This window comes from Chelonoidis abingdonii, chromosome 14 (assembly GCF_003597395.2).
Source record: "Chelonoidis abingdonii isolate Lonesome George chromosome 14, CheloAbing_2.0, whole genome shotgun sequence".
In the NCBI taxonomy this organism is placed as follows: Eukaryota; Metazoa; Chordata; order Testudines; family Testudinidae; genus Chelonoidis; species Chelonoidis abingdonii.
Genome location: NC_133782.1, coordinates 14,142,486 through 14,205,011, shown reverse-complemented (window position 1 = coordinate 14,205,011; position 62,526 = coordinate 14,142,486). Strand labels below are relative to the sequence as shown.

The window sequence follows — 62,526 nt, the reverse complement described above, 5'->3', positions numbered from 1 at the left end:
CGGGGTTAGCTGGGGGGGGTGCAAGGTGGAAGTTTCACCTAGGGCGCGAAACTTCCTTGCACCGGCCCTGGGGATGGTGGACAGAGGATCCGCACCCCAGGCGTGTGCCTAGATACTCCTGACAGGGGCAGACCTTGGACTTTTCAGACTCACAATGCTTAAAGCACAGAATGGCGAGCGAGGTGGGCCTCAGACACAACAGCCTGCAGAGTGTGAAGCCAGAGGGAGCTCTACCAGAGCTCTGTGTGTCATACAGTGGAATCAGATTTTGTCACGTTTTACGGGGATAAATAGGGCCTCACCACTGATAATTAGTGATTTCCGGAGTCAGGGAAAGTAATTATTCAGTAAGCTAGAGAAACTGTTATATAAATTACAAGGAAAGAATCACCATATTTATTATATTAATAAAAGTGTATAATAATGGAAAACTGTTTTTATTTCTGGGGAAAAAAACATTATTTTATTACAAAATTGCATGGGAAGAGCAGGATGTTCACAAGTTTCTTTATACACTATAATACAGTTCTTTGAAATATGAACATAACCAGCTCCTAAAGAAAGGGAAACAAGCCTTTCTAGGAGGCAAACAGACTTTAAGGCTTTACATCTTTTCAAAGTAACAAATTAAAAAATAGGCTTCCTTCTTAAAAAAAAAAAAAGCAATTTACATAATATACAAACTCTATAATAGAAATAAGATACACCTTAATGACATAAGGGGAAATATGCTAGTTACCATGTGTTGCATCACATGCAAGGCAATCACCACTTCAGATCCATTGATACAAATATTGAAATCCATGTGTAGTTTTGCAAACTATGATCCCCACAATAAACAATCCCCTTTGAAATATTTAGGATCCTTATTGTTTGAGGTGCTTTAAGATCTGAAAAATACATGTCTTCTATATTGCTCATCCGACAAAATGCTGCCCCTGTTAAAGATTTTAACTTGTATTGCAATAACTCCTCAAGGCCTAGTTAAGTGGCCCCTTTGTGCTTTGTACTGTTTACACATATAACAGACAGACAGTCACAGGCTCAGAGAGCTTACAATCTAAAGATGTAATGAGCCAAATTGGGAGGGATGGTGGCGGGTGAGAGAACAGAAACATAAGAAACAGTGAGAGATTATGATTAGTGTAATAAGCAGCAGTCACAGCACATTAGCTGCCTAGCCATTTTCAAGTATTGTGTATGGCAGAGGTTCTCAAACTGTAGGTTGGGACTCCAAAGTGGCTTGGGACCCCGTTTTAATGGGGTCGCCAGGACTGATGTTAGACTTGCTGAGGCCCAGGGCTGAAGCAGAAGCCCAAGTCCAACCACCCGGGCCAAAGCCAAAGCCCAAGAGCTTCAGCCCTGGGTGGCGGGGCTCAGGCTTTGGCTTCAGTCCTGGGTGATGGAGATCAGCTTACAGGCCCCCCACCTGGGTGGTGAGGCTGGGGCTTCGGTCACCGCTCCTGGGGTCATGTAGTAATTTTTGTTGTCAGAAGGGAGTCGCAGTGCAATGAAGTTTGAGAACTCCTTGTGTCACAGAGAAGCAGGGTTCAAATACATGGACAAGTTCATCTAAATGGCTTTGATCTTATTCTATGCTTTATAAGAAAAAACTCTTTTAAGGGGGAAATGTACTTCTATTATTTTCCTAATTAGTTCTTTTGTTAAAAGGTCACAAATTGACAGCCCTGCAGATGGAAATCTTCAGCTGAATCCACAAAACTGGAACAGCCTGGGAAAGACTAAAGCAAGATTTCTTCACACTATCCCACCTCAACCCCAACCTAGTGGGACCATTATGCCTGATAACTCCCATGTACCCTTTGTGACACACATAGGATTGAGCCTAATTCCTTTCTCAAACACTGAACAACTTCCAGCTGGTAACACCCTTCACTCAGTACTGACTGGCGCCCAATATTGAGTTCCACAGCCCACTATAAAACTCTCAAACAATGAATTTACCTCAACTTTTCTGGTATATGGACCCACAGATGCAAAGATGCCCAATATTTTTGTTCTTTCATTTTAGGATTGTGCAATGCATTTAGAAAAACCTGCTAACTGACACAGTTTCATACAGTGTAAGGACTACATGAGCTTTTGTTGACTCTGTATTTCTGTCCTTCTCATCAGTGCATTGTTGAAGGCATGTCCATGGCAATTTCTCCAGTGCTTAGTGCCTTAATGGCTTTAGTATTCCAGATTCACATGTGCTGTCACCACAAAAGGCAGCAATAGCATGGTCCTTAGTCCACAGAAGACAATCTGGATAAACAGAGAATCCATTCATCTAATGATCAGTTCTGTACAATCTAAGTATATGTTAAGCAGAGCTTAGAGTATGGTTATCCCTACTTAATTCACATAGGGTGAATTTTTCTCTTGTCTAATAGACTAGTAAACAGCCTATATGCCATTTAAGTTCCACTTAAACCCTATTTTGAGGGCTTGGTTCTGGCTCAGATCTAAATCCACAAGAAACCTAATTTTCCAATTTACATTTGGCTTTAGTACAAGCTAAATCAGGCCTGTGTACAGCTGATTTTATAGTAATTTGGCTATTTGGAGCTGAAGTCTCACATAAATTCATGATACTTTGGCATCATCAGAATCAAAGCATAGCCTTATTTGACCTTGAATCTGAACTCCAAGCTCTAATTTGAATCCAGGCTCCTGGACTGACCCACCTTTGTTAATAATGCAAGTGCTATGCAAGTGAAGATCAAGCAATTCTATTGCTTGTCGTGGTGTGTTTTGCCTTTATCGTCAGGATCAATTGTTTGCCACTGGTAAAACTAGATAGACCAACACTCTGATTTAGTACATTGGAAAAATCTAATGCTATTTTCAGGATCATGCCTTCTTGAAATGCAGAAGAAAAACATCTACTGGATTCCAGCTAATGAATGATATAATTGGGGGGAAAAATGGGTGGGTTTTTGTTATCTGTCTGGAGGACAGAAGCGGACTGTTGTGGCCCATTGTACTTAATACAATCAAAGGCTGGAAAGCTATATCAACCTATTATGCAATTCCTAGCTTCTTTTGCAGTTTACAAGAGTTATTTAAAGGCAGTGAAGCATAATGACCTCTAAGAAATATGAATCTTCATGCAACAATGTTAGATTGTACAGGCCAAAATCTGCTCTGCCTGAACAGTCCCACTGAATTTCGAAGTGGCATACTACTACATAGAGCAGAATGGAGTCTACTGTGTTCCAAAGGCACTTATCCACTTTACCTCATCGTCTTCTAAAGGCAATTGGAAGTTCTCGGCTGGGGATTAGTATTCCTGAATGCAGAGTTTCTACTGGTTTACTATCAGTTGCTATAATCTGATATCTGCGAACAAGCTGTAAAGACAAAAACATGAGTTACAGGATGCCGAGCATGACTTTGGCTCACTAGCCTAATTTTTTAATCATATAATCAGACCAGTTCCTTGCTGTTTAAAGAATGTTGTAATGTAATAATTACCCAGCAAAGAGCTAAATGAAGTTGTAGTTCAGCTAAGCGACGCCCAATGCACATCCTCCTCCCAATGCCAAAAGGAATATGAGCAAAAGGATTTATTATATTCTTCTGAAGCCAACGCTCCGGTTTAAATGTAGTCCAGTCACTAAAGTACTCTTCATTGGATCCCAAGGCATGACTGTTTAACATCAACACTGTCTGGAAACAAAGCAGAGGGAGAAGTTCAGTTAAGAACTTTTGGAATAACTGAGTGAGTCAAAGTGAAGCAAAAGTTATTTTCTCAAAAAAGTAACGTAGTACTTTTCTGTGTGTATGAAACAATCTTCAAAGAGCAGACAGACGCTGCCACCCAACTGATATGAAATAACAGAAAATATGAAGAATGTCTTGGAATCAACCGTAAATTCTTTGGAAATATGAGCTAACTTTAGGTCCAGTGTAAGCAGGTGCAACTCCGTTGAAGCCAATGGAGTTGCAACAGGACAGATTTAAAAGCGGAGATTAGATAGAGAATTATTGTACTTCTTTCACCCTAGCTTTGTAGCCTATTGAGAAGTACCAAATCTAAGATGAAAAATAAGGAATAGCAGAAGGTGGGGGCAGGAGGGGCAGACTGAGAAGAGTGAAAAATGAATGTCTGAGATTATTCCCTTTATAATTTCAAGCATTAATTTCATTAATCTAATTTTATCCTACATTTCAGTGGTTTTCAATTTCTGGGAAATCTTAATATTTTATCATCAACATTCAATTCCTTCATCTTTTTAGGTATTAGCTCATGACTATGCTGTCTGAATGCTTCATAAAAGCTTATCACCACCTTAAGCGATGGGAACTAGTCTGTAACCAGCAAATGACTGAGTCATTTTCAGACTGGAGTGGTTACCCTGTATTGATAAGTCTATTGTAAAATACATATTTTAAGCTACCTACAGTAACAAATTCTACTCACCCCTTCAGGTAGTACATAGTCCTTAAGCACTGTTTCTTTGTCAAGAGTGCGAGTGGTAAATGGCACAGATGGTGTTATCCTACAGTAAAATACATAAATTGAATTAATCTACCATGATTTTGTCTCCTCATAGATATGGGCAACATTTTACTCTGAACACCTAGGTGGTCATTTTGAAGTAGTTATACGCACTAGAACACCTTTCCCCATTATGGCATATAAGATGACCATGTGATCAAACAGAGCCCATTTCGCTTTACGTAGAAGTTATCTAAAGAGTTCTACCTCATAGATTCTTTCAGACATGCTTTTAGGTAAGGCATTTTCTTCAGGTCCTTAGCATCTGGACTCTCATTAGCAGACACCGCACTCTGTATTTCCTGGAAAAGCTTCTGTTGAACGTGGAGATTGCGTGAAATGTTATACAGAGCCCACAGTAGACTATTGGCAGTCTGAAACATGACCAGAAAAGAAAACATTAATGACTAAGACACCGGAACATCAAGCAACATGACTATCCATATTATGCACATAGTATGGCCAGCCTTCTGCCTTACACTGGAAAACTCTTCAGTCTTGCCTAAGCCTAAGATAATATGATCTTTCTGACCATTGTTCTCTAAAGAACCAGGGACAGGAGAATGTAAAAATGTCACCATGTAGTTCTTTTAGGTAAAATTGCACATGCATCCTTGCAACTCAGTTTAAGTAACTATGCAGTTATTAGACTATATTAGATATTAGACTATGTTAGATATTTGATATCCTGCCCTTACTGGCAGGAAGGTTTGATAGAGCTGAAAAATTAGGTAACTGCCATGATACTAACTTCAGTGACTGTGAGGATGTGCGTGCTAAAAATGAGACTAACAACAAACATTCACAGCTCCATGTGTGTAATCTTGATGTACATTGAAGGTAGAGAACGGGCCTCAGTCTGGTATGTGATACCAGAATTACAGCAAAACAAACAACTTGCTGAAAACAAACCAGTTTTACCGTTTCAACTCCTGCAATCTGGAACTCTGTGATAGCAGCATACAGTTCCTTCTTGGAGAGTTGACTCCCAAAGTAAATGTCGCACAGGAAATCTTCACTGGGATTGGCAGAATATTTCTCCAGTCTGCTGTCAATCGAACACTTGGCTGGGGATAGACAGGGAGGAAGTTATCAGAAAGTTTCTAAAAATTCATCAAAACTCAAAGGAAAAACATATTTACACCAGTGATCATGAGAGAGGAGACTATGTTTATTGAGCCACCACCACCAAAGTAATGTTGTCCTTGTCATGTGAGTATCCCTTTCTGCACCGAAACAACCAAATCCTCCCCATTATAAAAATCAGGGATGGCCAGAAGAAACTACTGAATATTAGAAAGCATTCTGCCTTGTCGAACTATGAAAGAAATCAAAGACCTTTGATGTAAACTACACATTCAAGTATGGATACATGGGTTGTAGCTAACTTAAGGATAAAGTTCATTGGCTTGGATATTCAAAGGGGACAATGGGATCTGGAATTCAAGGAGAGTTGGGCATTTTAGCATAAAAATATCCTAGGTATTTTGGGTTTGTTTGTTTTTTTATTTAATTTTTTTTTTTGAATCTTTGCAATGTGTTTATCCTATGAAGATAAATACTAGGTCCCAAATTGATAAAGTCATTTTTCTTTGAACACAGTGTGCCATCCTTATTAACAGTGAGTAGTACTTTGCTCCATGAGTAGCCTCATTGGGACTAGTTATAAGAAAGACACTATTCAACACAAGTCAGGCTGTCAGAAGTTGCCCCTTATGAATGATGCAAGCTTTTATAATTTGTTTTTAAAAAACACACAGATTAAAAAGCAATGAAATGAGCATGCACCAAACTGGCCATGGTGAAGTGGTGTATATTTTCCTCTATCATACAACAGATATAAACCTTAAATATGAATCACTGTATAATTGTGGGAATAAATATTCTGGTCAGCGTTACAATAATCTGAGCACCACAACTTTGCTTAATTTTTAACTTGAATATTCACAGGCTGTCTGAAAGGGGGAAAATCCCATCTTAATATCTGAAGATACAGTATCTTTTGTTAAATTCAAAGGCCAGTAGAACCAAAATCAACAGGGACAGCTGTTCAAAAGAACCATACAGTGCTCTGTCACGTCGGATGTCTGCATTTATAAGGTTATTGAATTTCAGCTTCATCATAATTCTTTAACTCTTAACATACATCTCTCTGTAGCATGCAAACTCCTTGTCTCTCAAGAACAGCCTTAAGAACATGGTGCACTTGCTACCTACCTCTTTCAAATGTGCTGAGTTTTGTGCAATATCCAGCTTTCAGTCTATTTACCTTTCTTTAGAGACTAACGTGAAACCACCAATTAAACTGTTCCCAGACTGCTGGGCCTTTCCTAAACTGATGGGTTTTCCCTATGCATCATTTGTTTACAAACAAAGCAAAGTGTTAGTCATAACTAAGTCAGAGTCAAGTAAACTTGGTGGGAGCAGTGTAAACAGTGCTCTCACATTCTGAGTTAGTGGTTTGGAGTAAGAAGCAAAAGTGTCTTATGTTGCACTTTGTGAGAAGGTCTGCAATCAGCAGCTTTGCAATGCAGTAACAATTATAAGTGAGTGAATTCCTAGTAGGAATTCCCAGTAGTTCATAAACATGTGTGATTTGTATTTAAAAATTACCTGTTTTAAAGATATTGTCCCATGCGTTAGTATGAGCTTGCCAGACTTTTGTGTTCAGACTTTTATGAAGTTCAACTGGGGTCACCATCATCATCCCGAAAGTAGCCATCATCTGTAATGAAGAAGAAAAAACACACCTTTGTTCATTCTGAGTTATCACCAATCAATTATGCTTTGTGAAAAAAAGTGGATTAACAAAAAGAAATAAAATTCTCACTGTAACTCAGAATTGTGGTTCTGATGGGGTATCTATCTTGGACAGAAAGGATTCATGTTTGAACTAGGACCACAGCAAGTGTGCTGTAAAAAGCGAGTACGCATGTATCTGTTATGCACAAAATCCCCTATATCTGCACATGCAAATGAGCATTTTTAACAATCTCACATAGGCATGACATCCTAACTAAGGTAATGATGTTGCATCATGCATGCCTATTCTTTAAAGAAAAGATTTAATCAGCCCAAACATGTTTCTAGGTCTGGTTTATTATTTTATACCCTTTTTTGGTACAGTTTAGTCAGAAGGCAAATTTGCCTGTTAGATGTCCAGTTACCTGCTTTGGACATGTAAATATGTGTCATTGCAAGTGCAAAGTTGTAAATGTATAGGCAATGTTTGAAAAAATGTGCCTAGAATTTATGTCTGTTTTATTATATGCCCTGGAAATTGGGGAGTGAAGCAACAAAATAAAATTCACTAATTCAGTGCACTGATTTAAAAAAAAAACAGTATTCTGACTCAGGAACTGTGTTTGTACGTAGAGCAGATGATGAGCAACGTGCTTAAGGACTTAAGGTCCAGCTCCTGAAAGCTATTTAGACACCTAATTCCCATTGATTTCAATAGAAGTTAGGTGCCTCATTGCCCTTGAGGATCTGGGCCTAAGCCTTCTCCATACCGTTTTTACAGACTTGATGAAGTTCAGGCCTTCTTCTCCCACATCCTGCTGCAGGAGTCCAAACCTCTTCCCATACAACACCAAGCAGATACCTGTGATTTAATATATATGTGTAGTATCCACCACTTACTCAATTAACCTTCTGAAAAATATTCCTAGTTCTAGGATACATTCTTATGTACAAACAAAAGCCTAGATACTTCAGAGTAGTTCAAGATTCCCTCTGCACTGGCCGGCTCAGACTCAGTGGGGCTCCAATATCGCAGCAGGGAAATCTAGTCATGATACCCATGGGAAGTGGAGCTCTTTCCAGGGAAGGTTTGCCACTGACCCCTTCAAGTGGCATCTCTTACTGTGTATCCCCCACAATCACCTTATTTGCCAGATGAGCTAATTGGATTCCCTAATGCACATTTAAGGGGATTTTGAATGTCTTATTAAAGATGCATATGTCTTATTTATTTATTTATTTATTTATTTATTTATTTATTGCATCAGAACTGTCAAAATCTAATTTTTTTGCCATTGTTAGCAAACATCATAAAATCAGAGGTTAGAGATGGAGGAAACCTTTTAGCCATATCTAATCCAACCCTGTGGGACTAGCACAGGATTGTTGCCTATAGTACAGTCGCTAACATTTAGTCCAAATTAAAATGTCATAACAGGTGTTAATATGAATGTAATTTTCAATTATAAAGAAGAAAACTTACTTTCAAAGGACCATTTGTTGAATTCTGAATATATGTCTTCAATTTTACCATTGTGGTTACAAAGATCATCTATTCTATGCATGAAATCCACCAGGACCTAAATGATGGGAGAAAAAGTTTTGGAGCCAAGTTTGGTTTCTTGATCCTAAGCAGAGGGTTTGAACTGCTTATCTAGTACTCTTCAAGTTTAACAGAGAGAACCTCAAAGCACTGGATAAATATTTTTAAAAGATGATTCTAACTGGGGGAGTTACAACTGTAAATTCTGGTGGATTTGTATCAGAATAGATGACCAAAGCACAGAATAGTTACAGCAACATATTTAAGGGAAGACTACTGCAAAGCACCACAGTAATTTTCTATGCTTCTTATGGTATCTAGATGTTGACCAGGGCCTTAGCCATCACCTTATCAGTTTGTACTGCTTTGGGATCAGACTCTTGTGTAGTCTTTGTGTACAGTTTTATCCTGAGTGATATTAAAAAGTGTACTACCTAATATTGTTGTAAGTGTTAGTTGCATACAAAATGATTAAAGGAAGAGAAAAAGGCAGTTCACACATTCTTTCAGCATGAAGTACCTCATTGACTGTGGTATCCAGTTTTGCGATTTCTGTGGGCTTCATTAACTTCTTTTGAAAGGCACTTCTTACTCTCTGCCAGTCCTTTCCTTCTCTAGATTAAATAACGGCAAGAAAACAGCAAAGTTAAAAACGAAGCAAAGCAACTAAAATGTCCAAGCTTAATCAAACTATTGCAAATTGGGAGCATATTTGCTAACAGCATCAAGGTATCGATACATCTTCATCACATTAAAAAGTAGTGGAAAAAAGAATAAGGAACAGATAAAATGTGTAATAAGTACAGTTATATCTGGTTAATGAGCATGTCATCACTTCAGAGGAATTAGCTTCCGGTGGGTGAGGATGCAAAGATAAGCTAAAGCACAGCTGGTCTTCATGGAAATTAAATATGACACGTTTAATGATAGTGGGAAGTTTATAGCATCACTGCAGTGTAAATTGGAAATCGCCTTTTGCCGGGATAGGCACGTGCCTTGAACAAGGCAGAGCCGTTGCAAACAAGATCGATTTCCTAGCCTCTGAAATGGGGCTTTGCCATCGTTGCTGGCACCTCGCTCTATTTGCACAGCATGCCCGGCAGCGTTATCAGCTGCGCGGCTGCTGCGCCCGTTCTCCTCTTTGCATCTTTGATTTCATCGAGTCCCGCACTGTATCTGTCTTCATCTTTGCAGTGAGGCAGGGAGGTTAAGGGCTCAAGTTATTTCTCACATCCCGCTGACGGATTTCCCTGGACTGTGGCTCAGGTGCTCGTCCCTGCCCACCCCGAGATGCTCAGATCCCCAGCTCCACTTACAGGATCAGGAGCCCGTAGCCCTCGTCTCTGTAGTCCCGGTAAACTTTCCAGGGCTTGATCTCCAGCCTCTGGGGGTAAGCGCTCTCTTTCCGGTACAGAGCTTCTAACAAGCAGGGGGCTCCGATGTGAACTGAGTCAAAGGCGCCCAGCTTCATGCGGAAAATCTTCCCATATTTTCGGTGGTAATCAGCCTAGGGCAAGGAGAGTCCCAGGTGAGCGCACAGAACAGCCCAGCTGCGATGCCCTCCCCTCCCGTCCCCTCCATCCTTGATCCCAGCCCGAGTGCATCTGGAGCAAGGCAGACCCCAGGCGCGCGGGTTAGCCACCACTGCCACCCCAGGAACCCTCTCGGCGCCTCCCTCCGCAGCCTCCCCGCTCCAGCTCCAGCCCCAGCTGATGGGTATTTTTACCAGCGTCTCGTGCTGCTTCTTGAGCCCCCCTTTCCAGAGAACATCCGGCAGGCTGCCCAGCAGGGGCCAGTTGGTGGGGCCGGGCAGGGCGGAGAGAGGGTGCCCCCTGCAGAGGGGAGCCGGCTCGCTCGGCGCCACCTCCTCTGCCTTAGGATGGAAGGCGCAGGCGGAGGATGTGGGCAGCCGGGATTGCTGCTGCTGCTGAGAGCTGGCATCGCGCAGCGTCAGGAAGGACCTGAGCAACTGGGCTCTCTTCAAGGGGCAGCTCATCACTACGGGTGTGGGCGCAAAGGGGCTGGTCAGAGGGACCTGGCGGGAAGAGGCAGGTGGCCTTGCGGGGCTGTAGGTGGCAGAGGGGCTCTGGCTGCAGGTGGCAGAGGGGCCCTGGCTCTGGGTGTCAGAGGGACCCTGGCTCTGGTTGTCAGAGAGGCACTGGGTGCAGGTGGCAGAGGGGCGCTGGCTCTCAGGTGCAGAGGGGCTCTGGCTCTGGGAGTCAGAGGGGCGCTGGCTCTCAGGTGCAGAGGGGCCCTGGCTGCAGGTGGCCGAGGGGCCCTGGCTCTGGGTGTCAGAGGGACCCTGGCTCTGGTTGTCAGAGAGGCACTGGCTGCAGGTAGCAGAGGGGCGCTGGTTCTTAGGTGCAGAGGGGCTCTGGCTCTGGGTGTCAGAGGGGCGCTGGTTGCAGGTGGCAGAGGGGCCCCTGTCTGCAAGCTGCAAGCAGAGATGCTGCTGCCCTCTCTCCCGCTCTGTGGTTACCCATAGCCCCGCGGAGATGTGTGTATATATAGCACTTGGGGATGCCTGTTGGACTTTAACCTGGAACCAATAGGAGAGCTGGGTGAGGCGGGTCGGAACTCCGGTGGCGTGGCCCCGGGACCCCGCAGCGGGGCAGGCGGTTCATTAAGGGAGTCAGCTGACTGCGGGTGAGGGAGTGTGTTATCTGACAGTGCCTCTCCCGCCCTGCGCTGGTGCTGAGCGCGGAGGAGCATCTGCTGAAGGCGCTGCCTTGACTCCGCTTGGTGCTGGGGGGCAGAAGGGACAAATAGGAGAGGAGAGTGGGTAGAATTTGTGCAGGGTGGCCCCCAAACCTCCAGAGGATGGTAAAACAGGGGAAGGAGAAAATCCGATAGATAGATTGGGGCAGAAGCTGGGGATAAGAGCGGGAAGGAGGAGCAGGAAAAGCCTGGGATGGGGCAGATCAGTTACCGAATTGCTCTGGTTGAGTATGGGTGGCAGAGGGCTTTGTGTTCCTGGAGGGATGGTACATCTCAGCCCCTCTACCCCGCGGCTGTGCTGTTAAAGGCACAGTATATAGCCTACTGCCCAGGTAAGGCAGATCCTCTCTATCTGGAATAATGTCCCGAGCTGCCTAAGGACACTTGATTCAGCGAAATATTTTACACACACACCAGCCTGAGCATGTTCATGGTTACCAGAGCTGTCTTTGGTGTTTTGGTGTCCCAGGGAGCTGAGGGAAGTGTGACATACCTGCATATAGCCTCATGGCAGTTCATCGATTTCTCTTCCCTGCAGTGTTTGAAAAAGCGTTCAAAAACAATGGGCTACAGTAATGATAATTACCAGCATGAAAGGAACAGTTTAAGGCAACTAGAGAGATTTATGATTTTCAATATGCCGCCCAAAATGGAAAGAATTCTCTGACATTTCATTTTTGAAAAAAATATCACATCTTACCAATAAGTTGGATTTCTATTTCCATAACGTTTCTTATTAAAAAAAACAGATTAAATCATATTTATTGTGTTGATTGCTTGGAGGGCTGCTGTACCTATGGCAACTATATCAATTGTCCAAAGCAGAAATGATGATAACGTTGAGAGAGAGAAAGAGAGAGAAAAAAAGAGATATATGCATACCATATGGGAAAGGGCAGGCTAGGAAACAGAAAATAACTTTTCAGAGCATAAGAATAAAGGTCACGATCCAGTATCCAGAAAATAACGTATACACCTGGACACCATGGAAAAACTGGGATAATGATTAGGCTTGTATTAATAATGATAATTAGTAATTAATATTAACATTTGAAATGCAGCTAATAGTCATAATTTGGTTAGAGATCATCTGCACAGAGAAAAATAAAAGCATATGCATTAATTCTAGCAAAAAGTTTAAAAATATAGTAATATATGAGTGAATTCCAATCATAATTTGAATTATTTCTCTATCATCATTTTTTGAATTGACTGATTTCTTTTCAAAGTCATTTAATAATGAAAGAGTATATCTGCTTGAAATATTCAGATTAATTCTATGTATAGGAATTTATATGTAATACTTATGTGACTAACAGTCTTATATTTTAATAGTTACAGTATTTTGTTGATTCATATTTTATTAATATATTGACATTATACACATTAATAACAATTATAACATATATATTAATATACATGCAACTAAACAAACAAAACTTAAAGATGAATCAGTATATTAAAATGTGTTTATATGTTCTCAAATATTTTATGTGCACATTTTAAATTCAGATTTAAAACATCTAAGATTTAAAAAGCAATGAATAAAGGTGAGTAACAAATTCCGACACAGAGACCCTCCTTCTTCATAATTTGCTACCCAAATGCTTATGAACAAGCAAATGCAGTTAAAAATGGTACCCCTGCAGTGTCGGTTTTTTTCTACCAGTAGAAAATTCTCTGATAAGAAGCCATTTCTGATACTGCTGCTATAGCAAAATCTGATGTGAAGTGGTTTGTGATAATACACTTTGCTACCCCACCTCTGAGGGAGCGGTTCAAACCAGGGCCTGGCACTGGAGACAGTGAGCAAGAGGTGAAGCAGTTCACAGCGTGTGTGTATGGGTGTGCAGTCTTCTCTCCTCTCTCCCCCTCTCACAGGGCAAGAGCCATGGAGGCTGGAACTGAGCTGTGAGCGAGGGAGTCATGTGCAATCCAGAGGCTTTGCGTGCAGGGCAGACACTAAACTATAGAGGCTTGATCCCTTTTTCACCTCTCTTTATCTCCGGTTGCATTTCATGTGTCAATATCTATTCCTCCTGTGCCTTTTTCTAGCTCACTGTGAAATGGAAGAGTCTGGGGGAAGGCTCCAGTGTACATGGGATAACCAGACAGAAATAGCTGGACGCAAGGAGGTTGCCTATGAGAGCTCACTGGAGATCAGTGTATAAAGAATATTTGTTCCTGTGTCTCATAATCAGACCAGTGAAGACAATAGAAGGGTGGGGAGGGAGGGAAACCAGCGATTACTGCAGAGATAAAACAGCAACAACACAACAAAGGCAGTATTAGGCAAAGTCACAAAACCTAGCCCCTGGGTTTTACTATTAATTCTTTAAAACATTAAAGCAAACACCACATTCACTCCTACCTTTAGTGAATTTATTGCAGGGGAAAGACACTAGATGGGTTACCCTGGTGAATGAAGTGATCTAGCTACAGAATCAAAGTAAGCTCAAGACATGCCCTGCCAAGCTGCCTCGGAATTAGAGCTGGTCAAAGGGTTCCCAAAAAGGGGAGGAGGCAGAAGTGGATAATTTTGTGTGATTTGTTGTTGTGTCCATTCAAAACACATCCTGCTCTAGGTCTAAATGGTGGGGGAGTTCAGTCTCTGTGCCACATTTGATACTTGGTCCTTCTGGTGCGACAGATAACTAAAAGGACAATCAGTGCCCACTGAATTGGTGGTTTTGTGACATGGACAGCTGTCTTTTAGGAACCAGACTGAGAACATTGAACTGTACATGATACAACATTCCTCATTTAGGGTCTGATCTACAGTGAAGTTCATAGGAGTCTTTCCACTGACTTTAATGGGCTTTGGTTCAGGCACTGAGACCAGAGCAGTTGAAGCAAGAGTTATTGGGTGAAATCATGGCCCCACTGAAGTCAATGGCAAAACTCACACTGACTTCAAGGGGGCATGAGATCACTCATCAGTTCTTGTTTTTAATTAAATCCAGCCTTGTGTCTGTCTTCATTCACATATTTCTTCATCAACATCCTTCCATAAAAGCAGGATTCATCTCCTATTGATTACTGTTTGTACTTACTGTTTGACAAAGACGGTTACCAGTCATACTGTACTGTCTGCTGCTGTCATAGGTGCTCCTGGCTGGCCTTGGTGAGGTCGGTCGGGGGCGCCTGGGCAAAAATGGGAATGACTCCAGGTCATTCTCTTCTTTAAATTTTGTCTAATGGAGATTCAGTCCTGCCTGGAATATGATGGCAGCTGGAGGCTTCTGCCTCAGGCTGCTCTCCCCAGTCAGCAGCACCGCGTGGTTGTGCCTACCTCTTGCTACCAGGACTCACAATCAGATACTTAGACCTCTACATTTTGCTGTGCAAAATGATTGTCTGCCGTTGCTTTCACGGAGGAAGGATTGGCAGATGACATTTACCCATAACCACCTGCAACAAATATTTGGCCCCATCAGGCATTGGGATCTCAACCCAGAATTCCAATGGGCGAGGGAGACTGCAGAAACTATGAGATAGCTACCCACAGTGCAATGCTCCAAAAGTCGATGCTAGCCTTGGTACATGGATGCACGCTGCCGAATTAATGTGCTTAGTGTGGCCACGTGCCCTCAACTTTATACAATCTGTTTCCAAAAATCGGTTTTTGTAAAATCAGAATAATCCTGTAGTGTAGACATACCCTTAGAGACTCAGAGTGATCTGGGATGAAGAACTCTTTTCTGAATCAGGCCGAATAGGAACTTGAACCTAGGTCTCCCATACCACAGCTCTATCCACTAGGTCACCCACTCACTTTTTGATGCAAAAACACACATTTTGACACAATTCTGTTTTCAGAAAACCATTCTAAATCTTTTATTTTCATTCCAATGAGGAAAGGGGATGCAGTTTCATTGGATCTTCCCAGCCCTTTCAAACAAAAGTGTCATTCAAGAGAGGGTGCTCTAACTGCCCCCCCCCCGCCCAACAAACCCAACTTCTTATGAACAGAAAATGAACCATGGTGTATAACTGACAAACTAGTTTTACTGTCCATGATGTGTCAAATGCCAAAAGTAAAAACCCCGAATAGTGAAAAGCAAGATTGGGGTCAGATTTTCAGAACTGTGAACTTAAAAATGATTGTGTTTCTGTACCTAATTTCCATGTGCAATTATGCATGCAGTTTCATGCACAGTTTTCATATTGTCTTTTTGGCCATTTTAGATGTGCATTTCCTGTAACCTTAGGAGCTGTATTGTACAAATTAGCATATTGCTAATTAATGGGTGCATATTTGTACTGCACATTTATGAAAATTGTTGTTTCTGATTTTTAAAAAAATATTTGTCATTAATAATCTAAGATGGTAGCAGTGACACGAGTGTTTGTAAAAGACAAGGAAACCTCTTAACAATAAGTATGATTTTCATTTGGAAAACGTATCCCTGAAATTTGAATAATATGTATCATACTACAAGTCTCTGAGATGAACTTAATGAACTGAGTGACCTTTACTTGTTGCATTAACATCCTATCTGTAACCTGGCACAATAAACCTAGTCACTGTCTAGCCCTGTTGAATAAATTTACTAGAGTTATGCAAAACTTGAACCAAAGGCAACACCAGCTGACTTACAGGATTAGTTGATTGAGCCTGAATGTTTGTGCAGATGTTTTACTTTCAGTCTGAGGGGTAATATTGATTCAGGCAAGCTTGACACCACACAGAATCTTTTGGAAGCAAACTGATGCTGTTACTAATCTGAAGTTATTCAAGGTTACATTTTTACAGGATGCTACTAGTTAATGTGCAAAACAAAGGACAATGAGTTTATTGTTCTTAGGAGGCTGTGTTGAGATATCAAAAAATAAAATATGCTGTAGGAGTATTTTCTGAAACTTTTTTGCATTAATACAATCAAATTCCCTTCATCTGTATTCTGAACAACTCCTGCTGTAACGGTGGTTTATAATGTATTTGTGAAGGATACTTTTATAGCTCATTTCCATGAAATATACAGATTTATTAGATCTCACAAGCTTAGCTCCCTGAGGCTTGGGCAAGTAAGATTCTTCAAGAAGTTATGCTGGTTATTAAGAGGTAACACTCTTCCTTCTGAGTCAATACTGAACTCAGAGTCCTAATGTACTGGTAGGAGCCACTTTGCTGTTGTAGTTGTCATCTTTTGAACCGTGTTCAACATCGTGGTTATGATCATTTATGACTTCAAAGAAGAGGACAGTTAACACCCCCGTTCAAATTCCAAATTGGTAATTACATTTGGCCTCTGTAACTTCCTCCTGCAGTGTCAAAAGAATCAGGGGCGTTCCACTTTCTGTACTACACTGTTATGTGGCATTGTTGTATTTCGCCAGAGGGATGGATGAAGCAATCCTCATGTCTAGTCTGTAAACTATTTTGAGATCAAAGGTTCCATATACATGTAAAAGATACTATTATTCCAGCAGTACATCTCCATGATCACATATATATGAGTTAAAATGTTGGTTTGCTAATTGTATAGAGCACAGTGTATTTTGGCATCATTCGTTCCATTAAAAGTACAAAAAGATATCAAAATTATCTCTGCCTTTACCATTAGTCAGTCAAAAGGCACTGATGCCACACTCCATTGAACTCAATACCCTCTAGGCCACATCCTGGTTATTTCTATTCATGTGTATGTACATCAGAGATTAATGCAAGTGCCTAAGCAGCTCATCAGTTAAAGCCTCCTGGGATCCTGCTGTTTCTTTCAATTTAATGCTTAGGCATGAATTTCTCTAGATGGGATTTTAGTTTCCTACCTACATGACTATTGAATACAGATATCACCATGGGGAAAACACTCACCATATTTATCTCTTTATTTGGTCAAGCATCAAATTAGTGCATATGTCAGATACTCACTAGGAGTCACAGGCTTTCTCCCAGGATACCATTGGATTCTGTGAAAAAAGCAAGAAAGAACTTTTGCAGATTAAAAGATGCTGAATATTATTTACACTAAGGTTGGGGAAAACTGAACCTGTGTGAAACCTCTATGCTGTTGTTTTTGTTGTTGTTGTTGTTTTGAAAAACTTAGGTTTCCACAAACATTTTCATTTTCTTGAAACATTCCCCACTACAATTTAGAATTGGGGAAGGAGGGTTTAAAATAAAACAACAACTTGAAAACAGACAGCATGTAGGCACTTCAGAAATTCTGATGATAACTAGCTAGCTAGACACATGAATTTCTAATTAAAGAGCAGCCTACGGTATACAAACTAAGGATTTTTTAAATAACCATTCTTGTCCTGCTTCTAGGGCGATTAGGGGAAGGAACTCACAGCAACCCACAGCTCATATTTTGTTAGAGGTATTCAGAGCTCTATCTTGACATAAATCTAGAACTCAAAGTAGGGTCCAATTTGGTAAAATTAATTTTCCCGTCCCTAATAAGCACAATTGAAATGCATGGAGTGTTTGGAATCTGGATCTATGTTTGATTTTTGCCGCTAAAGCCCATCTTTAATAGATTCATCCAATGATATGCCTTGGGATATATGAGGAGGGTATGTTAGTAATTACTGGAGAGATAAGAAAAGAAGGGAGAAAATGGATAGGACTAGCATTAGAAACTCATTTTGCTGATTCCATACATATTACACTAGTATTTTGGGGGAACTCTACAGACGTACTGTCATTGGTACAATTTCCCCAGTTATAACAGTGGTGGAAGTGCTGGAACCCATGACGGGGTGTTTTTATTACTCTGTAATCTATAGTGCTCAGAGCAAGCCTAAGCTACAAGATGGCAAATACATCTGTACCCAGTCTACACCAGCTCCCACTATTGCTCTGTTGCTATAAGAAAGATAGGAGTTTTTACGGGAAAGCTCACTGTAGATGAGGCTTTAGCAGTGGATTTAGAATAACTAGCTAAAGGGACCAAAACATATTGGTAGTATTCTCTTCCATCCCATTCATGCTTTTAGTAACAAATTGTCATCTGCTGTATTGGGCACCAGTCTTAGAGAACCTGAGATACATACTGGCTTGGAGGCAGGCAGACACAGTGCTTGCAAAGGGTATCATTTAAGTGAGCATTGTTTAAAACGCTTCCAATCTGAATGCAGATTATGGCTTAGAGTGCGGTTTTACTCTGAAAATGCCTGTGCAAAAATGACAGCTTACTCACCAGACTTCTGTTCCTGTCTGTATTTAAAGCCAGAGATAGAATAAGTTTTTAATGCTTTTTGTTCTTGTTGGCCCTGCAAAGACAGCACAGCTAAGGGAGAGGGAGATAGATTCTATCTCTTCTTATATGAATTGTTTACTAAGGGACACCTGCACAACCCAGTGGGAACAAAAGGGTTGCATAGGTATCATTGAGACCATCAGTTGAGTACAGTTGGATTGTAGAGGTACAACTGAGGGCTAATTTGAGCTGTTGAGCCTTTATTATTGATGGTGATGTGCAAACCAAGAAGCCAGATAGACTTTTAGATCCTAGGCTGAGCTTGTGGGGCTGCACATAAGAAAAAAAACAAACATGTTTTTAATGGTAAACTGAGCACATTTGATATGGAGTCACTAAGAGACAATGTGCTGGTTTTATAGTCACTTGTCAGAGTAAGCCGATACTTTATTAAATCGACAGTAGAAAGATAGCGATACAGAGCTAAGGTTATAGACCCAGAGCCTTGTGTCTGGCTGAATAGTGGCTGGTCCATGTCCTGATGGGGCAGTGGAGAGACAGACGTGCTTTTGTGCCAGCTCTGCACGTCCTTCATTCTGGTGCAATCTGCCATATTGGAAGGAAGAATAGCTCCAAGGCTGCACTAAGTTATACCGAGGGCCACTCCACTGGACCAGACTCACTGGAGCATAGAGCTTTGTGGTCATACCACCTCCTGCCCCAACATGGTTCCCATATGAGTAAAGTAGAGACATCAAAACAGATTTATTCCACCAAAGAGTTCCTCTACACAATGGGAATCTCTAGCTGCTTCACTAGGGGAGCTTTCTGCCTGCTTTGGACTGCCTGAGCTTAGTGGGTCAGGCTGATACTTGCAGAATGACCTGAAGCCCTACACTTAATGTTTGAGAAAAAAAGAAACCTCCCATTGTGGTGGGGATGACCTGGTACAAAGGTGTTTAGGAAAAAAACTGATTTGGGGAAGAAAACAGACTTCACATAATATGGTAATGAATTCTAGCACTGGAGAGAGAAGCTTGAAAAACACATTGCCTTGACATCAGGGACAGATGGTTGTGTCTGAACAGGGCTGGGTTAGATCTTTGCAGGAGGACAGAAACGTTATTTTTCTGGACGGAGTGTGCTCTGGAAATCTGTGAGCTCTCATTAGAAAGGTAGAGGCAGGGCTTGCCCTGTAAACATGTAAGACTGTAATGTGCTAATGAGAAAATGTGTGAGTGAGTATATGTTGCTGATTAAACCATTAGCTATTTTTCAGAAATGACATTAGCCATAACTGAAGGAAGTTGCTGTTTTGCTTTAGTTTAAAACCCCTCAACCAAGAGATCCTGTCTTGACAGTGAAATCTAGTGTAGAATGCGACAGAGTCCTGTGGCACCTTATAGACGAACAGAAGTATTCTTGCCTGCATTTTGATACCTGCCTCTGGAAATTTCCACCACTTGCATCTGACGAAGTGGGAATTTACCCACGAAAGCTCATGCTCCAATATTTCTGTTAGTCTATAAAGTGCCACAGGACTCTTTCTCTCTTTTTACAGATCCAGACTAACAGGGCTACCCCTCTGATATTGCTGTAGAATGTAACTGTCCACTTTGGTTTTAAATCCTGACCAAGAGGGATCCCCTGGAACAGTAAACTCCATAAGGCTAGTCTGAAGGCAGTACAGAGACCAACCTCAGTGCTACTACATGCTTCCTCATTAGAGCTAACTCTTGTTATTGTGGCTATTCTTCTTCTCTTCTTACTCCTCAGAACATCTGTGAGTTTTACCAAGTGATTTCAGAACAGAGGAGTGTTGCAATGCTCACAGCTTACACTCTAAGCAAGGAGATATTATACTGATTAGGTGGCTCATTTACAGATTAATTTTAGGGATTTAAGGGTGCTCTTTCCCACGATATGATGGTTATCTAAGCCAACATCATTGTTAACCCATTGATCTATTGATTCACTCTTAACTGTGCCCTTGATTTGATCATTGTATCATTTCATTCTTAATTAGTTTAATGAAGTCATAATAGTTTTAGCCTTAGTGACATTTTTTGCTTAATATCTGCTCACTTATTCTTTTTAATAGAACTTATAAAAGTACACAGAACTGGTTTATTCTTTCTAATTGAAACATGGGTCCAGGACTACGTGGAATAAGGTAAATTAGCCATGTTAAAAATCTCTTGGCCATCTCCTTGAAATAAAACCTTAATCCTTCACACAAGGCCTAAGCTAACAATATTATGTCTAGTTTAGCTTATGAGAGGCAGGGCCTGTGCAAGGATGTTTCGTGCCCTAGGCAAAACTTCCACCTTGCGCCTTCCCCCCCCGCGCACCCCTACCTTGAGGCACCCCCCCTTGCAGCAGCTCCTCCCCTCCGCCCTGAGGAGCTTCTCTTGCGGCAGCTTCCCTTGCGGCACCCCCCACCCTCTGCCCTGAAGCACCCCCCCACCCCAGCTCACCCCTGCTCCGCGCACGAGCACAAGCACCCTGAGCATGCCGTCGCTGCTTCACTTCTCCCACCTCCCAGGCCTGCAGCGCCTAAGCTGATTGGTCACAGTCCTGTTGGTCACCGTGACCAACAGGAGGGATACTAAGGGGAAGGCTCCAGCCACAAGAGGGTTTTGGCTGGTGAGTCACTTCTGTACACGTGGGGCTCACTTTGGGGCAGGAACCTATAGCAGGGACCTTGGGCTTGTCTTCACATTCAGTGCTACAATGGCGCAGCTGTGCCTCTGTGGTGCTTTGGTGAAGATGCTACTATGCCGTTGGAAGAGCTGTTTCTATCTGCGTAGCTAATCCACCTCTCTGAGTAGTTATGCTGATAGAAGAATTTCTTCTGTCAACACAGCACTGTCTATACTGAGGGTTAGGTTGGTATAATGACTTTGCTCAGGGATGTGGATTTTTCACACCCCTGAGCAACACAGTTATACTGATCTAGATCTGTGGTGTAGACCTGGCCCCAATCTGCTTCCATCAGTTCTGTCTGTGCCCTTTTTCTTTTCCCACTGAGTTGTACTGCAAAAACTAGGGCAAGTAATGGCTGGAAAAATGCCCAAAGAACCAAGGAAGAGGCATAAGTTGAAGGGTAGTTAGGTTACAAGTACTAGAAGGACAGACTGGTGCAACAAGGTCCACCAAACAGAAAACTGAGAGTAAGTTCATGTAAAAACAAAACTCAGGCAAGAAAGAGCAAGCCATTTGTGCCACTGAAAGAGAAATTAGGTCACTGAGTTCAACAAGTTTATCTTATGCCATCCTCAGAAAATTGTATCTGTGCAGACTGCTTTTCCTTTCTTTATATACCACAGTAACACATAAACATGTACTCACCACAAATCCTGCCTAAGCATGTAGGAGAAGAGGCAGTTTCAAAGCTTTGGAAACATCCAGTTGCTATTAATTCCGGTCCTTTTATGTTGAGGGAAATTAAATTGGCTCAGATATAGCATGTATTATTCATCTAATGTAGCTACAGGAATAGCTATGACCTAAATCATACCTTTTCATGGGGGGACCCTTAAGAAGGGAAAAGTGAACTCAGGCACCTCTAGGAAGTGCACATTGCAGATAATTCAGAGATATAGGTTGCTGACTACTAGTGCAATGAAAGGATGGGTTCTGGAATACATGTGGCCAGAAGTGGTTTTGCTGTCCCAAATCTTCAACATTTTGAACATTTTTTTCATCCCAAATTGGGACAAAAAGTTGAAAATCTCACCAATGTTTGCAAACTGTTATTTATATATATATATATATATATAGTCTTCCTTATCTTGACTTGGCATCTGTATTGTTATTGTGTATCTCCCTGTCTAAGAGGGAAGAAGCATTAACTCTTCTCCATGACTGCTAGGAAGTCTCTTTCAAAACTAATAAGCCCCAACTGTTTGGTGTTAGCTGGGAGCAGTTTCTGTAAGCCATTGCTTCTTGTGCCTATAGTTCTTGGGGCACTTTCATTCACTTTTACTTTCATCTGTTAACTGGATTCATTGTTATGAGCCTTTTGTGAAGGAAGGATGGTGGCAGAAGCACAGGGTGGGGAGTCAGTAGCTTTAGATTTAATTCCTTGTTCTAACTCACATTACTTAGGCACAAATTTTCCAACATACTCAACTATTGGGTGCCCAACTTGAGACACCTTAGATGCTTCAATCTGGGCACCCAGTGTCAGCCTTAAATTATCTGTGCCTCAGTTTCCACATCTTTGAAATGGAGTTAATACCTACCTAGATACCTCATAGTGATGATGTGAGTATTAATTAATGTTTATAGAGAGTTTTGAAAGCCTTGCATGACAGGTACTAGGGAACTGTAATTTTGGGGTTGGCACATAAACATACACACATTGATACTGTTCTATTTGTCACTTTTTGTGTGTGTCTGTAGAATTTTTTTCTTTTGATTTTGTGGGTTTCCTAATTTATTTTATTTAAAATAACCAAGAGAGGATACATGTACAGGAAAGATGGCTCAGGAAAATGCATCACTAAACAGTAAATAGGGTTGCTTCCAAGAAGCTTTGCATATTTGAGTCTCCTGCATTTGTTACATATGCCAATTAACACACCCTACAATCTAAGACCCAGATCCTGCAAACCTTTACAAATGTTTAATATTTTCCACATAGGAAGTCCTTTCCAGTTCAGTTCACTGAGCCTACTTACAGTAAATCAAGTGCTGTACGTGGGCCAGTCCACTGTGTATAAATACTAAAATAGTCATTGGGCCAAAGAAAGCAAGCAAATGGGCGTGGCAGGAAAGTCAAATTTGCAAAGGTTGCTGTTATGAGCAACATGTTTCTTGGAAATCCCCCTTTTTGATCTTCAGTGCTATAATATTTATCTTGTTCTTCTGAAATCAGTGGGAATTGAAGACACACGACATCACCCTCAGGCGGTGCTCGGTAGACTGCAGGATTAGGCATTTAGGAACTACTAACTAGTAGCAGAATGTTAAGGGCCAGATCTCAAACCTTGCTCTGGCTGCTTTGTGTCAGTCAGCAGCAATTTAAAAAAAAAAAAAGCTTTTCTGAAGTCAAAATCACTTCACTGAGGCTTGAGCGAGACCACACAGCTGAATCCACAAGATCTCTTGCAAATATTAGGGAGGCAGCCCAAAAAAGCTAATGTCTGTCAACAAAATTGCTCTCGAAACCTTGGCTAGTTGTCAGTTCACCAAACACATCATCAGCCATACACCCTGTTCTACCAACGCTCCAGGCTCTTGAATGTTGGTCCCAGCATTGCACTAATGGCAACTGGTTGTCAGGAGTCCATTGAAGCCAAAACACCCCCCCGCAGCTGTGGTTATGAAATGTTATGGTGACCTGATTTTTTTCGTAGCTGTGATATAAGCTAAATAAATAAACCGAAGCATGTGGAGGCAATTATGCAGTGCAAATGCCAACTGCCCTTATTGCTATTTAGGAAAAAAAAACCCATCCCTCTGTTTTAACAAAATATTTATTATTTGCTCACAAGGTCCCTTGGGAAAGGAATTTGGTGCTGAAGAATTTTTCCCCTTCACCTCTAGTAATCTCCACAGCAAGACAGATGTCCCTGGGAGAGGACTGGTCTTGTGGTTAAGGCACCGGCCTAGGACTAGAGAAACCTGGGACCAGTTCCTGGCTTGGGCACGGCCTTCCTGTGTGACCTCGGCCAAGTTGCTTTATCCCTCTGTGCCTCAATGCCCCCCATCTGTGGAGCATGTGAGGGTAGATGCCCTTAATATTCATGTGGTGCTCAGCTACCGCAGTCAGAAGACGCCGTTGGCACCAGCCATTTTTATTAATATTTTATTTACGGGACTGTAATTAATGTAATTGATCCATATTCATTATAATAAATGGACTGATGAGTGGGACATGGAGAACGGTCAGGCATTGGTTCCCCCAAGTATGGGGAGTGCATTGGTGACTGCTCCCCTCCTCCCAGTAATGGGGCAGTCAGTGTGGGAGGTTCCCCCCAGGTGTGGGTGGGTGCATTGCTGGGGTGCTGTAAAGCATTCCGGCTCTACTCCCTCCATTTGCTGACTCTTTGCGCCACCTAGCGACAACTGCCACGACCGGCATCTAAAGCCCCCTATTCTGTCGGCGGATAAATAGCCTACTGACAGCGCCTTTAAGCGGATGGTACCAAGTGCGGGGGTTCCAGTTTAATATGTTTGACCCAAGGTCTTCCCATCCTAGTGGGCGTGGGGCCGGCAAGCGCGGCCTCGCGAGCGGGAAGCGCTGCCGCGGCTGAGCCGGGACCGACCTAGGGCGAGAGAGCTGGTAACTGGGACCTCCCCCTTCCCAGAGGAACCAATAGTTCAGTCCAACATGGCTGCCACCATGAAGAAAGCGGTGAGTGTGAGGGGGACCTAGTTCGGGGAGCCTTGAGTCCGTCTTCCCGGTCTGCGGTCCCCGGCTGTGGGGCCTGCTCTGCGCCGCCTCCCTGCCCCCATCAGAGGGGGTCCCTGGCGCCGCTCTGCGCCCCGCTTCGTCTGAGGGGCCCGGGGTCCGCTGTGCGCCTCCTTTCTCTAGGCCCCCCACCCCCAAGGTTTGGTGCTGCCTGAGCGGTCCCGGTGTATTGAGCCGCCCCAGACTCCTCCGTACCGTGGGGCTCCCCTGCCGCCTGCCCTGTCCTCGTTCCCGGGTTTAGGGGAGTGCTGGGCCGGGGGGGGGGGGCTTCAATCTTCTCTTCCCCTCCCCCCGGGGGGGGGCACTGATCCCCTCTCGCTCCCCTCTTGCTGCTCTGTGTGTTGTGTGCTCCCATAGGCGCTGCCCCGGTACCCCCCCACCCCCATGCCTTTCAGCTTGGTGGGGGCCCGTGGCCTAGTCCCTGCTGTGTGCACTTCCCATTACTGTTTGCTCCACAGTGCTGGTAAGGTTAAAAGGTAACAGTGTTAGTGTTAGGTCAGGTCTGTACTGAAACTAGGGTGACTAGATAGCAAGTATGAAAAATCGGGACAGGGCATTGGGGGGGAGGGGGTAATAGGAGCCCATATAAAAAAAAAACCCCAAATATCGGGATTGTCCCTATAAAATTGGGACATTTGGTCACCCTAACTGAAATCTCTTGGTCTAATAATGAAAGGGAGGGGGGAGGTTGTTTAATTATGTTTCTAAAGAGGCAAAAGCTTTAGTGTAGATGCATTTAAATCAGCATAAAACTGCTTTTGTCAGTATTCTACTGGGGAATGAGTATAAGCTATACTGGTAAAATCACTTTTTTTGCTGATATAAACTGTATGTACAGGAGGTGCATCTGCTGCCATAACTGTACTGGCAAATCTTTTCTAGTATAGATCTGTCCTTAGGAAAGAAACTATGAGGAATATAAGTATAACTTAACTTTTAAGTATAAAGATTATAAGAATTTTGGTGGTATGCCTTTATATTCATTCTCCCTAAAAATATTATGTAACAATTAAGTCTTCTCTGTAACCTCTCCCTCTGTCCAGGCTGCTGAAGATGTCAATGTTACTTTTGAAGATCAACAGAAAATTAACAAGTTTGCAAGAAATACCAGCAGGATTACAGAGCTGAAAGAAGAAATAGAAGTTAAAAAGGTACCTTTGCTATCTATTCACATGTCATCAGGGCACTGACCTCATCTTTGATGCAGCTCAAAATTGGGGTCCACATATGTAGTAGGGGCTGGAGTGAACTATAACTAGAAGAACTTTGGTTCTGGCTTTGCTTTTGGAGTCTAGTCTGTCTATAAAGTCAGTTTGAAAATAGCTAAAGCAAAATGAAGATGGAAATGTGATTAAGTATAGGAAGTATTTGTGCAAGAAGCACAGATGTCCAATATTTATCTTGAATGTGTATCTTCTACTTGTGCATACAATGCTTAGAACCCCTTAATTGTCATGTGGGAAAAAGAGGCTGTGTGTGTGTGAGAGAGAGAAGGGGAGAGAGAGAATTAATCAAGGATTATACAGAGCTTTTGCTAAATTTTCTGGGTCAGACTCTCCACATCATTACTCTAGAGTTATGCTGGTGCAACTCTGTTGAAATCCTAATCCTCAGTTACTGAGTTCATTTGAAATGGCCTATTACAGCATATGTGAACACTTATGCTTAAGTCTGTCCCAGTTTGTATTTAGCTCAGGCATAAGAATGGCCATAACTGCATCAGACCAGGTCTATGTAGCCCAGTATCCTATCCTCCGACAGTGGCCAATGCCTGATGCTTCAGAGGGAATGAACAGAACAGGGCAACTGAGTGATCTCTCCCCTGTCATCTAGTCCCAGTTTCTCACAATCAAAGGTTTAGGGAAACCTAGAGCATGGGGTTGTATCCCTGACTATCTTGGCTAATAACCATTGATTGACCTCTCCTACATAAACTTATCTAATTCTTTATTTGAACCAAGTAATACTTTTGGCCTTCACAACATCCCCTGGCAACAAGTTTCACAAGTTAATTGTGCAGTTTGTAAAGAAATATTTCCTTACCTGAACCAGATCTGAATAAGAGCTCTGTGACTCTCAAGAGCATGTCCCTTCCACCAACAGAAGTTGGTCCAAAAAAAGATACGACCTCACCTACCTTGTCTCTGCCAAGTATACCTGACAATTCTGCTGATCCTCCTCCACATTATGCCACTACAGTTCAGAATAGCTTTGATTATAAAGCTAAAGTAGCTGTTAATGTATAAATCATATGGGATAAGGTGACCAGCTTTTTGACTGGGTTTTGACTTCACAGAAACAACTTCAGAATTTGGAGGATGCATGCGATGACATGATGATGCTTGATGATGAAGATTCAATACTGATACCGTATCAGATTGGTGATGTTTTTATCAGTCATTCCCAAGATGAAACACACGAGATGCTGGAGGAGGCAAAGGTTTGTGAGGGCGGGAGAGTCCCTTTGATATATTCAGTGCTACAGAGAGCTTTACATTAGGATGAGTGTGCTGATGGTCATGAGCTGTTCATCTGTCACTTAGAACCTTACTCTTTTTGAATATCTTTGACTTAGTACTATGTCAAATATTAGTAATGCCTCTAGTCTGAAATCCCCAAGTTAGCTACAGAAGAAGTGCTGCATGGGTAATAACAGCGCAATTATTAAAACTCCTGCTCCCTCATCAATGTGTATTATGCTGATCTGGGAGTGATGGGATTATATACAAGGGGGTGTGCCATGATGACTGATTCAGTCTTTGGCTTTTGCTGAACATGCATTTGTATTTTATGATGTAGATCTACCTGTCTATTCGTAACTGAAGAGGTGCCACTGGTAAACTTAACATGTGGCACAGAACATCTAGTGGAGAGTAATTTGTTTCTGGTCACTACTGACCAGGATTTGAACTTGCAACTAAAAGCTCTGAATTCTGTCCTATTTCCAGTGCATGAATCCTCTAAAATAAATGGAATATAGTTTGCTTGACTATGTAATCTATAGCTAAATGAATGAGATGCTTTGCTCAGTGTGCTTTGGTATTAATTAGCCAATATTTTGTCTTCCAGAAAAACTTACAAGGAGAAATAGAAGCGTTAGAATCTCGAGTGGAATCAATTCAGAGGGTATTATCTGACCTGAAGGTTCAGCTTTATGCAAAATTTGGAAACAATATAAACCTTGAGGCTGATGATAGTTAATTTTTTCCTAAATATACAGTATGCAGTTTTTGGTATTGGTTTATTAAATGTTATTCTTGACATTTTTCTTCTTTCCAATAATGTTTTTTTAAAAAATCCCACTCATTTATTGTTTTATGGCTTTCCAGTCATGAGTTCTACCTGTATAATGAAAGCTTTCTTATTTTGCTTGCCTACAAGTATTTATTTGTTTCAGGAAAAGCAATAGCCTTCCATGAGTTGCTGATGCACATCAAGATTGAGGTCTTTACATTCTCTTTAATAATAAAGTCAAGGAAATATGATACGTTTCCCTTGTTTTTATTTGTGGAAATTACTATCCAGTGTGTGTGAAATGCTAAACATCTGAAACTTCTGCCATCAGATATATTGGATTAATCTGTCCTCACTGACCGTTAATAGTTAACAATTGTACTATAATACTTTTGCATGATTATGTTTAATGATGTTTGCCTGCTTTTTAAATTGCTTTGATGTCTATTGATTAAAAGCACGATATACGATCATTATCAATCAATGACATGTTGCTTTTCATCCAAGGATCGCAAAGCACTTCAAAAAAAATTAAATATTATAATTCCCACCTCACATATGAGGCAGTTGAGATTCAGGAAAGTTTAGTTTCCAAAGTCACTGTAGCCCATCCAATGCTTTCAGACTTATTGATATCTTGAAACTAATTTACATTTTGTTTAGACTGAATATCTAGTTTTTATTATAATGGCTTACCTTAAAAGCTTTATTCTGGTGTTTGAGCCCTTAGAGTACGTGGAGTCATGTTTTCAAGCTTTTCTCTCTAACCTTGAGGACAAGAAGCTTCCTTTAAAAAACAAAGAAAAAGCTGAGATTCTCACCTAATCATATTGGTCTAAATCCTCAAAGCTACTGAGCTACGTCTAACCCTCTAGGTGGCTTGCTTCCTAGTGGAATCCTCAGCCTTGGTTTAAGCCCAGCCTCCTGAGTGATCAGAAGCCAGCAAACTGAGCAGGGAGCTTCCTAAACTAACCAGAAATGAAATGGCAAGGCAAGGGGCTTAGGTACCTAGGCAGCTCCAGTAACCCACTTCCTAGCAATAGAAACAGTTTGTCTCTCGATCACGATAAGCTGAGTGTTAGACGTGTCAATGTTTTTCTCCACTCCTGGCTCTCTTTTGTGTGGTGCTGTGCTGCTCTCCCACTTGTTGGTGGCCTGCATCCAGTCCTCCTCCTGCAGCACCTGACAGGTATCATGGTGTAGGCATGCTCAGAATGAACTTACAGGATCGTGTCCTGCTGTGAGACAGATGTTCTCTCACCTAGTTTGAGAATTTTCAGGACTTTTGGGGCTTCATCTTGAGCTAAGGATCAAAGCAGCTTATCAGCTGTAGGTTGGCTTTGCAAATTCTGACCAGTGGAAACTTAAATGCCTACATCCCTAGGCAACGATGGGGGTTAGGCGACAGCTGAGTAGTGGTTTTGAAAGTGTCAGTGACACCTAAATGGCAGACTTAGGGACTTAAAGAGGCATACTACATGACTGCATGTCTTTTGAGAATTGGGGCCATTCTTCCAAGATCTGGGCTTGTCAAACACTCAAAACTTACAATAGAATCAGAGTTAGTCGCACTGTTAGTTGGGCCCTTGTTATTTCAGCTCACCTCTTTCTTGCTATAATTCTTTGACAGTTGAACTCTTCTAAGGCACTTAAGTAAACCAGTGGACTGTCAAACCATGATGGTACTACAAGATGGGCCTTTAATAAGAGAATAAACTCTACAGTTAGGAGTCTTTAAAGTCCTAGATTTACTGAACTCAGGGTCACACCGCGTAACGCTTGTGTTCTCCAGGCAGGAGGTGTAAGAGAGCTCTGGTTTCTGAGGTGTCCAGGGGAAGCAGAGAGACTTCAGTTGGCTGGAGCATTGGATTTTTTTATAAAATGAGATCTCACTTGCATAGTACTAGCTCTGTTCCTAGCTACCTGAATGTGAACAAAATCATCTCCTATGACTTAAGGACTACTAATAAACATTAATATTGGACTCATTGTTCAATGTACTTCAGCAATATCTTGCTAGCATAGTGTTAACTGAGAATTAGAATATTATATCCAAACGGTAAAGAGTTAAGTTGTTAATCTTTAAAATCTGGAATTCTGTTCAAGTTGATTTTAATGTGGTGTTTAAGGTTCTTATAATTGTAAAACAAGGCAGTATATCACAATAAGGATTTGACAGATGCATCTATCTACTATCCAACACATACTGCAGTTTGAGAGCTGAACAGAGCAAGATTGTGGATAAAGGAGATGCTGGTGTACGGAGTTCCTTTTATGGACATATACACAAAGCAGCTGGACTTTTTAAGCAGGTGCTTCAAATAAATTTGTCTTTAAATCTGTAAAGCTAAGTAAGATTTACATGGTGAATCTCACTCCCCCCCCAAAATGGGAGCTTGATTTAATTAGTCATGAAGTTTGGACCATAATGATAACTATCCAGCAGATGGCATTGAAGTGCCAAAAATCCTTGCTAACAGTAAGACACAGAACAATGTCTTTAGGTTAATTTTATTAAAATAAAACTTTAGCTGTGGCATTGACACTGTCGTGAGCTCTATTTGGCAGCGTTAAGATCTTTCCTTTGCACAGCCCTGACCTGGGCGCTGCCTCTGCAGCCAGGAATGTACTCATCGCACTAAAGCCTGCAGGCTTTGGGTATTAAGCGATAACCATCATAACAGTATGGTTTCCAGGTAAGCAGCCTTTCTATGGGGATGACTCATTCAAAAATGAGAACTGCAAATAATAAGGGTCAAATATTTAATACCAATGAAAGTTTTGAAAAACTGTAGAGACCCTAATGCAATAACTGTCTGGAAGTGATGATAACCTTCCACATCTCTAACAGCTGAAGCCCCCAAACATCTTTGTATATCCATGAGTGTTGCCACACTTTTCCTAATCTGCCAAGTCCTACTAAATGGCAGTAGCCCAATTAGTTTTTCTTTGTAGCTGTGTTGTTGCTAGAGTCCTTAGAACAAAAAAATCACAGCATGCTTGTGGACGCACAAGTTATTTTCTGTATGCTTTAGGGATGTATTGAGCTCAACTTTTGGGCTGGGTAGTGCTTTAATTAATGTTGTGTACTGCATCTTTTTTTACTGATGACTTATTGCCAGTTTAGCATGATGTTGGAATATTTGAGGCAAATTAAAGGGAAGGCAAACCTGCTTCAAGCTTTGTGAAGTTCAATTGATTTCCATGTAGCCTGAAGATCTGGGTATGATGTTATTTTGTGTGTAAAATGTATGCTCTTCATCACTGTGAATCTAAAAATAAGCTGTCATAAATCTTACTACCTATCTGCACGCACAATTGCCCAATTTGCTCATGCAGTTTGGGTAATCGTGCTTGCAAATCAATCAGGCAATTATGCATCTAACATTTTTTTTCAAATCAGGCTGTTTTTTATACTTCCCCTGCCTACAGCTTGATTTAAATTTGTTTAAAATAAAATATGTGGGAGATCTTTTTTTTTTTTTTTTTTAAATTGGCAATATAGAAATGAATACAGAGTTTTAATGACGTCTTGAAAACATTTGCTGGACTCTTATTTGTCTGTTTAATATCTTTCTTCCTCTCTTGTGTATATATGTAATTGGCTTTCTGATGGCATATATTCTAACTAACTCCTCATCTTGTAAGTTTTATGTAGATGTGAAATTTCTCTTATCTGTAATAATGTTTGCCTCAGAGTTATCTTGTTCAGATAATATGAATATAAACCACCAAAATACTCACTCAGAAAGCCCAGCTCCTCTGTGTACTTTTGCTCATGCCATGAATCATTTAGCTGCACTTTACAATATTCATTATGTAATATCATTGTCAGAATGCAAATTGTTTACTGTCATTCTCTGGGTGGTCAAGTGAATCATGTTTGTAAACATTTTGCAGATAAAAAGTACCTTATAAATGCTTAGTAGTATTTTAATCTAAGGGCTTTCTGTGCATGTTATGTTTGGAGGGGTAGACCTCTAGTCTTGGGTAATTGAACTAGCTGTCCAGCTCTGTTTCAGTATCAATACTATTTCCATGTACTTACAATATTGTTTTAGTTCTGCAAGTCATGATTAAGGCTACGATTTTGTCACGGAAATCATGGAATCCGTGACTTCGAAAGACCCCCGTAACTTCAGCCCCGGTGGCTGGGAGCAGCAGGGTCCCACTGCCTCCTGCAGTAGCAGGGAACTGTGAGGTAGCTGTCGCTCCCAGCCACCCTGTCACACCCCAGCTCCTAATTTTATCATGGATATTTTTAGTAAAAGTCAGGGACAGGTCACAGGCTTTTGTGACTTTTTCTTTATTGCCTGTGTCCTGTTCGTGACTTTTACTAAAAATATCAATGACAAAATCTTAGCATTAGTTATGATGTCAATGGAGGTTGCTTTTCTTTTTGTTTCTGCAGTTGCACTAGGGAAGGTAGCTGAGCAGCAGAGAATGAAAGGTCAGTTCAATTCAATGAATGATGCAAGGGGGGGTTAAAATCTTATATCTTGTAACCATAGACATTTTCACTGTATCTCAAGTGCTTTAGGTCAGCGTTTCCAAACTCTTTGTGGTCAGTATATACTCCTCTCATCTGTCAAGTTTTGGCTCTAAAGATAATAACTTGTCAGCTTTTCAAACTAACCTGGATAAATCTCTAAAATATACAATAGGATGCAATCCATTATTTGCAAGGAGCTGGAATGGTTGATCGGTGATTCTGTATAAACTTCCTAGCTTAGCTATAGTGCTAGATGTGGAATCTGTTCAGATCTTTCACAGAATCATCTCTAGAATACCCAGTCCAAAAGAAACTTTGCTATTGTTCATATATTTTACATGGAAGAAGCTCAAATACTATGGTGATGGGCAACACTATAAAACTGTAAGATAACATACAATTGTATCCCTATATCAGTCCAGGGTTTTATGGGCACATCTTTCAGTTTAACAGTGTTTGTTGTGAGACATTCACACACATAACTCTTTATAGTCTAGAGGCAATTGCATGTTTAATTTCTATGTGCAAATTAATAACTGCACATGCACTTTAGAAATGTAATAACACTTGTGCGTATTTGAACATGGGGCCATAAAAATACCCAGTAATAATAAAATATTACAAGTGTTAGAAGAAAATGAATATCATATAAATGGGTTGTGGTGGAATCTTCTATTAATTGAGCAACTTTTTGTTGATGGAATAAATCATTCTCAAACATGCATAGTCTATTAAAGACCTTTGCACCAATCAGAGTGACCATGGTTGATGGCATTGCACCAAGCGTCATATAGTGAAGTTCCCAGATCTGGCTCAATCTTATGAATCCATGAAGCTCTTAGACAGCCCTCTCAGTGGCACCAAGTAGTGTCAGGGCATGTTTCCCTTCATGTATCAATGGAGAGTTTGAGAGCATGATGTGCTTACTATGCTGCTTTTGAATTTGGTTAACAATTGAAGGAAGGCCAGATCTTTGTGAGATTCTGACATTTTGTATGAAGTCAAACCATTTTATGCTCAAGATTTGGTGTTGACAGTGCATATGGAATGTCTCTAACTGTTCCAGGTCAGCCTATAAGAGGGACCAGGTTTCTGACCCATATAGGAGTACAGATAGTACGCAGGTTTGATAGAGCCTGAACTTTGTCTCAGTGAAAAGATGGTCCATAAACCCGACGTGGACTTCATGCAGGAGGCAGCAGAATCTATTAATTGAAGAACATCTGATTTGATACAGCCATTTGACCTCTGCTTGCAGCCTAGACGGGTGAACTTGTCAGTGCTCTGACCAAGGGTTTTTGGTGACCCAGCTCCAAGATTCTGGACATTGGTCTTCTATGAGACATTCAACCCAATTGTGTGGGTGGAGTCTTGAAGACTTTGGAGGGGCTGAAATCTTCTGACTTCTCCAAAAGCAAGGCAGCAGCATTGGCATATTCTTGGTCAGTGAACACTTCTTGACCAAGAGCAGCAAGTCCTAATATGCCTTTGATAGCTTGACGGAATGGTGCTGGGGTGAGAATGTATTCCTGCTGTACAACTGAGGTTGTGTAGAAAGATGTGAAACGTTGCGCACTCTTGTACTGGTACCAGTATGAAGATTGTGCATCAAATTTAGCAGAACATTTGAAAAACCAACTGTTTTCAGTGTGAGCCAAAGTGTCAACCTGTTGACCAAATCAAAAGCTACTTTGACGTCAATATATGACACATGAAGCAGGCAGTTAAATTCTTGATGCAGCTCAGAACAGAAGCCAGAGTTGTAAGGATAGCATCCATTATTGACCACTTGACAGTGAAACATGATTGCTGTGGTTGGCGATGTCTGTTAAGGAGTGGCTGCAGCCTTCCAAATCGAACATGGGAAAAGACATTTCCAGAGACCTATAACAATGAGATTATCCTGTATTTGCCACACTAGATGTGAGATCCTTTCCCCTTGTTCAGAGACACTGTGATGCTGTCTTTCCTTTCTGCTGGTACTTTGCCTGATGCCCAAACTTTTAAGAACAGTTGATACAGGCTTATGCTTGTTGGTTCTAAGGCACCTTTGAACACCTTGGGTGGGATGCCATCAGGTCCAGCTGCACATCCATTCCATAACTTTTGGATGACAAAATAAAGTGCTTGTTATATTCTATCATCAGATATGGTTAATGATAATTGGTGAAAATTGCACAAGTGATGTGTAAATGGTTTTGCTATATTAACTGTCTCTTCAAAGAGCAAGAGGAGGGCTGAATCTTTTTCTAGAGGATCGACAGATTTTTTTAGTAGCTTAGTTTGCATGATTCAGAGGTTATTCTGATAATGTGATTCTGATTCATGAAAGAAAACACTTGGATTTACATAGACATCATAGGGCCTAGGTCAAATTTTTTACAGGGAGATTTGAGTCTGTATTGATTGCATGATCCATAAAGAAAAATTCAAGATTTCTGCAATTAAATGTTAGTATCTGCTCAGGCTGCACACAGTGCACTGCAGAAATAAAATACAGGCATGAATGATTGGGACATGTCGGCAACAAGTAGAGAAGCTAAAGGCTCAGTTAAGGCCATACTGATTAAAGGCATTATTCCTGAGTAGGGCATGACCAGCTCACGGTGGCCTATACTGCACCTCAGACAGTCTGAGTCCTAATTCCTTTTACACAGGGAAATTCTTGCATGTATTAAAATTCCCCAGTCATTGTGGGTTCCTATGAGATTTGTGTGAGCAATTAAGAGTAGAGAATTAAGGTATTTACTATTACCTATATTTATCTCTCATGAACAACAGAAAACATCAACAGAAATTACCTACGGTCCTCTTCACAGCCCCTGATAAATTTACTGAGTTGCCAAATTAATATACTGAAAATGTTAGGAAAAACAGGACTGATTCCTAGGTTTGGCTATGCTGTGCTTTGTTTGGACCTCAGTGAAATGTCTCTAAGCCATTCTTTCTGCTTCCCTGATCCTGGCAGATTTGGTCTCTGGCATATTTTAGAGCAATTTAAGGGCTATTCTAAGTAATGTCTGCAGTAACAGTTCCATATCTGTCTAAGGGTACGTCTACGCTACGGGATTATTCTGATTTTACATAAACTGGTTTTATAAAACAGATTGTATAAAGTCGAATGCATGCGGCCACACTAAGCACATTAATTCGGCAGTGTGCTTCCATGGTCCGAGGCTAGCGTCGATTTCCGGAGCATTGCACTGTGGGTAGCTATTCCGTAGCTATCCCATAGTTCCCGCAGTCTCCCCCGCCCCTTAGAATTCTGGGTTGAAAGCCCAGTGGCGGCTGGGGCAAAAATCATTGTCGCGGGTGTTCTGGGTAAATGTCACAGTCCTTCCTTCCTCCGGGAACAAGCAACGGAGGCAATCATTTCACGCCTTGTTCCCCTGATTACCCTGGCGACGCCATAGCATGGCAACCATGGAGCCGTTCAGCATTTTTTTTTTTTTTTTTTTGACAGTCACAGATGTGTACTGGATGGGGGGCCATAGCGATACTCCAGCGTAACAGCAGCATTCATTTGCTTTTGCTGAATAGCAGAGACGGTTATCAGTCGTTCTGTACTTTGCTGCCGGTTAAATTGACAATAGATGCGGTTATCTGTCCTTCGTACTGTCTGCTGCTATCATGGTACCCCTGGCTGAGATGGCCGGGGCGCAAAAGCAAAACTGGAATGACTCCCCGAGCAATCTCCTTTATGTTTCTAAAAATAGTCGCCTAGAATATGGGGCAAGTGATAGAGAACCAGGTGTACAGAAGCACAGCTGCTCCGTTCAGATCCCACAGAAATAGAGCTACATCCATTCACGGGGGCCCCTGCAACACTCACTCGTTGCTGTCCTCCTCCACACCTTCCTGGGCTACGTGGGCAGTGTCTCCCATTTGTCGATGAAGTTATAAGAATGTTAGAAAAAAACAGTGACTTGTTAGTGAGATAAAATGAGGGAGGCAGCCTCCATGCTATGACAGTCCAAAGGACATAAGTGTGGGGGAGAGAAGCCAGCATGCCGCTGCTATGACAGTCCAGGCAGACAGAACTTTTTTTACACAGGACAGGAGGGGCTGAGGAGCTCAGGCCCCCCAGTTGCATGATGAGGACGGTTACAGCACCTTCATGTACCATCTACTGGGAAGACCGAGAACATTCCATTTTCACCCAGGTGCCCGCCAGCTGCACCTGAGCACCAAGCACCACGGGGTTGATACAAGGGAACGTGACACAGTCTATGCACCATCCTGCACCCGGGCAGGGAGAGAGTGGTCCTCTCTCAATGCTGCAGCATTGCATCTACCAGCAGCATTCAGTAGACATAGGGTACATTGAAAGAAGTCAAGAAAGATTTCTTTCCTTTCACGGGGGGGGGGGGAGAAGTAATTGACGAGCTATTCACGTGAACCACAGCCGGACAATGGTTTGGAACCTACAGATTGGACTCAGCCAGAATGCAAATATCGTAGACGCTGGGACCAGTAGGACAGCTGGACTCATACCTCTCTCCTCCTCAGAGCGTCGATTTGAGTCTCGGTTCCCGTACTTGGTCTGCAGCACTGTGCGACTGGAGATTTTTTTTCAAATGCTTGCATTTGTTCTGTAACGGAGCTTTGATAGAACAGAGTTGTTCACTATACAGCGACAGATCCAGTAATCTCCATTACGGTCCATGTGGAGCTCTTTTGGATTGGACTGATTGCACCGTGCTGATCAGAGCTCCACCCGGGAACAGGAAATTGAAATCAAAAATTTTGTGGGGCTTTCTGTTACCTGGCCACTGATCCAAGTTCGAGATTGTGTCCAGAGCAGTCACAATGGGTGCACTGTGGGATACTGGCCTCGGAGGCAATTACCGTTGATTTGTGGCTCAGCATTACCTAATCCGATATTGGTAATACCGATTTTAGCGCTACTCCTCTCGTCGGGGAGGAGTACAGAAACCGATTTAAAGAGCCCTTTATATCGATATAAAGGGCCTCGTAGTATGGACGGGTACAGCGTTAAATCGGTTTAACGCTGCTAAAATTGGTTTAAACGCGTAGCGTAGACCAGGCCTAAATTAAGTAGTTATATAATGCCCCTCACCATGATATGTGAGCCTCTCACAATTTTTGTTTGAATGTATTTATCCTCACAACTCTCCTGTGAGGTATGGCAAATCTATGCCGCTTTACAAATAAATAAATAAAGAAGGGGGACTATTTTTAATGCTATTTTTAATTTTGTTTATTGATTACATTTACATCTAAAATGTCCATCGTCTCTTAGACATATTGATAGGTAGATGTATGAATGAAGACGTTTGGAAGTAAAAGCTAGTAATAGCCTGTGATCTTTTTATAACATCCAACTGTAAAAGCTGATTGCCTCTAGAAACACTAGAGCAATAAATCAACCCCAGAATAAAGATTATTAACCTCGACATGCAAAGGTGATGATGTGGGCTAGTGGGAGATAATACACAAGAGACTGCTTTTTATTAGCACTTCAGGGAAACTAAGAAAATATTTGGTTTCATTTCAGTTGTGAGGCCATGTTTCCTTACTCTGTATTGCTTAATAATATTATTAAAAGTTGGTCCACAAAGGCTTTTGGATTTATCTTTTGAAAATGTCTCCCAGCACGAATATTAAATACTTCTGTGCTCTTAAAGAGATTACAGAGAAAAAAAACATCCAGTGGGAGATTAAAACGTTCTTTATCATATAGGTTGTAAAGCAAACAGAGGTTTAGGAGTCCATACCATTGTAGTCACTTCCAAAGTATTCATGAATGAGCTAGCACAGCACTGCTAACCAGGACAAAGAGTAGTTATAGCACATTATGATGGAAGGAAGAGCAGTAAGTATATTTGTGATGTTCAGGGTAGCTTTTATACTAAGTACCTTTGGTGAAAGCTTTGGTGATTTCAGTCATTGACTGAAAAGCTCAGTGTGTTCCGTGCTCTTTGTGTAAACAGTTATGTTGAAATTCCTGTAGAAGCCATCTCAAGGTTTTTTGCACTGAGCAGAATGTGTTTCAAACCTTCTTTGTACTTTAAGTCAGAACCATGTCTGGTCTGGCAATGCAATGGCAATCATTTTCCAAACAATAAACAAGAAAGTAACAGTTGTTTATGAAATACAAATAGAGGGCAAGGTCTCTCACTGACCAAAAAATGGAGATACAACTTATACACACATGATCAAGTGGCGGCATGGAGCCACACCCTGTTCACCACCAGCTGCCTTGGCCTGTATCTGTAATTACTTCTGAGAATATATGGAAGTGCCTATTTGTTAACCAAATGGTCAATGCGCATTTGTGTCTGGGGTCTTTCTATGGACACACACATGCTCCTCCAACACTGCACTCTTCCTCCCAACCACTCCCGATGTATTATAGAGTACCTTTGGAGGTGTATGGGGCAGGTCAGTGTGTGGGATGGGAGTCATACAGTGTGTAAGGTGCAAGGTTGTGGATCAAAATTTTTGCATCTGAGGTGTCATTTTACAGAACTGCTGTAGTGTACAAAGTACTCTTCACGGGACAATGAAAAACCAGTTCCTAGAACTTTAAGAATTATCATATTAGAAAAGGAAACAACAGATGTGTAGTGGGAGTGAATTAAAATTCCAAGTAGAAGTCTTAAGTTTTGACCTGGATAGAACATTTTATGGCAGTAATGAGCTTCAACTTCAGGAAAGGTTGTATTAAAACTGCCCTTATCAAGAATTTGATGGTTTATATATTCACTAAGGTTGCACTGAGGCAGGACTAAATATGATCTAGACCATCTCTGATGAATGTTTGTCTAACCTGTTCTTATAAACCTTCCATAACAGAAATTCCACTACTTCCCTAGGTAATGTGCTCCAGTGCTTAACTAAGCTTACAATCAGCAAGTTTTTTCTAATGTCCAACCTAAATCTCCTTTGCTGCAATTTAAGCCCTTTGCTTCTCGTCCTGTCCTCAGTGGTTAAGGAGAACAAAATATCACTCTTCTCTTTAGAACAACCTTTTACATACTTGAAGACTTGTTATTAAGTGCCTCCGCAGCCTTCTCTTCTCCAGACTAAACAAACACAATTTTGTTCAATCTTTCTTCATAGGTCATCTTTTCTAGATCTTTAATCATTTTTGTTGCTCTCCTCTGGACTTTCTTCAATTAGTCCACATCTTTCCTGCAGTGTGGTGCTCAGAACTGGACACCCAACTACAGTTAAAGCCTTATCAGTGCTGAACTGAATGGAAGAATTACTTGCTTACAAGACTCCTGCTAAGACATCCCAGAATGATGTTACTTTTTTTTTTTTTTGCAACAGTATTACATTGTAAATGTAAAGTTGTTTTATGATCTATTGGGCATATAGTGTAATATGAATAATCAAATCTTATTTTTTATTTGCATTGAAAAGCATATAGCAAGAGGTTACACATTATACAAGTATAGTCACAATTTCATTGATACAAACTGCATAGAGGGGTTTTTCTTGTTTAACACAAGTAATTGCAGTACTAGAGGCTAGTGGGTGAAGGTCTTTCCTATAAGGTCCAGAAAAACAGCCTGTTGTTTGTATATAGTATATATTGTAGCGAGGCACCCTGGCTCCCCGCTGCACCTGAGAGAGCCGAGCCGCTGCAGCTGCCAACATGGGCAGAGCCACCACCACCAGTCCCCGCCCCCCAAAAGTCAAGGGGTGGGACAGGAAGTATAAAAGCCAAGCCCTGGCACTCACTGGAGGCTGGTCGCCGAAGAGGATGGATGTGGGTGGCCAAGCTCCCGCCCTGCCTGAGCTTTCCCCGTGCCTGGTATCCTGAGGAGCTGCCTGAGCTTCCCCGTGCCTAATATCCTGAGGAGCCCATGGTCTGGGACCCACCGGAAGATGCCAGCGAGACACAGGTACCCAGGGAGGGGGAGGTTGGAAGTGGCCCGGGGGTAGCCGACACTGGTTTGGCTCTTGGAGAGCCTGAACCCATGTCAGTGTGTTGCGGCCAGGATCCCTACTGACAGCAGCGAGGCTTGGCCACTGCTAGGGCCCTGGGCTGGAACGCAGTGGAGTGGGAGGGCCTGTGTTTCCCCTGCCATCCTTCCAAGGGTGGCAGACTCCCCCTCTTGCTGGCCTGAGGAGGCCTTTCATCTGAGCTCTGAACTGCTTATTGCCCCACCCTGACCCAGGGCTTCTAGACTATTTGTTTGTGCAACCCCTGCTGAAGGGCCTGAACCCTGACCTATTTGCTGTCGGTAGCGAGGCGCCCTGGCTCCCCGCTGCACCTGAGAGGGCTGAGCCCCAACACCGGATGTCTACAATATACATACTCCTTGCTAATGTGGTGTCCACCATCATTTCAAATGATGCATCGAGTTTACGCATCTGTCACATTGTATATGCTTAACACCCATATACATCACTTGTGCATCATGTGCTGTTAAATGGCACTTGAGTCACACTTAGTATTCTGACAGCTATTTTGAGCTTCATATATTTTCTTTCTCAGACAACAGACTGCAAAGTAGTCATATATTTAAAATATTGATTTGTATTGTTGACACCAATGAAAGGATTTCACATCAGCCTTGCATTTAATCTTCACCACTGGCTAAAACTTGCTGACATGTAATTTTATTCCCATTATGTTTGAGGTGACAAACATCTAATCAACAAACAAAAATTGGATTTCACTTTGCATCAAATTGAAGATTTATTCCATGTCACTGTCAGGAGTTTTAGTTGATACCAATTGCTTTGAAGGCACATGGTAACAGTTAACATAGGAATTATCTCAAGAACTTCCAGGGTTTAAGATAAAAATATGGGATGGTTCACAAAAACTCCATTTAGATGTAACAGGATAAAATGTGCGAGGAGGGGAGGAAAGGGAGCAGTGGACCTTATTCACTACCTCATTAGGGACCCATTCATGCTCCTTCTGAATTCAGTGGTAATGCTCCCATTGACTTCCATGGTGCAGGATTGATCCTAGAATGAGGTCATATTTTTCTCAGAGGTTTCACTCTAACTGGAATTTCAATCTGCCTATCTGAGGGAGTGGACAGAAGTTCCTTTTGTTGTGGTTTGAGTTTTGCTTCTGACTATGGTTAAAAGATGCCAGGGAGAAGCCCTGGGACCACTGCTTTTCCAGAAAAGTGGAATGTAAGAAGATCCCTAGATGCGGGGATAACCAGTGTCATGTGAGACACTGTCCGCTCGAGATGATGATACATTGGAGGGAGAGATGAGTCACAAGAAAAGAGACTGCAGCAGGACCAAAGTTGTTGCTGGCAGAGGGTGCTAGATGAGGAAAGAACTGCTACACCATGCCCAGCCTTGAGGGGTTGCACCAATGATGGGTCCCTTCTCTGACAGTCCAGTTCAAATTCATTGAAGTCAGTGGATGTGGGATCAGGCGCTAATAATACAGTGTCACTGTTGGCAATTCCACGTGCCTCCAGAGCCTGATTTGGCAAACTGAATGGCACACTGTATGTTGTCTGGTCAAGCTTTTCCCCGACCGTTGGGCTATGTGGTAGGCAGGAGATACAAGTTTTTACACAGAATCTTTCTAGATGTATTTTTTTGTGAACTATTATTGTTTTAATAAAGGTGCTCAGGTTCACAAATTGATAAATAAAAGGAAACAAATTAACTTGAGTAACCTGAGCTCACTAATGGCCAGATTCACTCCGATCGTCTTTACTGGACTTTTGATCAACAAGAGCTGTTGTTGTATATGCTTATAACTTTTATGGGAAATCTCAGATATTTCCACAGTATACAGCTGCATTTATACACATATCTGAGTGCTTTCCCATGCTCCTGCATAATACCTATATGTACTGTGGTGGGTCCCACCAGGGTGCTACTTGGAACAGAGGTAGTGTTGAGTCCTCTGTTTCTCCAAGCTGGGTTCTCTCTTGCACTGTGACATTGTGACAAGCTGCAAAGCCCTCCAAGTTTGCACTCACATCAACATCCACAGGCAGGGACCACACACCCAGCTGTGTTCATGAATGCTCTGTCCAGCTGCTCATGAACCCCCAATAGGGAGGCTACAGCCAAAATACTCCCATCTCCCCAGCCTAAGACTCCAGATCTGTACTGTCTTGCCCTGGTCAAAACCTGACCAGGCTGCCACTTCCACACAGGAAAATGGACATGCACCTGCTCTTGTTCATGAGCTGAGATTTATCCCCTTTCCACTTCAAACAACACACAGTGTTTTAGGTAAAATCTAAAATAGATTTCTTAACTACAGAAAGATAGCCTTTAACTGATTACAAGTGATAGCAAACAGATCGAAGTAGATTACCCTAGTAAATAAACAAAACCGCAAACTAAGCCTAAGATACTAGAAAGACTGGATATGAATTAGCAATTCCTCACCCTGGCTGATGATATAAGCAGTCCACCAGTTTTCCATACACAAGCTAGAAGTCCCTTTAGCCTGGGACCAGCACTCCTCTCCCTCAGTTCAGTCTCTCCTCTGGTATTTTCAGATGTGTTGGTGTAGGAAGAGTAAGGTCCTGTCATGATATTTCCCCCTTTTATATCTTCTTCCAACTTGCTGGAAAGCTCTTTTGCTGTGACCTGGGTCATACAGTTCCCATTGCTTAGTGCTATCTCTGAGAGGTTTCTATTGTGCGCAGTTCCTGGGGTAATCCTTGCGCTTGCGTGTATTTCCTCAATAAGCCATTAACATTGTTTGGCCTTTCTATTGTACCTGAAAGGCTGCTTATGGGTGTTCTCAACTGTACAACATTTCAGTAGCACAAACGTAGCCAAACTTCATAACTTCACATACAATGATAGCACTTACAATCTAATGAGATATTAATGTCAAGCAAATCAAGACTTTTAGAATGATACTTCACAAGGTGCACTTTGTACAAAACATATCATCATTATATGGTGAATATTGGAGTGCCAGAGAATCACACACACCAAAAAATGATCTTGTTGTGTATCAATATGTCAGTTTACAGCTGAACTCCCAGAGGAAGAATATGTGGCAAATTGAGGCACAATATATTTCACTAATCCATGTAGTAAGAGAAGAAAGTCCTGGTTTGGATTTAAAAATACTATCTTGGTCTTTTGCTTGTGTAATGAAACTGAATTAATGAGCTATTATAATTTGCATAATTACATGGGAAAATGTTTTTATTTAAGACACACAAAGAAAACATTTATTGAGATGTTGCAAATCTCCATGTACTAGAATGATTTCCTAGTTCACTATTAGTGTGGTTCATTTTGGGAGCAACTGAGTATGGAAGACCTAAGTATTGACTTCCAGTATGAAGTACCAGTTGAACTCAGCCTTGTTGGAATCTTCACATTGTATTTTGAAGAAAAAAGAAACATTGACACGTGCAGTGTGAGTTTGCCATTCTAGCCATTCCTAGGGATTTTTTACATAAATTGAAGAAACAGTGCTTTGGAAAAGCATTCATCTGCTTCTGATCTCATGTATGCTGGTGTAGATCTGCTAAAGTCCATGGACTTACCTGCCGTGAGATCCGAATGTATGACGTTAGCACCTGAGACACTATAAGAAACAATCATTTTAATTTCTAGTGTACAAATAGCATTCTAGGAGCTGATCTTATGTGGTCTAAGCACCATCAACCTCACTAGAGTCATCAGGTTTTGTGGCCCTGCACTTTGCCAAATCAAACCTGTAGTTCCTTTTAGCAAAGATTTTAGAGAGCAATTAGGCTTCTTTATAACATTTTTCTTAGATAATTCTGAAAAGGAAGGAAGTCATGAGTTGAGCAAAACACTCTGCTCAAGATGCCGCTTTTCCCCATCTTCAAATATGTCCAGTATGGTAAAAATCCATCAATCTCATTACAAAATTCAGAATAACCTCTGTCATTTCACGCATACCAGCATGACTATAATCAAATGTCCCACCAGTACTGGTCAGGAATGTAGTATTGGAATGTTGCTATTTCATCCTGAAATTGTGACCGAGGTACTAAAGGCCATAGATTTTAATAGAGAAAACCTCAACAGTAAAGCAAAAGACATTCAAAAATCTCATTTTAAGGAAGCCATCCTCAACTCAGTTTGCAAAAGTTGGATGTGGCATGGATTAAGTAGTCAGCTTAATTTTTTATTGACCATCTAATGCAATTCTCTCAGAATCAGTACCAAAGCCACATTTATTTCTGTGAGAAATATTGATTTAGAACAAAAAGCATTAATTGATCTTATCAGTTAAGGGAAAGGGCAAATAGGAATTGATGTAAATTGAAAAAATAATAGTTGGCATACAGAATTGTTTTCTCTGGGATTTAATTTCATTTCATTTTTTGAATCTTGATTTTTTTTAAATTTTACCTGAATGGTAGATCTCAAGGAGCAGAAGTTTTCTTCTTCCTCTTGGCTTAGAAAGGAATACAATTATCAGGCTAGGGTACATGGGCTGTGAAATGAAAAGAGACATAGCCATTTTATAAAGCATAATGAGATGGAAAAATACAGTCAAGCCTACAACTATTCCTTTCCTGATTATTGATATTGAGCTTTATTAGAGCACTTAAAATCTTGGAGGGGATTAAAAATACAATTCTGTGCCAATCTGGTTGCCATGAAAATGCCATTTGAAGTTATAAAACCCTGTTAGAGGAACATAGGTGATTCAGAGGAAACCACAAATTATTTATGAGGCGAAACAAGAGTTTTTAGCAGCTCTTTGGAAGTAGGGTTTTTTTATTCACTCTTACTGCACTTGAATTTTATCTTGTAAAAAATAGCTGTTCAGCCACCCACACAGCTTTTCAAAAGCAGTAGGTATAGTGAACACCGTTAAAAACTCAACTCTTTCACCCCCAGCTCCCTGCAGTCACCATGATATTTAAAGTCAGAAGATGCCATGGTACCAATATCGCTACATATAGGAGAATTATGGGTTAGGAATGCCAACTGCTGTACATGGTTTATGAAAGTGAAGTAGAGTCTAGGTGGAATAGGGAAGCCCAAAAGGTTTGAAAGTTCACATTTGGTCCAGGGCTTTTCCAGATCCTTAACTGATATAAAGTGGCATAGCTCCATTGACGTCCAGTTTACACCAGCTGAAGCCAATGGAGTTGTGGCAGTTTACACTAGCTGAGCATCTGGACTAGAAGAGATTACATTTCAGAAGTCTAGATGGACTTGTCAAGTCTACAAATCTAAGCTGGAAATCTCCTGGGAATGTTTTTCCTATGACATTCTAGTACTTCTGGTTTCTGGCCAGAACCCAGCAGGTTTACAGGACATTCATCAGTAATTAGAGACAAAAAATTGCAGCTTTTTATTAACTACAGAAAAGGTTGATTTCAAGACGTGTTTACATTTCAGTGACAGTTCAGGTGCTATCTTACCTATCTGAACCAATTCATGCAACCATTACAAGGGTCAAATATGGCCCTTAGACACCCAGGTGAACATTCTATTTCGGTCAATAGCAGTTGTGTATGCTTATCTGAGAGTAAAATTTGTCCTACACTCAGTGTGAGCTGAAGGATGATATGTCTCTTGCTAGAAATTCAAAGACAAAAGATTTCATCTATGCTGAGATAATACTCAAAAATGTCTTCTTCTGCTTAAGGACCCAAATCAGGGATAAAAGCACCACTATACTAAGCACTATGCAAACAAATATAACAAAAACTGTCTGTGCCCTAGAAAGCTCATTGTCACTGGCTGTGACATGTTAGCTGGGTCTGTGAAGAGGAGTTGAGCTTCAGCCCCACCTGTGACTAATTCAGCTCATCTCCCCAGGTGGGAGGATGAGTAATAATAAATTGTCATATGAGAGATGGATCAGATGGCTGAATCAGGCCTAAGGTAGTTAAGGAAGTGGCCTTAAAAAGGAAGCTAGGCATTGGCAAATAGCGGTAGATGTTAGGGGGGAATAAGAAGGCTTTGGTGGAGCTCTGATTCAGCAGGTGGTAAGGAGGACTGTCTGCTGATTACTCCTTTCTGAAATGGGAGCAAGATTGACAAGGACTGGCCAGCTGAGCTTATATGACTAAACACCTTCTCTGCCCTTTGGGGAACTATGAGATGCCCCTCTTAGGGGGAAAAAAAGAACAGGCATACTTGTGGCACCTTAGAGACTAACAAATGTATTTGAGCTGAAGCTTTCATAGGCTGCAGCCCACTTCATTGAATGCTTGCAGAGGAAAAGACTTTAGAACAAAGCTCCTTAAGTAGAAGGAATTGAACTCAGCTAGAGACTGAGCAGAAGAGCCTGTTTGAACTTTGAAGAGAATTTTCAAGTGGGAACGTGAGCCTCAGGGAGGAGGGACTGATCCCAGTTTGAGACTAAGGTGAAGACTTGGTGGGGGTTTTTTTTGTTTTTTTTGAGAGTGGTATACTCTGGCAGGGGTGGGCTTTCACTAAATGACTTAGTAGGTGGCCAGCCACTGGCTCAGCCAAACCAGACTGTGGGTTTCTTTTATATATATTTAAAAAAAAAAAAACACACCTGAAAAGAGAAAGCTGAGACAGGGGGCTGCAGAGCCACCCAGATAATGAGGAGTTGCTTAGGAGGTAGCTGGTCTATTTACACTGTCTATACATAGTGGCACACAGCTATTAACAAGATCTTTTTTTAAAAAAATGACATGCAGATTGCTCCAAAAGTGTGTTTGCTCTTCAGATAAGAGCCTAAACAGCACTGTATAAGAACAATTGTCTGTTAACATAAATCTTTCTTGTTTTCAGCTTGTTCTGTCAATAATCATAAGACGTCTCTCTCAGAAGCTGTTTACAGTGACAAGAACACGTTTTATAGTCAAAAATTTAAAGCATGTGTACTTCAAGTAGTGAGCCAAATGTTAGTAACATAGAATTGGAAAATCCAAACTAGTCTGATTTCCACTGGGGAAGAAGAGACATTTAACAACACTGAGCAACTGACAGTCTTCATCTTCCATTTTTGTAACAGCTGAAGCTAAATGAATGTGATGTAAGTTCATAGCTATTGTCTCAGAATATAAGTTTGGAATGGAGAGTTGAGAAGCTGATATCCAGACACCTTCAACTTATCCTCCTTTGCCTGTATCAGCTGAGATAATGGGGATGTGAGAAGTAAGCAGTTTTTTAAAATTCTGATTTCTGCCTTTGACTACCATAAAATTCATTACTTCTTCTAATAAAGACATCAAGTTCAATGGAATGGTCTTCCCCCTCCACTCTAGGTGACTTAATTATAGTGCAACAAATCAAACAGCTGATCAATAAATGGACAATCCTATGTATTTAGTTTATTTGGAAACAAACTCTTAAAATCTGTAGTTTAGGGATTTTTAACTAAAATCACACCACTGAAGAAATATCTCTGCAAATTAAAAAAATAAATAAACCTATACCATGGGCCTTAATATGGTTAGAAATAACATTTAGCAAAACACTTACTTGCTAAAGAAAGTAAAAAAGTGTAAATTCTGCAACTCTACACAAACAGCTGATTATTAAAAGAACCATTGAGACAACACTTGAAAAATATATGATGAAACTAACAACAATTTACTTAATTTTTTGGAGCAAGTCTAAAAGCATACACATAACTTTAAGCATGTGAATAGTTACAGTGACTTCAAAGGGCCTAGTCACGTGCTTAAAGTTAACATATTCTCTGTGTTTTATGGCTCAATGCCTTAGAAAATGCTTTGAGGGGGTTAACCACAAAGGGCAGCGGAGAATAACTTACACTATATGTGTTGGGGTAAATTTTCGGAAGAGCTACCTTGTTGCAGGAACAAGCTATGACCATGCTGTTTGTGCTTGCACATTTACACGCATAGTTGAATTGTGGGAGCAAAGCTGAGTACTTGTGCTGGTATAATGAGATGGTCAGCAGTACCAGTACTTGGAGTTGAGCTCACTATCTTGCAGTCAAAATGTGTGCCTTCCAAAGAAAGGCTGGGGTTAGCCCAGGTTTAAGGTATCTATTAGGGCTGTCAAGAGATTTAAAAAAAAATCACAATTGCACAATTCAAAAGATTAATCATGTGATTAAACAATAATAGAATACTATTTATTTACATTTTTTGGATGTTTCTGCATTTTCAAATATATCAATTTCAGTTACAACACAGAATAGAGTGTACAGTGCTCACTTTATTTTTGATTACAAATATTTGCACCACAAAGAAACAAAAGAAATAATATTTTTCAGTTCACCTAATACAAGTGTTGTAGTGCAATCTTTTTATCATGAAAGTTGAACTTAGAAATGTAGAGATGTACAAAAAAACCTACATTCAAAAATAAAACAGTGTCAAACTTTAGAGCCTACAAGTCTGCTCAGTTCTACTTCTTGTTCAGCCAATCCTTCAGACAAACCAGTTTGTTTACATTTGCAGAAGATAATGCTGCCCACTTCTTGTTTACAATGTCACCTGAAAGTGAGAATAGGTGTTTGCACTGCATTGCTGTAGCTGGCATCGCAAGATATTTACGTGCCAGATGCACTGAATATTCATATGTTCCTTGATGCTGTGGAAAATGTTCATTTTCTTCACCTGAGTCAGATGGCACCAGCAGATGGCTGATTTTTCTTTTTTGGTGGTTGGGGTTCTGTAGTTTTCGCATTGGAGTGTTCTTTAAGACTTGTGTAAGCATGCTCCACTCCTCATCTCTCTGAGATTTTGGAAGGCACTTTGAAAGGCAGATTCTTAAATCTTGGGTGGAGTGCAGAAGCTATCTTTAGAAATTTCACGCTGGTATTTTCTTTGCATTTTATTACATTTGCAGTGAAAGTGTTCTTAAAACAAACAACATGTGCTGGGTCATCATCCGAGACTGCTATAACATGAAATATATTGCAGAGTATGGGTAAAACAGAGCAGGAGACATACAGTTCTTCCCCAATGAGTTCAGTCAGAAGTTTAATTAACACATTATTTTTTTAACAAATGTTATCATGGAAGCATGTCCTCTGGAATGATGGACAAAGCATGAAGAGGCATATGAATCTTTAGTGCATCTGGCAGGTAAATATCTTGTGACACCAGCGATAACAGTGCCATGTAAACACCTGTTCTCAATTTCAGGTGACATTGTCATTAAGAAGTGGGCAGCATTCTCTCCCAAAAATGTAAAAAAACTTGTTTCTCTTAGCAATTGGCTGCACAAGAAGTAGAACTGAGTGGACTTGTAGGCTCTAAAGTTTGACACTGTGGGTTGGTTTTTGTTTTTTACAGTTATGTAGCAAAAACAACTTACTTTTGTAAGTTGCACTTTCATGATAGAGATTGCACTACAGTACTTGTAACAGGTGAATGGAAAAAATATTTTTTTTATCATTTTATAGTGCAAATATTTAATAAAAAATAATATAGTGAGCACTATACACTTTGTATTCTGTTTTATAATTGAAATCAATATATTTGAAACTGTAGAAAAACAACCAATTGAAACTTATTAAATATTTTTGGATTTCTAGTGTTTAACAGTGTGATTAATCATGATTAATTTTTTTGAGTTAATCATGAGAGTTTACTGCGATTGACAGCCCTAGTATTGATTATATTCTGAAGGTGAAAATTTGTCATAGATGCAGTCATGCTATGAATACACTGAATGGAAACAGTACAAATGCCATGAGTGCAGTAACTACCTTTTCAAAATGCAACAATGTCATGTGCCGGAGCCCCGCCCCCTTCATGGCCCCACCCCTGCTCCTCCTCTTTCCCAGGAGCCCCTGCTAAGTGCAGAAGGCAGAGCAGGACAGTGGAAAGAGCTGGCCAGAGAGCCTAGGCTGCTGTGGGGAGCCCCAGACTCTCTACTTGCTCTTGGTGAGGGGCTGGGGTACTCAAAAGTAGCCCCTAGCCCGTGTCTCCATCCTATCTGGCAGTAATTCAGTATGTTTGATCAAAGTTTCCATAGTTTAAAATGAAAACTTTATTCCCAAATAACTTTTCCCTCCTTGATACTTAACTACGGAATTATGTGCTGTTTTAATAATGTACCTCCTTCTGATTGACACAGATGAGGAAAAGCAGCCCCATACAAAGAGTTTTATTAGAGCTGAATAAATAATTCATAATGAACAGTTTATTCAACACATTTTGCTCCCATTCTGTTCACAAATTGGCCAGGAACAGACTGTGATTTTCATAGATTTATTAATTATTCAGAACGATTCACCAAATAATTCTTGGTCTCCAGCTCATTCACATCCACTTGATTATGAATATTTGATATTTAAAATGCAAGATGTTTGTTTGGATACATAGCTACCATGTTATGATCCTACTTAGATGATACTGATCCTGCCCAACTTGGATGAGCATTAGAATTAGGTTTCCAGTGCAAGTACTTCTGCTTTCTAATTTGAAACTTGCTTCTATGCATGTTCTGCAATGTTTGCCATTTTAAAAAAGAATCAATATTTCTGCAAGTAAATCTGTTCACTAGAATATTCACAGAAAGCAAACTCAAAAGGGACATGAACAAAGACATTTACGTGGTTTATGAGAACATCCACAATTACAATAGTAAGGATTAAAAACCAGCCTCCTTCCACCAAAGTTTAGAATGCAAAATTTAGGCCCCATTGAAGTCAACTGTGGTGATGGCTTGAAGGAGTGGGATTAGGAAGAAATTTTCCCTATGGATAGATTATTCCACTAATGCCTACTACAGAGTTTCTTGCATTTTCTTCTGTGGTATCTGGTACTGGCCACTAATGGAGATGGAGATGCCTGTTTCATGGGAAATTCTGAAGGAAAAAAAAAATCCATTCCAAAATATAACAACCCCTCCCCTAAATGTTTTAAGTTGCCCACTACATGAAATTCTGAAAAACATCTGTTAAATTTGAAATGTTTTGTTCTTATTTTGACCTTTTTAGATTTGTTTCATTAACATAAAAATGAACAAATTTCACTTCACTTCAAAATGGAAAATTGAAATGTTCCATTCCAAAATAGGTCAAAATGGAATGTTTCAACATTAAATACAATGAAGTTTTTTTTATTTCTTTGATGAAATTTTGTCAAAACTGACTTGTTTCTCAAACTGTTGATTTAGACTGACATATTTCATCAAAAAAATGCAACAAAAATTTTTATACCCAGCTCTATTTTTTCGTCATAGGTATGAAATTAAATATATTTAATCACAGGATGTTATGAGCGTGAATTAATCAATGTTTCCACAGAGTCTGTAGATGTAAAGATTGTTAGTATTCTTCCAAATAATATTTTACCACTATATTTAATGGACTTTAAACTAAAATGCCAATTACAACCTGATTTGTTTTCTTTAAATGCCATTTTATTTTTAATTGCAGCATCCACAGAGAGCGGTTCTATTTAATTGTAACAAGATTGACTAAAAGTAAAATTTCAGCATACATGCACTTTAGTGAGGGTAAAGCTTTCTTGTAATTTTCTGTAATTGGAGTAAATGAGACTATTTGGCTCAACACATGCAGTGTAGCTCGAAGGGGAGGAGCTGAGTGGGTTTTATGGAAATGCTGAAGTGTGTGTCTCCTGCCACAAAAGTAGGAATATGATCAGAGTGTCTATTTTATATCGGAGTTCCAGGATAAAGAGAAAATAGAACTAGTTCTGAGGTACAGATCCTGCTCTTGCATGGCAAAAACTCTTCATGAGTCAATGGAGTTCCTCACTGATCTCACCACTGGGATCTGGTGATGTTAACACTAATTTATTACTGTTATTATTTGCAGTGCCTAGAACCTCCAGCCTGGACCAGGACCCCATTGTGCCAGGTGCTGTACAATTTCAGAATAAAAGATGATCGAGGCCCCAAGGAGCTTACAATCTAAGTATAAGACAAGAAACACCAGATGGATACAGTCAGATGCAGAAATACAAATAAGCAATGAGACAATATTGGCCATCATGGTAGGTGTGCTCTCTGCACACTAGCAGCCTTGTCAAGTTTTTTTTTTGTGTGTGTGTAGGCATCATAGCAAAGGAGAGTTTTGAGGTGGGATTTGAAGCTGGAAATAGATTGCAGAGATTTCAGGAAGTGCCTACCAAGCATGTGGGGCAACATGGGAGGAAGCACAAAGATGCCTGTTTAAAAATGTAACAAGTAGGCAAATGGAGGTTGATATCCTAGGCTGATTGAAGCTGAGCACTGACAGCATGATAACTAATGAGAGATAATAGGTAGGATAGGGATTGACCATGAAAGGCCTTGAAAGGAATACAAGCAGGTTAAATTTGATGAAAGAGGGAAGGTGGATCCAGTGGAAGTTATGCAAAAGACAGAGGCAATGTGGTCAAAGAGACAGGCTTGGGAAATGACCTTTGCAGAAGCATTCTGAATGGATGTGAGCAGGACAAGATTGCATTTGTCAAGGTCAGAGAAGGATATTGCAGTAATCGAGATGAGATGATGGGAGCTTGGAGACGAGTTTTCTTTATGCAGATAAATAATAATGGCCACATTTTAGGGACATGATTCAGAAAGAATTGGTAAGATTTTGACATAACCTGGATGTGAGGACCTAGAGAGAGGTCCAAATCAAAGATGATACTCAGATTACAAGCCTGAGTGACAGGTAGGCTGGTGATGTTGTCCACAGTGACCGTTATCCTTTCTCAATGCTTTGGGCCAGATCTCCAGTTCCTCTGAATTCTCCTTTGTGCTGCTTCAGTGGCACAAGGGGGACTTAAAACTGCCTCAAGCATAGGGGAGTCTTCATCTGACATAGGGCTGGCATTATCAGCTCTACTCCAACTACACCCAGCTCTCCTGGTATAGTAGACATTTCAAGGTGTGCTGGAGGGGTTTAAGTGGCATTGAGTTCGATGAGGCTACCTGTAGCACAAGGTACTACCCTTTGAGACTAAGGATGGCAAAATCAGGCCCTTAGTTCATGACCAGGAAAGGACTTAATGTTTGTGCTTAATAGCCAGAATCAAACATGTGGGAAACATCCATGCTGGCTTTTAAAAATTTGTTAATTACCTTCACTTAATTAGCAATAATTAATATGAGGTAGAAATATCTAATAAAGACAAGCCCTTGGAGAGTGCTTTAGAGTGTATGTACCTGGCATCTAGTTGATCAGTGAACAAGTTAAATCTTTTCACTGAGGAAAGGCAAGAAAGCGTGTAAAGACTGTCTAGGTATGGAAGAAAGTCATCAGCTGTAGCTTAGTAAGTGGCAGCCATAAAGATGGCTGAAATTTGCTGGTCAAATGGCTTATAGTTAAAAGGGTTTGCAATTTTGCCATGCTCATCAGAGACCAATAAAACTCCATTTGTATGTTGAAACATATCCAGCTTGCATGGCTAAAGATAACTGTGTGGGCGCATGTTTACATGTATACACAGATTGAGACCCCCACCGTGGTAGGGGTTATACAAACATAGTGAGACAGCCCCTGTGCCAAAGAGTTTACACATAGTCATTCTTATTATGAACGCTTGACCTCACTAGGTGCTCTATGTGGAAATTATACTGTTCCTGCGATTGCACCATTAATTTTCTTAGAATGTTTTTAGAAAATGATCAGTAACAAAACAATTTGAATGCAGTGGGTATTTTTTGAATGCTACCTGCCATGGCACAATGAACAGAAGCAGTAGTGATGCTTCTCTTCCAGAAGCCTGTTAGTTTTATTGTTTTGAAAGGAAAAAATAGAAAAATGAAAATGAAGTTGCAGCAGTATGTGGGAGGAATGACTGTATTGTACGTGCTTTTTGCAAAATAGACCAGAACAGGCTTTCAGTCATCCACACAGTTAAAGTAAACAAGGCTAAAAATAATCCCAGAGTGGAAAACAAATTGACCTTAGAATATGATTATACCTAATTTTCACAGACTTCATGTCATCCTGCATTCACAGCATAATTCCCATTTTAGCAGAATGGTAAACATTTTGTTTCATCCAATCATTCATTCTTCCTGTCTTGAGGAACAATTTTATGTGCAGAGAAACAGGAATGAGAAGATGAATGTCCAGAGCCTTTCCATGATAAATGATGTCACATACACACACAAATGCTACATCTGAAGCGTTTTTTGCTTCCCCTCCCTCTATTCCCCTGGTGCTACATTCTTGGCACATACTCTGAATCTGAGCAAAAAAAGATAGACCTAGTCTTGTGAGTCATTTTCATGATTGATCTAATTTACCTTGAAGGTTAATGTATTCTAAACTAATGCAGAGATTAATAACCACTTAAAGATATATGAAAGACATTTAGCTGTATACCAGACGAGTGTTGTAACCTATTTTATTATCTCTTCAGTGACTTTGGGAGTTCATTTGGCGAGATTTAAAGGGAAATTTGATTGTATGATATATTGAGAGATGGGTACAGAGCATCAAATATTTTTCAGAGCGTACTCCTGTTAATACTGAAAACAAGGATGTAATCCTGTTTGCTTATATTACATTTTTCAAATGAAACATATTTATTTTCAAGGTGAGAACTAATGTTCAATCTCTTTAGGCATTTACAGTAGGCCTGTCATTGAAATTTCTGCAAAGATCAAACAAATAGAGCTATCCAGAAGGACAGCCAGTTCTCCATCCTGCTCTTGACTTAATTAAAGGCTTTGATCTTTGAATGTTCTATAGGGCTTCCTCCTTTCATAGTTCTTTGGGGAATGCTGGGGCAAAGAGGCAGGCCAGAGAGTGCAAACTGAATTGAGGAAGACAGAATTATTCTTGATCATTTTGGCTACCAAAGTCTACAGAGGTCTATATCAAGTCTATATAAAGGCTTTCAGAAATGTAGCATGCTGGACAATTGCAGCTGCTGTGGTGGGTTTCAGAAGAGGTGGTCTCTGAGGTAGCATGGTCATATGCTACTTAGAACTTTACAAATGAATACCAGAATGTTGAAGTCAGTTCAGTAGTGAATGGGGACCCATTTCTTTCTGGAGTGAGAAGTGATGAGCTTTTGCAAGTTGTGCATGCAGAGTACCTCTGGGGATCAGGCCTGAGAAGAATAAATATAGGCAAGCTTCAAACCATTAAAACTAGTCTAAAAACCTGCTGGTTTGTTGTGATGAGGTAGGCAAAGCCTATCCTGGGCTAGGACAGGAAAAGGTTAATAATCTTGCCTAAAGTTGTCTGTCCACTGCCCTCCACTGGCTGAAGTGTCAAGCCAGGAGGGAGAACCTCCCAGCCTTAGGTGGTGGTGAGGAGGGAGCAAGAGATAAAAGAGAGCAGCAGACTTCCTCTGGATGCCTGAGCAAGGGTCCCCTGAAAGCAATACTGTATCTCTCATTCCATTGCCCTACCATTGTGGTATTACCTAGGAGCTCCACTCATGGCCCAGGATGCTGTTGCACTTGGTGCTATAAAAACACAGAGGAAAAAAGACTGTGCTTTAGGGCCTGATTTTCAGAGAAGTAGTGTATCCTCAACTCCCACTGATGTCTATGAGAGCCGCAGGTGTTAATCACCTCTGAAAATCAGACGTCTAGTGCTTTAACAGCTCCACTGACATTGAATTAATCTATTCTATTGACTCAGCCCCTTCACTGAGCTTAAAGACACTTTTGCGGGGAAAAATAGATATTATGTAAAACATATTCACATCCAGAGCACAATATCTCAACACTCAGTTGTCTTTGTGTACATGACATGGTTTATCTGGGTATTTATCTCCAAACACTGTGCTGCATAAATAGTGAATGTACAAATGGGCTAACACTGGCTACCTGACTTATTTCCACAAGTTATTGATGACTTCATAACTCATGACTGTCAGAGCAAAGCCGGGCCCAGAGTGATTTATGAAGGGTCATCAATAAAGAGTGGAAATAAAGGATGTGTATCTAGAATCAGCCCTCTTTATGCAACACTAAATCAGACAAATGCCAAGATGAAAACTATCATCCACATTCACCATGTCAATGAATAGTGTGGAGAAAATGGTCTGAAAGATATCAATGTAAAAGAGAAACCAAAACCAGGATGGTGGCGCTGTGAAAATGACATTGTGTGGTCTCAGATTTATATTTTCCTGACAAACTGGCCCAGTTCACTGGCAGCAATAATGGGAATTCTTAAGGAAGAAATCGCCATGTGTCTCTCCTCCGAGCAACTGTGAATGCCTTTCACTCTTAAATAGAGTTTGTCTGGCTGATGTGAATAAGAAAACTGATTAAAAAAAATGAACTGACTGGTACTGGTATGTGTAACACATAGGCCCTTGGCACAGGGTCCCCTGTTCTTTGCAAGCAACTCTTGTCCCAGACTTCACGAATTCAGTACATCAAATGTTTTGTTTACAGTGTAGTTGTCCATAAAGGGTCACATGTAAGGTCTCTATTGAAAGCTTTCAACTTACTGATGTTCATAATCACGATGTAATGTGTGGGTGATATTTAAGGAATAATGTAACTATATTGAAGTTTATGCCCTTATGGTCTTAAACTTAAAAGGAGTCGCCAAGGACTGATACTATTCGGTGATGGCCTATTCATGCAGGATGAAATTGCCACCCCTTCCTGGTCAGCCACTGGCGTAATGCAAGGTTCAGTTGTCTACTATTGCCCCATCACAGAACAGTCAATGAAAAACCATCCAAAACAACTGCAAACAATCAAGACTACTTGGAGATCTTTTAAAAAAAAAGAACATTACCATAGATGGGGAATTGCCCTGTCTCTGAATAAAAACAAATGACCCTTTTCAGTATAACACGGAATGGATCTGGATCCTTTCACTGATGAGACATCTTGTTGGGCAGGGGTGTTTTTCATGAAATATTGGATTCTGTCTCCTGTGAAGCCAGCCAGCTCTGCAACAGTCTGAACATTGGGGGGAAACCTACTTTATAAGCTAGGAAAGGTAACTATCAATAAGTGTAGGGCCTAGTTTGCATTTTTTATTTTGTTTTGTATTGTAACCATTTGTTTCTACCGCTCTTGTTTCTAGTGGAAACTGTTTTCTTTTCTTTTGTTTCATTACAAGTGCTGTGTGTTATACTGAAGCAGTGATTTTAAACTGAGGTACACTGCTCTTTTGGGGGCAGAGGGTCTGGGGCTTTTGTGAGTAGCCAGTGTCAGGAGCTGGATATTACAGGGGAACTCTTCAAGGGAGTTAACTCTTAACTTTTGTTAAGTTGTCAAGCAAAGGCAAGGCTGGTATAACCCAGACGAGAGTGGGTATCTGAAAAGCTGATGGTGTTAGGGAGCCAACACACGTTTACCACAATCAAAGCTTCCTCATGCTGGAAGCACGGAGTGACAAGATAACTCACAGTCCTGGATACTCCAAAAACCATCACGGTATGCAGAGGAGTTGTATGTTCAGATGATCCTGGAAAAACTAAAGGTATTTTTATGCTACAACAGCGCCGCTATGGCACTGCAGCTTTAGTGTAGATGCTCGTTACATTGAGGGCAGGGTTTTTCCCATTGAAATAATTAATCCACTTTTCTGAGCAGGGCCGGCTTTACTGTTTTCGCTGCCTCAAGCAGCGCACCGAATTGCTGCCAAGGATGGCGGGAGCAGTCCGTGTGCCATTAGGGCGGCTCGTGTGTTTCTGCAGCGGCGGCACTTCAGTGACAGCATCTGTTTTCAGCTGGAAGACAGAAGCTGCGCCGCCGCGGACAGTTGAACATAGAAGCTGCTGCCGAATTGCAGCTGCCACAAATACGCGCAATTCGCCGCACTGCTTGGGGGCAAAAACAGACGGACTGCCACCCCTTGCAGATTGCCACCCCAAGCACTTGCTTAGGATGCTGGTGCCTGGAGCCAGCCCTGTTTCTGAGAGGTAGTAGCTAGGTCGACCAGAAGAATTCTTCCAACTGTGTCTACTGTGGAGGCTAGGTTGAGCTAACTCCATTGCACAGAGTGCAATTTTTTTCACAGCCCTTTGCAATATACCTAATCTAATTTTTAGGTGTAGACCAGGCCTAAGAGGTAGTTTAGGCAAGCAACAAAACCAAGTGGGAGGCTGAAGAAGAAAGAGATTGGTCTGGCAGAACGAATAGGGACCAGAACGATGATTGGAGATTAGTTGCTGTGGGAGTGTCTCCTAAGCAGACCTACAAACACATTTGTCACTTAGATTGGGCCATGACAAATTGCAGCAAGAGAGAAACAATGCAATGTTTACGAAATAAGAAAAGGTTTCTTTCAATCAACTATTATGTTTGGAGACTGAACAAGCAGAGACTCATTAAAAGTATCTCATTTAAAAGAAAGTGCATTGCTATAATGCATTGCTCAGGACTTTTAGCTCCACAATAGCTTTTCACTGGTGTGATGTCACACAGCAGTCAAGGATGGAAATATTGGTAATCTTACTGAAATAGTAAATGTCAGAAGGTCAATGGTATTTGTTGCCGGTCCACAAGCATGAATGACAATTTATATACTTCTGAGTCAAAACCCAGTTTGGAATTAATTGGGAACTGCTGCTAATTTTAGTTTTCTGATTTTATTTTATTTATTTATTTTTACATGTATACTGGTTTGGTGGTGGTGATGGTTAAACTAAAAAGTTGGATCACCATTTATTTTCTAATACTAGACTATAATGTTTAACTATAAATGGTCATATAAAGCAAATCTTTTGCCCTGTGTCAAGAATTTAAAATGATGTAACCAGGGGCAGCTCCAGGCACCAGCATGCCAACCGCGTACCTGGGGCGGCAAGCCATGGGGGGCGCTCGGCTGGTAGCCGCGAGGGCAGCAGGCAGGTTGCCTTCGGCGGCATGCCTGCGGAGGGTCTGCTGGTCCCGCGGCTTCAGCGGACCTCCCGCAGGCGTGCCACCAAATCCGTGGGACAAGGGACCTCCCACAGGAAAGCCACCGAAGGCAGCCTGCCTGTCACGCTTGGGGCAGCAAAATACCTAGAGCCGCCCCTGGGTGCAAGCCATTTTTCTCCCATCTTTGGTCAACTCTCAAATCACTATTTTATATCTTCTTTGTCAATAAATAAATAAATATAAAAATTAGAAATTTCAACCAAATTTTCAAGAAAAGATAAAATTTTATCCAAAATATTACTTATTTTTGATCAGTTTGAATTATGATTATTGATTATTTTGGTGGTAGCACTTAAAGGCCATAATTAGCAAACAGGTCCCCATTGTGTTAGGTCTTTTGCATGCATCTAATAAAAAGAGAATCCATGCTTCCAAAAGCTTAGTCTTTGACTCTGTCATCGATTTCATTATGAAATGAAAGACTTCCATTGACTTCAGTGGACTTTGTACCAGGTCCCAAGACCACACTGGCTCCTTTTGGCTTTGTGTCTCATGGCAAGGTTGTTGCCATGCATGAGATGCATATACTAATATTTAAAGTGCTGCCTTGCCTCCCGGGAATGATTTAAGCATCACATTTCAATATTAATATTGCATTTCCAGGATCTGCTTAACTTTCAATTTAATCTAACAGTTGCTATAACATTCCTGTATTTAATCCAGTAGACACACTGTAAACTCAATGCTGATTTAGGAGTGTTAGGCTCTGAAGACTGGAAGATCTGAGGATTTTAAGCATCGTGTTAAAATCTGTCTTGTTCAGGGTTGATTTTAAAATGTTGCTATATCTGCTCTTTGGAGGAGAACTTTGGAACCAAATGGTCACATGCTTTTATTTGAATCTAATTTAATTGCAGGTACATTGAAAAGCCTTAGTGCAAAGGTGGCTTTAGGATTCTAGATAACATTAAATCTTTTAGATATTACAGATAATAAAGTAAATCCAAAATATTCAGTGACATGAGAGTACTGTTAGGGTAAATTGATTCACTAAATTTTGCGGATTGGTTGCAGTTTTACATGTTTATGAATTTTCAGTAAGATAGATCATGACTACTTCCTTTGTATTTCCTGTTTGATTTCCCATATCTGCATCCACAGCAACTTGTCTTTCTGATTTGCCAGAGAGATTCTGTAATGCTTATGATTAAATGTGCAATTAAGGCACAAATATTATAAGCTCAAGAGATTTTGAAATTAGGATGAGACTGTAAGACTGACATCAAATTTAAATGTCGGCACTGCTGGAATAAGAAGTAGGACTTTTATCATTCAGTAAAGAATGATGAAATTCTGCCATGCATATTGCTAATGAGTATGAAGCATGATGAGGCACCAGGACTCGATGTACCCAATACCAGTACTTAGGAGCCATATCATGGATTTTCCCAAGGTAAGTTTTTGGAATGATCTGAATGCTGAGATCGTACAAAAAATGTGGAGTAAATTGTATTATTTTAGCTTGTTTATCAACTTGTCATCATCTCTCCCTGTGCAATGTAGCGTTATAAATCTGACGGACACTGAGCAAGTCCCTAAGATCCACTGGCCTGTCTAGAGTTCTAGGAATATTATGAAAAATACATGAATTTGTCTATATGGAAAGGATTTAAAGGTTGTTGCATTCATTTGTTACCACAGACCGAACATTTAATCACACACGGGCTGTTCAGCGAGAAAAATCATCTCTTCTTTACAAGTCTATTAACAGCACTTTTACAGTCTTGAGAAATGTTTATACTGGAGCATATTAATGAAGGTGACATCTAAACTTGATGTATTAGTGCTCAAAAATGTGATTAAGTGCCCTGTTAATTAACTTTTTTGCCATGATAATTGTAAACCTGCAGTCATATTTTAAAGCCGCCTGGCTGCCTAAGAGAGACTGGTATGACAGGAATGCTGCCAGAAAATGATTACTTATAACAGCAACATATAGCTCACCTCAGAATTGGCATAACACATAAAAACAAGTGCTGAAGCTACAATTATCATTATAACAGTATTAAGGAAATGTGCACTCTTTGCCTGTTTCTTTTGATTCCACCTCTGTGGGGAAAAAACTGTCTATAATAATCACTATCAACCTTTTCATCTATTGTTTGTTACAGTAGTGCCCAGAAGCTCTAGATATGAGCAAGCCCCATTGTATTAGGCACTGTCCAGACCCCTTGCGAGAGACTGTCCCTGCCCTGAAGAGTTTGCAGTCTAAATAGAGGAGAGGGAGTGTGAGAGGAAGTTTTTATTATTTCATTTTGCAGATGGGGGAACAGAAGCTTGGAAAGTAAAGGGCTAGATTTTCAAAGAAGCTCTGTTCCTGTTTAGGCATCAGAATAAATGGCCAAGTTTTTAAAAGGGCTGAGCATGTTGGGAGTTGATCTTATTTGAAAGTCTGGCCTGGAGTGTCATAATGGGTATTACAGGGTGCTGAGCACTCTTGAAAATCTGGCCCTCAGTGACTTGTCCAAGGTCACACAGGGAGTAGTAAAGTCAGGAACTGAAGCCAAATTTTTTGAATCTAGTCTAGTAACTTAACTGCAAGATCACCCTTCCTCTCATACTGCAAAGCATCTTGTTTATATCTCAGCGAGGTTAACAGCAAGACAAAAAGGTGATGCAAAACTGAGTGTCTTTGAAATAAAAAAATGAAATAAGGGGACATCTTCTATATGTCCTGATATCACAGAATTTTCATGTGGCACAATAGGAGCACAAAGTTGGGCTTGCAGAATCAGGTATCATGGGATGTATTTTCCTAGGAAATTAGTCGGCTAGTGAAAGAAGCAGATCTCTGAGCAAGAGAAGTAGACCACTGAGTGGATGTAGAACTATCAGACTCAGCATGCACAACTATTAGCATATTGTATATGGTGAAGCTGATCATAAAATGCAGTACAATTCTCAAAAGTTTTTTTGCATTACATATTTTCTTATTTTTTGTCAAAATTCTGTTTGACCATTTTCTTAGCAGAGCTAGCAGTGAGACACAGATATTGGCTTTCTTTATGTTACATTAGTGAA

At 40.9% G+C, this 62,526-nt stretch overlaps 2 protein-coding genes and 1 long non-coding RNA gene across 4 annotated transcripts in view; 2 read left to right on the top strand and 1 right to left on the bottom strand.

The window, feature by feature from the left end:
• Nucleotides 1-2,757: 2,757 nt before the first annotated feature.
• Nucleotides 2,758-10,788, bottom strand: CYP24A1 (cytochrome P450 family 24 subfamily A member 1). Its single transcript, XM_032774725.1, has 11 exons — nucleotides 10,519-10,788; nucleotides 10,109-10,299; nucleotides 9,313-9,406; nucleotides 8,733-8,829; nucleotides 8,020-8,111; nucleotides 7,121-7,232; nucleotides 5,429-5,574; nucleotides 4,715-4,881; nucleotides 4,430-4,508; nucleotides 3,481-3,675; nucleotides 2,758-3,356 (listed from the first exon to the last, which is right to left on the bottom strand). The coding sequence occupies exons 1-11, from the start codon at nucleotides 10,786-10,788 to the stop codon at nucleotides 3,246-3,248; spliced, it is 1,554 nt and encodes a 517-aa protein (XP_032630616.1). The 3' UTR covers nucleotides 2,758-3,245.
• A 14,143-nt stretch (nucleotides 10,789-24,931) lies between these two features.
• PFDN4 (prefoldin subunit 4) lies at nucleotides 24,932-29,119 on the top strand. Its single transcript, XM_032774718.2, has 4 exons — nucleotides 24,932-25,022; nucleotides 26,123-26,230; nucleotides 27,376-27,519; nucleotides 28,149-29,119. The coding sequence occupies exons 1-4, from the start codon at nucleotides 24,999-25,001 to the stop codon at nucleotides 28,278-28,280; spliced, it is 408 nt and encodes a 135-aa protein (XP_032630609.1). The 5' UTR covers nucleotides 24,932-24,998; the 3' UTR covers nucleotides 28,281-29,119.
• An 18,010-nt stretch (nucleotides 29,120-47,129) lies between these two features.
• Nucleotides 47,130-62,526, top strand: part of LOC116821474 (uncharacterized) — a 55,854-nt gene continuing 40,457 nt past the window's right edge. Inside the window, exons 1-2 of one of the 2 annotated variants that reach the window (XR_012656984.1) lie at nucleotides 47,130-47,743; nucleotides 52,478-52,655. This is a non-coding gene — a long non-coding RNA (uncharacterized LOC116821474). Of the gene's footprint in view, nucleotides 47,866-52,477; nucleotides 52,656-62,526 lie in introns of both variants that reach the window. The other variant, XR_012656983.1, reaches the window with a different exon arrangement.

Bases quoted from the DNA above. Each gene is read 5' to 3' on its own strand.
- CYP24A1 (XM_032774725.1), bottom strand. From the start codon at position 10,788: ATGAGCTGCCCCTTGAAGAGAGCCCAGTTGCTCAGGTCCTTCCTGACG. The intron at 8,830-9,312 runs GTACTTCATGCT...CCCATCATTTAG, and splicing joins TGGATACCACAGTCAATGAG to GTCCTGGTGGATTTCATGCA. The intron at 4,509-4,714 runs GTAGAACTCTTT...ATTTTACTGTAG, and splicing joins TGTCTGAAAGAATCTATGAG to GATAACACCATCTGTGCCAT.
- PFDN4 (XM_032774718.2), top strand. From the start codon at position 24,999: ATGGCTGCCACCATGAAGAAAGCG. The intron at 25,023-26,122 runs GTGAGTGTGAGG...CCCTCTGTCCAG, and splicing joins CTGCCACCATGAAGAAAGCG to GCTGCTGAAGATGTCAATGT. The intron at 27,520-28,148 runs GTTTGTGAGGGC...TTTGTCTTCCAG, and splicing joins AGATGCTGGAGGAGGCAAAG to AAAAACTTACAAGGAGAAAT.